General features: G+C 38.3%; 1 protein-coding gene across 1 annotated transcript; it reads left to right on the top strand.

The window, feature by feature from the left end:
- Positions 1–16,254: 16,254 nt before the first annotated feature.
- LOC308529799 (albumin-like) lies at positions 16,255–38,982 on the top strand (the record flags this gene model as incomplete). Its single annotated transcript, XM_081106135.1, has 14 exons — positions 16,255–16,271; positions 16,785–16,816; positions 17,505–17,562; positions 18,379–18,466; positions 19,841–20,052; positions 20,787–20,919; positions 21,857–21,954; positions 25,577–25,706; positions 27,812–28,026; positions 33,373–33,505; positions 34,602–34,699; positions 36,370–36,508; positions 37,077–37,300; positions 38,826–38,982. 14 exons carry the CDS (start codon positions 16,255–16,257, stop codon positions 38,980–38,982), a joined length of 1,734 nt encoding a protein of 577 aa, XP_080962261.1.
- Positions 38,983–72,089: the final 33,107 nt, after the last annotated feature.

The following is a 72,089-nucleotide window of genomic DNA, read 5'->3' as shown; positions in this document are numbered from 1 at the left end:
GAACTGCATGGTGAAGGCTAAGAGACAGGTGCTTAAATCAGACTTGGGTTTGTATCCTGGCTTACTTTCCAACTAGGTCATGGCCTAGGGTAAGTTATCTAACTTCTCTCAGTGTCAATTTTCTTATTTGCTGTGAGGGCTAAAATGAAGTAATTCTGTGAAAGTCAGTTCTGGGCACATGATAAGTGCTCAACAAATTCTAGCTTTTTATTCTAATCACACAAATCCCACCTCTACGGAAGATATTACTTTTCATAAAGCATTGCAGAAATGCCTATCATGTATTAATTCCCTGAAGTCCATAAGTGGAAGAACTTAATGTTCAAAAGCTTCCATGACCATGCAGTGACATTACATGGAAAAAACAGAGAAAGCAAACAAACAAAACAAAACACGACACACAGAAATATTTGGATAAACACCAAGAAAGCGACAGGTGTTTGAAATATTGGCTGGCTGACAAAGTAATTCGAGTTGCTTAATGGTGCACAAGGGCAATGCAAATCAGTCTTTTAGATGAGTAATATCTTTGCTTTTAAGTTCTTTCTTAGGGATCTAAGAAGCGGAGAAAAATATATTTTTATATCATAAATGTATGGGTTATACTTACCTTGAGGGATTTTTGATTCCTAAAGATCAAAGAAAAATGTTTACTGTATTTCCTTTTTGTTTTATGTGAATGTCATTGCTTGTATATTTCTTGCCTTATAAGTTATGTACCACTTGAAATGTATTAGACATTTCGATAATTGTTTGCAAGCAGGCACAACAATTCCCCTGGACACTTGGCCCCTGTGAAAACTGGGTCACTTTCTTTGAACAAGCCTATACACTAAGTGACAATCAAAGATATGTGTAATTAGTTCAGTTCTATTCCAGAAATATAATCTGAGCATAGGCCAAAGAGCCAAAGAGCTTTGCAAACAGTACCAACAGCCACGAGTCAAAAGGCTACCTGCACATGTAATGCTGGAAAAGATGGGGCACACCAATTTAAACCTCCATTAAGTGCAGCAAAGGTATGAGGGAGTGTATTAGATGTTTGCCTGATTGCCAAAGCAAGTTTGGTTCTTAATCTCGTTACAGTAGCAACAACTTTTGATTATTTATAATACTTTAAGTGACTCAGGAAAAACTTTGAGGCATTATTTTTATCATTTTTATAAAAGATTAGGTATATGAATACATGAATGTTATAAAATTAATTTACAAATTCTTAGAGAGGGATTATATGACCCAACACAATCTACTGATAGGTAATTAATGTATACCTTTTTGGTTAATTATAACTAATGTTTCTGAAGAATTGCATGCCTTTCTTTTGAGTACTTTGTGGCATTTTCTTTCTTCTTATCACTTTATCGCTAAATTTACTGTTTTTCTCCTAAGCTCAGATTTTTATTCAGATGTGGAATTGCTGCCAATCAGAAACTTTCTAGAATTATAGTTTCAGTTGCCTTGGAATTTTGATTCACACTCAATACTGTTAAAATGACAGTAATGCACTCTAACTTTGTCTGCCTACCAGCATTGTGCTATGAGACAGCCTGATGATAATCTTTAGGTTTTACAGAGGCTGACTAAACTTCAGACAGGTTAGAAGATGTCCTAAATTGCAGAGCAATTTTGAGCAGAACAGAGATTAAAATTCACAAAAAAAGAAAAAAAATGGTCACAGGGGATGCAAAGTACAGCATAGGGAACATAGTCAATATCATTGTTATGTATGGTGTCAGGTGGATACTGGACTTGTTGCGATGATCACTTTGTAAAATATATAAATGTTTAATCACTGTTGTACACCAGAAACTAATATTGTATCGTATATCAATTATAACTTAAATAAATACAAACTCAGGTTCCCTAATTCCCTGTTTAATCCCTGTTGCATACTCAACAGAATTTTTTCACCTTTTGAAAAATGTTATAGAGTCTTCCCATATACCCTTGAAAGCAAATAAAAGATTTATTTATTCTAAAGTGTTTGGTTTCCTGTCAAAATATATTCACGTAATTTAGCTTTTGAAGTATTTTATAAAGCGTATTTGATAGAAACAAGATACGTTGTTGTAAGAAGCCATCTGGAGCTCTTGGTGTACATTGTGTAATGGTAAACATTGGAAATCATTTGCTTATTGGCAAAACACCAGATGGAATGAAGAGCAAATAAATTAGAAAGTTACACTAAGAAAGTTCTTAGAATTTATATTTTTTTCTATTTTAAAAATAATATTTCTCTACAGAAGTGTTATAACTACATTATAGGATATCTGGAAACTTCAGTGGGAGAAAAAGTCTGTTCAATTCTAGAAATATAATCTCATCACTATTTTCTTTCTAGTTTACTTTCTCTCCCTCATATATCTACTTATTAAAAGAACATAATTATACTCACAATACACATGCGATTTCCACTTTGACTTTCTATCATAATATAATGAGCATTGTTTTCAAATGAGAAGAGTCAAAAGGAAAAGTTAAACTTTCAAATACTTTTGTTTAAATGTTGAAAAAGTGATATTTTAATATGAAAGACTTTTAAGTGAAAGTTGTTAAACGAAAGTGAAAATAAGTATAAATATGATTTACTATTAAAAAGAAAATGAAAAGTATTTTTTTAATGTAACAATGAAAACCATGTGTCTTTTAATTTGGAAATTCTCCAATTTTCTAGGAAAGTTTTTTTTTATGTGCATTTCCATACTCAGAGTTTTTCTTCCTTGTTGACCTAATGCACCTAACTGCTATTTTTCAGGAGTTGGTGGAATTTTGACTTCTGAATGGAATATAAAGGGAAAGAAAATTATGTTGTCTGTAATTTGTTTTAAAGTTGTCCAGTAGAAAAAGATGAGTAATAGATGAAACAACAGCACAAAATGTTGATAACTTCTAAACCTGGGTGAAGCATACATTTCATTATGCTCCTATTGTGTAAGTTTGCAAACTTTAAGTAAAAAATAAACACCAAGTAGAGTAGTACAACTTTTGTCTGCCAGGAAATAATTATAATAGTTTTGAAATCTAGGTTTTGTGGAGAGTAAAAATTAGTTCTTCATATTGCTTAATTCCCATTTTAAGAACCAGATTAAAAATGTAAAATAAACTGAGAAAGTAATTTCCTTTGTGTAGTATTGAGAATTTGTGTTTATAGAGCTCAGTTTATTAAGACCACAGATGAATGCTTGCTCAATTATAAATAAACTAGAGGCCCAATGCATGAAAATTTGTGCAAGAGTAGGCCTTCCTTCCCCCTGGCTGTCAGCACCAGTTTCCCTCCGGCACCTGGGACCCAGACTTCCCTCCTCTGGCCCCTGGCAGGCACCAGGGACCCAGGCTGGCTTCCTTCTGGCCCCGACTTCATCAGGAAGGATGTCCAGAATGACGTCCAGAAGACGTCCAGTCTAATTAGCATATTACCCTTTTATTATTCTAGATGCCATTTATTTAAAAACTAGAGGCTCACCGTGCACAAAATCATGCGCAAGTAGCTCGCTTCTACTTGCCTCAGCTGGCCGCCCCACCCATCGTCACTAGTAGCTTGCTGCTCTGCCCTCTGCTGCTCATAGCTCTCCGCCACTTGTAGCTCTCCACTGCTAGTAGCTCGCGCCACACCCTGCCTGCTGCGAGAGCCACTGCTCGTTTGGTTGTGATGGTGTTATGGCATGACAGCCATGGGCCTTTTATATAAGAGATAGTAAGATATGTTCTACCAAATTTGGAGGAACATTAATAAATAGGACTATTCTTTGTGACTTGATTGTCACAGCTAACCCATACATGAATATGACAAGTTCTGTCTGTTCACCCATGGCTATTAAAATAGAATGAATAAGTTCTGATGCATAGCATAATAACGATAATACTGGTAGTAGTTGATAACACTGTATAGTATAACTGAATTTTGCCAAGAGAGTACATCCTAAGCATTCTCACCAAAAATGAACAAAAGTAACTGTATGAGGTGATGGATGTGTTAATTAACTTTTGTGGGAATCCTTTTTTTTGGATTTGCTTGTATATATGTATACATATATCAAGTCATCATGTCATACACTCTAAATATATTATATTTTTGTCAATTATACCTCAATATGATTAGAAAAAATAATTGCAAATGGTAATAGTTAAATATAAAACAAAAGGAAAAACAGCATGATTTGTAATCTCAAAATAACTATGATTAATAAGAATAATAGAGTAATTTTATTTTATAGCTATATTACCACTAATATCTAACAACTATTTACATTATTTTATCATAAAGATGCCAAACAAGAAACATCCCACATTTATTATAAATGACAAAATTTTAATGCTCTCATGATGCTGCCTTTGGAAATTCACTTATCTTTGTACATGAGATTATTATGATTTAAGAAAGGTATGTACTAGACAGATAAACATAAAGCCTGATTGACATTCGACTGAGCATAGCACATGGATTTTAAGTATTTTTGTGTACCTTCCCCTTAAATCTCTCAACCAGGGCCCCCCAAAATTCTTTCATTCATAACTCAAAGATATTTACCTTTCTGTCTGTATGCTACTATTTGAAAGGGTGGCAGTGCAGATATAGATTTGGGTGCCTAAATGGAGAACACATTTTCTTACTTTAAAAAAATATTTTTATTGATTTTTAGAGAGAGAAGAAGGCAGAGGGAGATTGTATGTGAGAGAGAGAAACATAGATCAGCTGCCTCCTGCATGCCCCTTCCTGGATATCAAACCCACAACCACGACTTGTGCCTGGACTGGGAATCAAACCTTTTCTTGCACAGTTTTGAAAGGAGTTTAGACAGGAAAGGCAGTATCAGAGAAAGGGGGTCCATGAGGGAAGAAGACATACATTCACAGAGGATAGAGGAATGTATTTTTATTTAAAATATTTGAACCCCACGAATTTTACTCTTCAAACTTCCTAGGACAAGAACCCACAGGGAGAGTCTGTTCCTCAAACTCCATGTAAGAAAATTATGTGCATTGGCCCTTTAAGAGGGTGCCTGCATTTCTAGCCATCTCTCGCTGACAGACAGCAACCCCGCTGCTTTTCAGAATCAGATGTTATGTGGGTACCCTTCTCAGTTCTGGTGCTCTGGGCTGAGGGGCTCAGCTTGGGGTTCCGACCACTAAGTTCTCAGTGGAAACGCCACACAGCTGAGATATCCCTCTGGATCTGGGTGCCCGCCGGCCCTCTCGTGCCTCCACATTTCCTGTCAGTGTCTATGTGGTCTCCGCTTCCCTATCTTGGTTATCAGCGTTCTCTCCAGTGAGCCTCCCGCTGATTATTCAGGATGGGCTTTTAATATTTCAGTTGTAGGTAATCTTATTCCACTATAGATTACTTGGTATTTATAGCCGAGTGACTATATTTTATGTTAGCTTTTCCAATGCCTTGACATTTAAAATTGTTATATTCAGAGTTTAACTTTAATTAAATTTATTCAACTCAATTGGAGGTGGCCTAATATAGTTATTAGGCATCTACAATGGTCTTTGTGCCTAGGATTAGGCTTGTGACTTGATTGCCAAACTCAAGTTCAGGCTTGTTTGTGTGTTCAGTTTCTAAGTGCTAATACAGAAATAGACCTCGATTTTAGTCTATAAACCGGATATCTCACCTTCAACAGAAATCTCCCTGGTTAAAAAAGAGGAATCTTTCTGTGAAAACGTATCAATGCTACATGGTTGAAGTTAAACCTTCTCAAAACTCATTTAATCGATGCTCATTGTGCAAGCACATTTCCTCAGTGAGACCTCTTAAAGCTCATTTGGATTTCCCTTTCCCAGTTTCAATGTGGTAGCTTCTCAGTTTTCTTTTAAATTTTCTAAAAAAGCAGACTTGCCTTTCTACTTTGCAAAGTATAATCAACCACAATTGTTATTGTTATCTCCTGATATTATCCTTTCACCTGCCCCCAAAAGAAGTCATTGTTGGGGAGCACAAGAGACTTGGTTGTAAAGTTGTAAAGAGGACATTCTGAGAAAAGGGAAGAGTGGAAGGCCACCTGCCCTGTTTATCGGAATTCCAAATTAGGGGAGACTTAGGGGAGTGTTGAAGGCGGTGACCCTAATTATTCCTTAACCTTTCAAAACAAGTCTGTGCATATGCAGACCCCTGGGTGTTTACTGGAATCCCTATGCTTAATCCCTGGATGCCCTTGCCTAGAGGACAATGTAAACACATGTGTCCTCCCAAGATTACTCACCCTACTGATTGTACCTAAAGATAAAAATTCCAATAAAGGCCTAAGGAGGCAGGCAATCAAGGCGGCCTGGCTCCTTCAGCGTGCCGTCTTTTAGCCCTCTCCCGTACAGTGAAACTGTGTCGGAGTAATCTGTTCATCTGGTTAGCCCTGGCAAGTCATGTTTTCTTTTTTGGGGTATTTGTGTTAGTAGTTGGTAAATCTTCCTCTTCTTTCATAGATAATCTGTTTTAGGTATTTGAAATGAAGACTAGCATAATAGAAAGCTACTAGACCCCAACTTAGAAGAACCATGTGTTCTTGTTCTGGTCTATACTCATTCACATTTTAACCTTACACCAGTTTTCTCTTCTTTCTGGACTATTCTCATTGTCTCCCAGTGCTGTTGGAAGAATTATATTTAACATTATACAAGTTATTATGTTGCATTGTTATATATCATTATTGCAATCATTATTAGGTTCTGAAATGAAAGACTAGTGCTTATTCAATTAAATTATGTGGATTACATTTTGAACTAATGATTTATTTTTATTTGTGGATTTAAAGAGCAAGCCTTTAAATACATAAAATTAAATCATATTCAGTTATGCTTTTAGGCAAAAATAATATTGAACAGAATGATATTAAATAAAAATCAATTTGGAGTAGAACAGAGAGCCAGGAAATAAACCCTTGCTTATATGGTCAATTAACTTAAGAAAAAGGAGGCAAGAACATCAAATGGACAAAAGACAATCCCTTCACCAAATAGTACTTAGAAAACTGGACAGATACATGCAAAAACTGAAATTGGACCACTCTCTTACACCATCTACAAGAAAAACTCAAAATGGATTAAAGACGTAAATGTAAGACCTCAACCACGAGAGCAGTGGTGGGCGGGTGGGTGGGTGGGGCGGCGAGCCATGGGCAGAGGTGGGCTACCGCATGCGATTTCATGCACTGGGCCTCTAGTATCATAATGTTGAGTGGAATTTCAAGGACAGTTTAATTTTAAATACAGTTAAGGCAAATTTGCAGTATCAGGAGTTTTGGGTCACATTTCTTTCCAGAGCGACAGCAACACACATATGGTCAGCCCTGCCCCTGACCTTGGTTAATATGTAGGTAACCTGGAGGCATTCTTTGAGTCTGAAATAATGTGTTAATTATATGGATAAAGTCTGTGATGTCCATGATTCTCAGGTATGCAGGATAGTGGAGTGGTTAAGAGCACTCTTTCTCAAGGCAAACTTCTTGGCTTTGCATCCTGACTCAACTGCTTATTAGCTGTCAACCCATAAATTAGTTAAGCTGCTTAACCTGATACTTCAATCTCTTCATCTGTTAAATGGGCATAATAATAGGACCTGCCTCAGCTGTGAGGATTAAATGCTTGTATATGTGTTAAGTGCTTAGGACATGGACTGGTCTCTCATAAGTTCTATTAAATGTGTTTCTTTTTGGGAGTAAAGACTCATTTCCACTTACTGATGCTACCCAGCCTTATCTCTTGGGAACTTGTCTCTTGAGAATATTGGGATGTGGAGTGAGCCACTCACTAATTCTTTCATTCACTGTACAAATATTTATTGTGCTTTACCATATGCCCATCACCTAGGAAATCTAGCCAGCCCCATACATAGTTTAATATTGCTTTGTGGGCTTTTATTTTTCATGGATTTGTCCAGTAACTCATTACGGTGGTATTAGCAAATTTGAGTTAAGAAGATAATTCTCTCATATATTTCAATCTTTAACAGAATAGTTCATATGAAAGGATCTGATGAACAGGTGTGATATATTATTTCTACTTGGCTAGATTCTCTAATTATTTGATTGAAAGCACATATCTCTTTATTTGTTCCAGTTACCAAGAATACCATGTTTTGTGTTATTTTGAATCAAATTGAATTAATTCTTTTAAAACAGGTACTTAATGTATTACCTATATTTGTAGACTTATATTCTATAATTTCTCTGTTGGCATAGTAGATTTGCTATGGTATATAATGACAAACATAAAATTGCTACAATTTATTTGAAAAACTCCTTAAATTTAGACCAGAACATCAGATACAACAATGATCTATGAATTTTTTTTTTAATCTATGAATTTGATGCATATTAAGAATCACTAGAGTATATGAGAAGGTATGCATGATCTCTTAGGTATTAAAATAAGCTGATAAATTCTGGTAATAATTGATAGCTTCAAAAAGATTTGTTATTTGAAGCAGTGAAGGTTGCTATATTGCTAGATTTTTCTCTGAAAAAAGATGTCTATTGATTTTTAAGGAACAGGGCCATTTAGATTTATATTCTCTACACTCAATGTAATAATAGCACAAATGATCCTGCTGAAATGAAATAATAGCTTCAAAATATGGCCTTTAAAATACCGTATTTTCCTACTCTAAGGTGAACATTTGTTTTATCATTGTAACATTTCTGAAATTAGGAAGCATATTGCAATTGATATGTGTGTTTTTAGTGATGTGTTTCTTTTATCCTTCTTTACTCCCTTCCCAAAAGTTATTATTAAATTACACTTTTATTAAATTATATCTAAAACTTATGGCATATTAAAGTGGAAGGCTAATGTAAATCTAATGGGATAGGAGATCATAAATTTTTGTTTCATTTCAATTTCATTAAAGATAATTACAAAGAAACAAATTAAGCACTATTTCTATGGAGTTTTCAAATTAATGAAAATATTACTAGCATTTTCCATTTCCCAAGATTTTTACAGACTACAGAATTCTAGTAGTGAAATCACATGTCACTATAGTCTCTACTCACACATTGGATTTTATGAAAAGGTTAAAAAGTACAGTTGAAAATATTTACTGCTTATCCTATATAATAAAGAGATAATATGCAAATTAACCCTCACGCCCTCACAAAGATGGCTGCCTACTACCAGGTCGGCAGGGGGGTTAGTGAGGGACGACTAAATGACTGAACAAGCAGGTTGCATGGGATGACCAGGCTGGCAGGGAGGTTAGTGAGGGATGACCAAACAACTGAACAGCAGGCTGCATGGGGTGATCAGGCCAGAGGGGGGGCCATGAGGGGTGACCAGACTGGAAGGGGGGCAGTTTGGGATGACCAGGCCTTCAGGGGGGGCATTAAGAGGTGACAAGGCCAGCGGTGGGGGCAATTAGGGGTGATCAGGCTGGTGGGGGGGTGCTGTTGGGGGCAACCAGACCAGCAGGGGGGTCAGTTGGGAGCAATTAGGCTGGCAGGGGGGGAAGTGGAGGGTGACTAGGCCAGTGGGGGGGCAGTTGGGGATGACCAGGCTGGCAGAGGGGGGCAGTTGGGGGTGACCAGGTTGGCAGGGGGTAGTAAAGGGTGACCAGGCCAGCAGGGGTGGCAGTTAGGGGTGATCAGGCTGGCAGGGGGGGCAGTTAGGGGTGATCAGGCAGGCAGGTAGGTGTGCAATTAGAAGCCAGTGGTCCAGGATTGTGGGAGAGATGTCTGACTGCTGATTTAGGCCTAATCCCATCAGTCAGATGTCCTCTGAGGGGTCCCAGATTGGAGAGAGTGCAGGCTGGGCTGAGGGGACCCCCCCATGCACAAATTTCATGAACCGGGCCTCTAGTTTAGTCAATAATGTATTGAAAACAAAGCATTTTGCTTACACCTTTAGCATAATTTCTGGCACTCCAACCAACTGAGCCACCGGGCCAGCATGACAATATTTGCTTTTAGATTCCATTATATTGTCTTTTTTTTTTTTTGTTAATCCCCACTCAAGCATATTTTCCCCTATTGTTTTTTAGAAAGAGTGGAAGGGAGGAAGGGGGGGTGGAAAATGTATCTTCACAAGGACCAGTAAATAAGAAATTAAATAACTTACCATGTTTCAATTGGGTAGTTTGATGCTTAACCGTCTTTCACTTTTCTACCTTCTGTATTTTTTTGAAAAGAGCCCAAGCCCTTCATGCATAGGTAAGATCTGAACATGTCCATAGAATAGTAGGAAGAATGTTAAGGAAAGATTTTCCTGTTTTTATTTTTCTCTCCAAATGAAATCAAATTTCCCCTATTTTCTAAACACTTTGGGTTAAGTGGTTGTCACTAGAAAGTCTCTATTAAAATACTATTGCTATTATTAGATACTAGAGGCCTGGTGCAATACCTGTGTGCTCATGACCAAGAAGCAGCCACAGGCTCGCACCCAGTCAGTCTTGATGCTGGTCCTGATACTGGACCCAGTCCAGACGGGGGAGGGGCAGGCAGGGGGCGTGCCCGCGGGAGAGGCTTGTGCTGCCATGGCTGCACTCACCAGCCATGAGCCCAGTGTCTGGCACCTGTTGGTCAGGTGAAAGGAGCTCCTGCTGTGGGAGAACCCTGACCACCAGGGGGAAGCTCCTGCATTGAGAGTCTGTCCCCTGGTGGTCAGTGCACATCATAGCTACTGGTCGAGCGGTTGAGCAGTCAAACAGTCACTTAGGCTTTTACATATATAGATTATTGTCACATTTTTATGCATATGTTTCACTTTATTCCTAAGAGAAGGTGATTCAGAAGTAGTAGTCTGTCATAGAAGGGACCTCATAAAGGCTGGACCAAGAAGATGGCCAGATGGAGAGGAACATGGTTTGAATGACTTGGTGGGAAGCTTCAGGAATCCCAAGGGTAGTAGGAGAGTGTAGGTTTAAGATTATGATTCACAATATAAAGAAGTGGAGGACTGGTCCAAAGTGATATTGCTTCAATACTATGCCTTTTCCATCCTGTCAAAAGGAATGGAAAACAAAGGACAAAAGGGATAAAGACTCAGGTTTAATTCCAAGTTATATTTATACTAGAGGCCCAATGCATGAAATTCATGCAAGGGGCTCTGTCCTCACAGCCCCAGCTGCCTCGCGGCCCCATCCCCTGCCTAGTGGTCATTATGGAAGGTCGTTCTGCATCTGGTCTAATTAGCATATTAGCTCTTTATTATATAGGATTTTAATTAGGTATTTTATTCTCTTCTAAATAATCAGTGTACTACTATTCCTTTGTAAGAAGCAATTTTCTTAATTAATCTCGCTTTTTAAACTCTCCCATAAAGTGGGAAACATTGGAAAATCATTAGAACTCATTTCCTATTTACTTAGAAACTAGATTCTGTAAGCCATATTTATAACTCTTGGTTTAAATGTATGCATTCATTCTCATGTCAGAGTCCTTGGATAACATTAGAATTTAAAAGCTTGAAGGACAGAGTATCTAGAAATAGCTAACATTTATGTGGTTTTAATCTTCTTAGTATAGAATGTGTGTGCAGAATTAATAGAAGAAAAATGTTGGAATTCTTACATTGGGAATCCACAAAATGCAAATGTAAAAGGGCTGCTTATTAATTAAGATAGATTTTAAGCATTCAGATAGTGTTAAGAATTAAATATTTTAATTTATCAACCACCTACTAATCTTTACTAAGGATATACACATGGAAAACATCTTATTGGTACTGTAGGGAGTGATTCAGTGTTTCATTTTTTTAAAATTTATTTTATTTATATTTTGTTTGTACAAATTAATTCTTAAATGGGTCAACAGCCCAACAGAAAAACTGCTAGGGGGCATGAACATGCAATTTACAGAAAAAAGAAAATACACATGGCTTTTAAGCACAAGATATGATAGCCAATTTCACTCAATATTGAAGCAAAACATGGAACCACTTTTCATTTATCAGATCAGAAAACAAAACAGTTTTGTGGAAGATTCAGGAAAATGGGCATTTTCATACACATTCTGGAAACCACATTTGCAATTTCTACCAAATATCAACTGCATTTACCATTTCATTTATCAATTTATCCTGCAAAGCTGCACACATACCAAAGAGAGTGAATGAGGTAGATCTTATAGCCTAATATAGCGCCCTCCCCAAGACAAGTGAAAAAGCAAGGTGTAGACAGTGTATATCCTAAACCAGTATGTGTGTGTGAAAGGGGGCTATACGGAAGATTGTAAATGGGTAAATTATTTCTGAATAATCGTTAATAATTTTACTTTTTTTTAAAATATATTTTTTATTGATTTTTTCACAGAATGGAACGGAGAGAGATAGAGAGTCAGAAACATCGATGAGAGAGAAACATCGATCAGCCGCTTCCTGCACATTTCCCACGGGGGATGTGCCCGCAACCCAGGTATATGCCCTTGACCGGAATCGAACCTGGGACCTTTCAGTCCGCAGGCTGACGCTCTATCCACTGAGCCAAACCGGTTTCAGCAATTTTACTTTTTAACCATAGTTCTCTCTGGGGTACTCTGTGAGGAAATTTACTCTTCACTGCTTTTTTATTTTTCTTTTATCATTTTATTTTCAATTACTGTTGATATACGTTATTATTTTAGTTTCAGGTGTACTCCCAAATGATTAGACATTACATAACTTAATAAGTTAGCATCCTGATAAATCTGGCACCCATCTGACACTATGCATAGTTATTAGACTATGATTATGTTTTTATATTTTAGAGCTATGAGATTTTCATGATATATAGGAAAATCAATTCTCAGTTTCTAAAATAATGATAAATTTGATTATTTTTGATTTTCTGTATTTACTATTGTATTATACGATGATACTGCAGTGCAAAGTAGATGGAGAAACAAATATTATTATTATCATTTATTAAAGGAAAAATATGCACAAAGCATATGTGTGCATGACAAAGGCCTAATTTTGTAAATTAGAAATACAAATATACTCAGTATTATAATTGCATATTTGATGAAGTCTTCCCTGACAACTCATTAAAAAAAGCCTAAGGTTAGAAATTGACTTAAAAAAAAGAAGTGCTTATTCTTTCTTAGAGGGTGCCAACATAATTTATCCAAAAAGGAATTATTTTCTCTGTTTAGGAAGTTAGAATACTTTTCTTTTCTAATTTAAGTTTTGGGGTCACAAAAATAGTTATTTTCCAATGGAAATAATTCTGTAGACAGACATTCTTTTTATTCCTATGCATTTGTGGCCTGAAAGACAAGTCTCACTCCATTATTCATGTTAAAAGCATATTTGGAATTAGTAGTCTATACTGTTCAGAGCTTAGCTCTTTTCATATGTTTTGTTTCCATGCTATGTCATTGATTTGGCTACATTTTTACAAATATTATAAACTAAAATGTTCAAATGGTAAATCACACACCAATAACATGCTAATGAATAATACTCAGTGGGGTAAAAGTAGGTTTACAGTTGCTTGTATGGAAAACAATCCCTCATTGTCCTTTTAATTTGCATCTCTCTGATATTTATTGATGTTGAACACTTTTTATATGTCTTTTGGCCATTTGCATGTCCTCTTTGGAGAAGTGTCTATTTAGGTATCCTCTGTCAAGTTCTCAAAATATATTTTTGTTGATTTTAGAGAGGAAGGGAGAGGGAGAGAGAGAAGAAACATCAATGATGGGAGAGAAGCATTGATCATCCTCTACCCATTTTAAAATTAGATTGCTTATCTTACTTTTGTTGACTTGTATGAGTACTTTTTATAATTTTGAAACTGATCCCTTATCAGATGTACCATTGGCAAGTATGTTCTCCCATGCAGTGGGTTCCCTTTTCATTAAAAAAAATATATTTGCATTGATTTCAGAGAGGAAGAGAGAAGGAGAGAGAGAGAGACAGAAACATTAACGATGAGAGAGAATCATTGACTGGCTGCCTTCTCCATGCCCCACACTGGGGACTGAGCCCGAAACCTGGGCATGTGCCCTGACTGGGAATTGAACTGTGACCTCCTGGTTCAGAGGTCTACACTCAACTACTGAGTCGTGCTGGCTGGGCCCTTTTTCATTTTGATGCTGATTTCTTTTGCTGTGCGGAAGCCTTTTAGTTTTATGCAGTCCCATTTTTTATTCTTTCCTTTGTATTGGTGAAAATTCTTCTATGTGAGATGTCTGATATTTTGCTGCCTATGTTTTCTTCTAGGATGTTGAGATAACACCTCACACCTTCAAAAATGGCTATCATCAATAAATCAACAAACAAGTGCTGGGGAGGATGTGGAGAAAAAGTAACCCTAGTACATTCTTGGTGGGAATTCAACTGGTGCAGCCACTATGGAAAACAGTGTGGAGTTCCTAAAAAAATTAAAAATGGAGAAGAACAAAGTTGGAGGGATCACAATACCAGATATCAAGCTATATTACCAAGCCACTGTACTCAAAACTGCCTGGTACTGGCACAAGAACAGACATATAGACCAATGGAAATGAACAGAGAACACAGAAATATACCCAAGCCATTATGCTCAATTAATATTTGACAAAGAAAGCAAGAGCATACAATGGAATCAAAACAGTCTCTCCAATAAATGGTGCTGGGAAAATTGGACATACACATGCAAAAAAAATGAAACTAGGCCACCAACTTACACCATACACAAAAATAAACTCAAAATGGATAAAGGACTTAAATGTAAGATAGGAAACCATAAAAATCTTAGAGGAATTCATAGGCAGCAAAATATCAGACATATGTCATAGCAATATCTTTATCGATACAGCTCCTAGGGCAATGGAAACTAAGGAGAAAATAAACAAATGGGACTACATAAAAATAAAAATCTTCTGCACAGCAAAAGAAACCATCAACAAAACAACAAGAAAGCCCACTGCATGGGAGAACATATTTATCAATGTTATCTTTGATAAGGGTTTAATCTCCAAAATTTATAGGGAATTCATACAATTTAACAAAAGGAAGATAAACAAGCCAATAAAAAATGGGCAAAGGAACTAAATAGACACTTTTTGAAAGAGGACATACAGAAGGCCAAAAGACATATAAAAACATGCTCATAGTCACTAATCATCTTAGAGATGCAAATCAAAACAAAAATGAGGTACCATCTCACACCTGTCAGAATGGCTGTCATCAACAAATCAACAAAGGACAAGTGCTGGTGAGGCTGCAGAGAAAAAGGAACCCTCTTGCACTGCTGGTGGGAATACAGACTGGTGCAGTCACAGTGGAGAACTGTATGGAATTTCCTCAAAAAATTAATAATGGAACTCCCATTTGACCAAGTGATCCCACTTCTAGAAATATATCCCAAGAAATCAGAAACGCCAATCAGAAAGAGTATATGCACCCCTATGTTCATAGCAGCACAATTTACCTTAGCTAAGATTTGGAAACAGCCTACGTGCCCATCAGCAGATGAGTAGATTAGAAAACTGTGGCATATATACACAATGGAATACTACACTCCTGTATAGTAGTGTAAAAGAAGGAACTCTTACCATTTGCAATAGCATGGATAGACCTGTAGAGTATCATACTAAGTGAAATAAGCCAATCAGAGAAGGATAAATATCACACCATCTCACTCATTGTGGAATATAATGAACAGCATAAACTGATGAACAAAAATAGAGCCAGAAACATAGAAGCATCAAACAGACCATCCAACCTATGAAGGAAGGCAAGGGGTGAGGGGGTAAGAGATCAACTAAAGGACTTGTATGCATGCATATGATCATAATCAATAGACTCAGACAGTAGAGGGGTGAGGGCATGTGCTGGGGGTGGGAGTGTCTGGGGAAAGGTCAATGGGGGAATAAGGAGACTTATGTAATACTTTAAACAATAAAGAATTTAAATTAAAAATAATTAAAAATGGAACTGCCATTTGACCCATTGATCCCACTTCTAGGAATATATCCTAAGAACCCTGAAACACCAAACAGAAAGAATATAAGCAGCATTATTACAATAGCTAAGATCTGGAAACAGCCCAAGTGCCCATCAGTAGATGAATAAAAAAAAAAAAGTGGTACATTTACAGAATGGAATAGTATGTAGGTGTAAAAAAGAAGGATTTCTTACCATTTGAGACAGCATGGAGGGATGTGAAATAAGCCAGTCAGAGAAAAATAAGTATCATATGATCTCACTTATATGTGGAATATAACAAACAAAATAAATTGATAAACAAAATAGATCCAGAGACATGGGAGCATGGAACAGAATGAGGAATCTCAGAGGGAAGAAAGAAGTGGGAGGGTCACAGCATGTGATTAACCAAACAACTTTTATACATAATCCATGGACATAGACAATAGGTAGGTCTGGGGTGACAGGGGTGAGTTGGAGGGGGGTCAAGGTGGGGGAAAAATTGGACATATGTAATACTTTGAACATTAAAGATAAGAAATACAATAATTAGTAAGTAATAATAGAAGAATTAACTCTTATTTACATACTCAAAACTGTAAACCTACTTTTGCCTTACCTAGTAAGCATAGATCATTTAAACTCTGAGGTAAAATTTGATAAGATGTTTTACATAACTTTAATGAATTGACGAGGTCTCGTGGAGAAAACAGTTACAGATGGCAAACATGCGCAAGGGAATTAGTCAAACAATTTCTTGGCAAGAACATTATGAATTTTATAATCAGTTGAGGGCCATTAAAATACAAAGCTGAGTCTAGTTAATAATCTACAATAATTGGTTAAAGAAGTATATTAGTGCCAATTTCCCTCTATTCATCCTAATTTTTCTATTTTTTCAACCCATAAGTCTTTGGCAGGATGAAGTGGGTAACCTTCATTTGCGTTTTCTTTCTTCTCAGCTCTGTAAGCAGTGTGGTTCTTCCAGATACACGTAAGAATTCTATTTTTCTATTGTTCAAATTTATTTCACTTTCCTAGTAATCAGTAAACCCTGCATCTTTAAAGAAGAAAGTTTTCTTTTATCATTAATTTCTAGACTGTGATGAAATTTTGTATTTGTCAACTCTTAGAAAGTTACCTTAATGTATTTCTAACATCCTAAGTTAAAAAAAGGTGAGAATGGTTTAGTAACTGTAATTTTCTTTTGCATATGAGGGAACATAGAGTGACTTCAACTTCACAGAATATAGTCAAAGATAGAATTCATAACTCAAAATTCCCAATGCCCTATCCATTGCACCTTGATGCATTAACACAACAACAAAAAACCTGTGTTGTTAGTCTTATAAGTAGAACAGGTGTTTATATTTTTTCTTTCTTACTGTCCTCCCAGTTGCTGTTAATAGATACTAAGAGCATTAGATTTATCCAAGTTTGAATATAAAACTATACATATTTAATAATTTTAATCATTTTTCAAATAGTATAATTGGTGATTGAATATCGCATTTGTTTTAAAGCAGAAGAAATAGTTCATCATCATCCTAAAATTTTCTGAAATGATCGAAGCCCAATACTTAGGAGCAAATGAATACATTAGTAAATGGAGAGAAACATAGAAAGTAATGTCATAACCAGTAGTTTTCTTCAGAATTTAAAATCTTTTTTTCCCCCCCTAGACAAGCGTGATCTTGCTCGTCGGTATATGGATTTGGGAGAAGAATATTTCAGAGACTTGTAAGTTAAAATATTGAAGAGTCAAATTTAATGTTTCTAACAGCATTGGTTATTATTCTTATATTCCCCTGTCATCAGAGTTCAGATTCTAGCACAATACTGCCCAATAGAATTTTCTGCATTCATGAAAATATTCCATTTTAGTGCTGGCCCATAAGCTACTGGCCACATGTGGTTGTTGAGTACCTTGAATTTGGCAAGTGCAACTGAGGATCAAAAGTTTCAATTGTATGAAATTTTAATTAATTTTACTATATAGTCACATATGGGTGTAGCAGCTCTGGAATTCTTATATAAACTTGATTGAGGGGAAAGACTTTCCCAGCACACAATCAAATTCCTTTACCTAGCACATAGATCTGTGGTTTCTCCAGAACATTTTAATATTTTTCTAATTCAGTAGAAAATGAGAAATTAGTTTATTTTTTAAAGGTCAGTTTTATTCTATAGCCTGATTTAAAGGAGATGTTTGTGTGTAGTTTTTGTTTTTGTTGTAAATAGTCCAAAGGCCTATGTAATGCCCCTCATCTTAACAATTATACCTATGCAGAATGCATGTTGCTTGCTTGCTCTGTATGTGTTCATCTACTCACATATGTATGTAAACATGGTTGAAATACATATCCTCTGCTTAGAAAACCACACATTCATGGTTAGGTCTGAGATAATTGCTGATGTGAATAGTCTTTCTGATAATAATGTGATGCACAAAATACTATAGAACATATCCTGAAAACACAATTTGTTCTCTAGCATAGCAACCTATTTTATATTAAAGTTTTATTATAGCATGTTTTCCTATGTCCTGTGTTCCAGGGTGCTGGTTACCTTTTCTCAGTTTCTTCGGAAGTACCCATTAGATGATATTAGAAAAATAACAGATAAAATAACTGAATTGGCAAGAGTATGTGCTCAAGACAAGTTAGGTGCAGTTTTTTGCAAGTTACTTGTAAGTACATTATAATTTTGAATGTTATTTCTTCTTAGTTTAAATAATCTTGAGCAATTCAAAGGGAAAACATCTCATTTTGGCTTTCTCAATGATTTTTAAGTGACTATATTTGTAAGCAACTCTCACAAATGGGTAGAGCCATCATTTCTTCTATGATAGAGACATTCTAGCTATGCCCACAGTTCTAAATCATTTCTTTATTGAGACTACATATAATGGTCATAGTGGATTTAAGTGGATTTTTTCATTTGTAATAGTGTCTCTTTTAAAATCTGAAGTTTGAATTCTTTTCATAGAGGCTGATAGTAATCGCATGATTTTTAATATTCAGAAAGCACTTGGGTGATTTTCATGCTAATTTTGTTAGCTGGGTAAAATAAGAGTACAGCTCTATATTCCCCATTTTAGGGATATTCATACTTTTACATACAATAAAATATTGGGGCATTCATCTGTTTTAAAGGTCTTTGAGCTTTTGTTTTTCCTAGATAGGTCTTCAATACAAGTGGAGGTGAATGTTGCTCCCACCATTCAATCTATACATACTTTCCTGATGGCAAGTCCATTTTTTATTTTTTACTGAAGCTTTTACTCCTTCTTTTTTTCTTTATATGCCTCTCTCCCTGAAGTTGGAATCAGCACTCTAACTTCACACAGTATTATGGCTCTAAATATGAATTTTTTAAAAAATTTATTTTGTAAAATGTAATAAATTCTGTCCTGAGCAATATATTTCCCTTGGTATTACAATTATTTTCCTAGTAAAATTAATGGGGATTGAAAGAATTCATTTACTGCAATGTGTTTTGAGATAAATGTTTCTAGAATAAAAAGATTCATATTTTAATGCAATAACAATTAATATGTAGTGAATTCTGTTACTTCTGAATTTTTAAATAGTATGTACTAAGAATTTGGACCATTCACAAAAAAAGTAGGTCAAATGAGAAACTTTCCTAACACTTTCCTCTTTGAAGTTAATTCACCTGCTACTTACAGAGGAGTATTTTCCCTTGAGTTTTGTTCTGATTGTTCCTAGTCTTTAGCCTCAGGTGAAAATTGGAGTAGCATTCCTTCATCGAACCATTGACTGTCCTTTTGTCCTTTTGTTTTATCCACTGTAACTATCAGTGTGACAGTTACTTCTTAAAACATTACACATAGATGGTCAAATCAAGGGAAACTCTCTAAACCTGAGGAAAAAGTAGATTTTTATTTGCTTTCCTCACCCAGGGTTACTGTTATCTCATATTTTTAAATACCTTTCTTTGGGTATAGAGGACATAAAATATGACTAGGAATTGAAGGCTTCTGTCTTCCCTTTAGGACACCCCTTTTACAGCTAAATTGTGTTCCATTACATCTCTTCCTGCGCACTATGATGAAATGGCCGACTGCTGCGAAGCAGAAGCACCTTTGAGATACCAGTGCTTCGTGAAACACAAAGATGATGAGCTAAACATCCTCCCAATGGGGACAATAGATTCTGATGCAACATGCACTGCCTTTAAGGAAAATGAAAAGGCGTTGTTAGAAACGTAAGTAATCAGATGTTTATGCTTCAACATTAAAAATTATGAAATAGGTTAAGGCTCATTATAACAATTACTATAAAAATATTTTCAACATTAAGACTTAAAAGCTTTTGTTCTAATGACAAGTTGAAAGAAATACTATCTATAATATAATAAAAGCGTAATAGGCTAACCTTCTGGACGACCTTCCAGATGACCTTCCGGATGAAGTTGGGGCTGCAAGAGAAACCCGGGTCCTGGGTGCCAGAGGGAAGCTGGTGCCGGCAGCTGGGGGAAGGAAGGCCTACTCTTGCATGACTTTTGTGCATCGGGCCTCTAGTTTAATGCTATAAAATTTTATACAATAAGTATTGATCAGTGATCTGTTGGAATTCATTGAAACAGGATATCATCTGTATGAAAAACATTCACACATATTAAAATATTATGAAGATATATTTGGTTATTGTCAGAATTACCTCATTTAAATCAATAATCTTATATCACCAATATTTTACTATTTTATATGTGTGTATAAATATTTATATATTAAATATGTATATATAAATGTATATATATTTAATCTTTTTATTGATTTAAAAAATGACAAAAGCAAAGTCATGTACAAATTGAGTTTAATTGGTAAGTTTGATGTCTCTGGGTTTTGGAATTTCTAGGGAAATTGTTGATAATAATTATTTTTGTAATCCTGTCTGGTACAGAAAAATGACTGCCTTTTCTTCTTTTTAAAAATGTAGGTACATATATGAAGTTGCCAGGAGACATCCTTTTTTTTATGGCCCAGAGCTCCTTTATTCTATTCAAGAATATAAAGGAGATTTGACAGAATGCTGCGAAGCTGCTGACAAAGCCGCCTGCCTGGGCCCAAAGGTATGCCCAGCAGAACAGAAGAGCCAGTTCAGACTCAAACCTCAGATTTGGGGCATCTTATGTAGAGCACCTAAGTCTCTGATATAAACTTCTTTACCTTCAAAGAAGCCTTCCTTACTCTTACCCACCCCAAAGATTCTTCACCCTCTTTGAAGGCCTGTGACATCCTCATTCCTCCGCCTAAGTTTTACCCCAGTGGATCTCATAGAGAACCACTGTGCATGTGTCTCAATGACCTTGTCTTTTGTAGTGAAATACAGAAACTCATTTGTAAAAATGCAGAGCAGAGGGCCACAGTTTTTGTTTATCTTTTCGTGAACCTTTCTTATTGGGGAGGGAATTCAAAGTGGAGAATTTCACTGCTTCTAGAAGCCTGGGTTTTTTCATTCATTCCATTCCATAAATATTTATTGTGAACTCATCATCTTTTCTAGGGAGTTTATGAATGTGAGAGTTGGTGAAGGAGGAATTGAAATGAATTTATGCAAAATTAAGAAATCAGTAAAATTATATTCCCCGGGATGTTAGCGTACTCTGTTCTTCTACCTTTCCTGTCAGTTCCCTTTTCCCTGGCAGTGCCCCCATGCTGGGTGTTCACTACCTAGGGGCATCCACTATGACCAGACTGATTTTTCCTTTGACTACATACAAATTACTTATTTGCCAACAGTGAATACTTGGGAATTTAGGTGTATAGCACGTCTTTAAAATGTAATTTGTCATAGTCTCATCTGAACTTATGAAGTGTTTCATGTAGAATATTTTTCTATTTTATTTTTTCCATCACCATTCATCTCCCTATACCCTCCTCCACCTCCACTCCACTCTGTACCCTCCATAATCACCGCACTTTGTCCATGTCCAAGTGTGTTTTTCTCTTCTTTTCCCCTAATGTCGAATTTTAAAATATTATTTTTAAAATTATTTCTTTCTGCAGATGGATGCCTTGCAAGAAAAAATACTGAGTTCAGCTTTCATAGAGAAATTCAAGTGCTCCATGCTCCAAAACAATGGAGAAAGTGCTTCAATAGAATGGTATTTAAAACTAGATTTGTACTTTATTATGATGTAAGGGTGATGGTTCTGTCAACAGAGTTGTACATTTTTATGAGTTTTTACACAGTGCTTTCACATGCGTCTTTTGGGTTATCTAAAAGGTAGAAATTTAACAGAAGTGAAAAATCAGAGCACAAGTGACAATTTGTCATTTCTTTAATCATATGTTTTCAAGGTAGTAAAAAACTTAGAGGATATCTTTGTTTTGTCATTCTGGATCAGGTATTTAAACTCCCATTTATTTATAAAGACTAGGGATCTTATTCTAATGGTCCATGATTTTTATACAATTGTAGTCAAGGTTTGTTATTTTACATTATCGCCCCTGAGCCCCTTGCGATTATATAAAACTGTCTGCTTGTTTTTTATGTTCTGATAATAAAATTGGGCCATCAAAGTTACTTCTCATTTTCTCATAGCTCCAACTCTGTTCTTCATTTCTTTTTTTTTAAATTAAATCTTTATTGTTCAGATTATTACATTTGTTCCTCTTTTTTCCCCCCCATAACTCCCCTCCTCCCAGTTCCCGCCCCACCATACGCCCTCACTCCCCACCCACTGTCCTCATCCATAGGTGCACGATTTTTGTCCAGTCTCTTCCCGCATCTCCCACACCCCTTTCCCCCCCAAGAATAGTCAGTCCATTCCCTTTCTATGTCCCTGATTCTATTATAATCACCAGTTCATTCTGTTCATCGGATTATTTATTCACTTGATTCTTAGATTCACTTGTTGATAGATGCATATTTGTTGTTCATAATTTGTATCTTTACCTTTTTCTTCCTCTTCCTCTTCTTAAAGGATACCTTTCAGCATTTCATATAATCCTGGTTTGGTGGTGATGAACTCCTTTAGCTTTTCCTTATCTGTGAAGCTCTTTATCTGACCTTCAATTCTGAATGATAGCTTTGCTGGATAAAGTAATCTTGGTTGTAGGTTCTTGGTATTCATCACTTTGAATATTTCTTGCCACTCCCTTCTGGCCTGCAAAGTTTCTGTTGAGAAATCAGCTAACAGTCGTATGGGTATTCCCTTGTAGGTAACTGAGTTTCTTTCTCTGGCTGCTTTTAAGATTCTCTCTTTATCTTTTGCTCTTGGCATTTTAATTATGATGTGTCTTGGTGTGGTCCTCTTTGGATTCCTTTTGTTTGGGGTTCTCCGCGCTTCTTGGACCTGTAAGTCCATTTCTTTCACCAGGTGAGGGAAGTTTTCTGTCATTATTTCTTCAAATAGGTTTTCAATATCTTGGTCTCTCTCATCTTCTGGCACCCCTATAATTCTGATGTTGGTACGCCTGAAGCTGTCCCAGAGGCTCCTTACACTATCCTCGCATTTTTGGATTCTTTTTTCATTTTGCTTTTCCGGTTGGGTGTTTTTTGCTTCCTCGCATTTCAAATCATTGACTTGATTCTTGCGCTCCTCTGTTCTGCTGTCAGGAGTCTGTATAATATTCTTTATTTCAGTCAGTGTATGCTTAATTTCTAGTTGGTTCCCCAATATAAGATCGAGGGTCTCATTAGTTTTCTTGTAGATCTCATTAAGTTTATCGGCGGCTTCTAAACAGTTCTTGAGAGACCTTAAAAGTGTGGTTCTGAACTCTATATCTTCCATTGACAATTTTGTCCTGTTTCTTTGTCTCCGCATTTTGTTATGCTTCCTTGGTGCACCCCCTAGTGGACTTTGTGCGCAGTCTTATAGTTAAACCTTGATTGTTGTAGCTAATTCCAGGGAGGGTTTGACCTCCAGGCCAAGTGGCTATGAGAATCAGCTGTGTCTGCAGTGAGAGAACTTCTGTCCTCTAGGGAGGTGCTAATCTGGCGTTTGCCTGAGGCTATCCGGAAAATGCCTGTGTGCATGGCTTGGGCGGGGCGGGTCGCACAGGATCTACAGGGTGGGCCGGAGAGAGCAGTTATGGCCACTCTCAGTCCTGTCCCCAGGGGCTCTGCCTCTCTGAGTCCCAGCACCCGCTGCAAAGCTCGGAGAGAAAGCTGCACTCGCTCTGACTGAAACCAGACAGTCGCGCTTCTCCCGTTTGAGTCTGGGTCCCTAAAGACTCACCTGTATCTGGAGCTCAGAGTCTGTGACTCCCTCCCGATTGAAAACGCCAACCGCGCCCTCCGCCGCCAGCCTGCTCCGCGCACTCCGCACCTCAGAATTTGACTTCAGCACTGCGCCTCCTCTGAGTGTCCGTATGCGTTTCTCTTTCCTCCTCGTTGTAGGACTTCCACTCAGCCAACTTTCCAGTGGTTTTGGGTGATGTCCGTTCTGTCTTTTAGTTTCACTTTTGAAGTAGTTGTTCAAAGCAGCAAACTCCGGCGTTAACCTATGCCGCCATCTTGGTTCTCCGTCTGTTCTTCATTTCTTGTTTTTTTCCTGGACCGCTATTTTTATATAACTTGCCTCATTCTAGAAATATCCTTCAACATCTGAGTCAAGAAACCCCATCCCCATCCCCAATTTACTTGCTAGTCAACAATTAATCAACATGAACAAAAGATAAAATGAAAAAAAAAATTTTGCAAGATGTGCAGAAACCATCATTTGTACTATCTTTGCCTGTCACCTCTACCATCTATACAACAAAATCAAGAAAATAATTAAACAAAACCACCCCAATGTGAAACAATACACATTTAAACAGGCTATGTCTGGTTTGGGGGAAGAAGTATCTTTTACCAGAGCTAGACAAGTCTGAAATGATTTGTGAAAGCTTGTGTAGGTTAGCCTTTCATATCTTGTTATTGGCTTAGAGACTTTTCTGGATCAATTTCTTGGTAAAAATATGTTAGACTCCTTAATCTTGAAAAGGTATGCAATTTATTTTCTCAGTGTGCTTTGGAACTCAGGAAGAAGACTTTTTTTTTTTAAAATATATTTTTTTATTGATTTTTTACAGAGAGGAAGGGAGAGAGATAGAGAGTTAGAAACATCGATGAGAGAGAAACATCGATCAGCTGCCTCCTGCACATCTCCTACTGGGGATATGCCCGCAACCCAGGTACATGCCCTTGACCGGAATCGAACCCGGGACCTTTCAGTCCGCAGGCCGACGCTCTATCCACTGAGTCAAACCGGTTTCGGCAGGAAGAAGACTTTTTATTGGTAACAAAGACAACTTGAGTTTGTGTGGCCCTTTCCAGTTTATAAAGAGCTTTCCTATGCATCGTCTAATCTAATTCTCACCACAACGCTTTGATGCAGCATGCGGTGTGTCTCTCCAAGGCTGAAGCTCAGAGAGTTTAAGTAACTCTCCGAGGATCACACTGGTAACGAGCAGTAAAGTCAGATCTGGAAGTCAGATATGGGCTCCAAACCTGATGCTTTTCAGATGTCACCTCTTTCAGAATCCCTCTTTGATTTCTGGTTTTATGAATCGCTGGCTTCTCCCTACCTGCCACACACTCTTACAATGGATAAGGAAACATTTTGCCCTAAGATAATTTTGTTCAGAACTAGCACTAAAATAAGAACTAATAATTTTACAAATTATTTCCATATTTCATTTTACCTTGAATTTTCTTGCTATAAGTAGTATTTTCCTAGTGCTTTCACATAAAACATTGGAGGTTAACAAATTGTGATGGGGGAATATTCTTTTTAGGTTTGTAGTTCGCCTGAGCCAGAAATTTCCCTTTGCTGACTTTGGGACAGTTTCCAATTTGGCAACAAATTTTACCAAAGTCCACAAGGAATGCTGCCAAAGTGACATGCTTGAATGTGCAGACGACAGGGTAAGGAATGCTCAGTATTCTCTTTGGTGACTTTGCTTTGGTAACATGCTCAGTGGGTACAATGGATCTATTTAGTATAATTGGTGACAGCGGACAGTGAATTGAAATTGTCTTCTATGTCTAATATAATCAATTCTTTCCCTGCTTTGTGGCATGTTATTTACTTGTATTTTTGTGAAGTTGGCTATCCTACTCACAAAATGATCTGCTACATACATTTTGTAATTACAAATTTCACCAATTTGTAATCCCTTTCAGTCATATTCTACCTGAGAACAAAGGCTGAAGTAGGACAGCTGCGAAGGCAGTTTCCTAAGAAAAATCTTTGGGGGCTTGGGTAGAGTTGGAGAAGAGCTGGTACCTGAAGACATTTTTGGAAATTATGTAATTTTTCTCTGTATATTCTCTATTAATATATAAATATTAAGCACAATATCTCTTTCTCCAAAATATAAATACATGACCAAATATCAGAATCCTAGTCTCTCAGAACACTGTGGAAAATTTAAGGCAGATATTTTACATGTGTAAGTAGGGCCTGTGACTATGCTCTTGACTAATTTTCCAAAAATTCCTCGCACTTTAGTTATTTGGTTTCAAAATGCCTGCACTAAATGTTGTGGAATATTTGGAAAAATATTACTTGGAATATATATTACATTTTACATTTAATTTTACTATTACAGTTTATATTTAATATTACTCTGGCCCGGCCAGTGTGGCTCAGGGGTTGAGTGTCGAGACAGGAACCAAGAGGTCACCGGTTTGATTCCTGGTCAGGCACATGGACTGGTTGCGGGCTTGATCCCCAGTGGGAGGCGTGCAGGGGGCAGCCAATTCATGTTTCTCTCTCATTGATGTTTCTATCTCTCTATCTCTCCTCTTCCTTCCTCTCTCTCTAAAAATAAAAAGCAAACATTGTCAGGGCCAGCCTGACAGGGTTGAGCCGGGCTGAGGCAGGGAGGTGGGAACTGAGAAAAGAAAGAAAGACAGGAAAGCGGGGTCGGGAGGACCCCAGTTCTCTTGATGAACTGAAGCGAGTTTATTAGCTATACAATCCTATTTATACACAACACACTGAATCCGAGGTCTGTCAAGAGGAATGTATTCTTTGTTCCTCTTAATCTCTAAGGGAGAGATACAGCAGAAGGACAAGTTCTCAGTACAGCATATCTCAGTAAATAGTTACAGACTTCTTGGCAAGCTATGAAAGGCTGTTCTCATTCTACAAATGTTACTCCCATTCTACTGATAATCGCTATCCAAACAAGTCTGGGAAAACTGTGTGGGTAAGGGTCCCAGCCTTGCTAGCCCCTGGAGGTGCAAGGACCTTGCCAGCTTACATCTGGCCCCCAACAAAACATATTTAACAAATGATATTTTGTATTAGTTTCAGATGTACAGCATCATTATTAGAATGTCATGTACAGAGTGCCCCCCGATGTTTTCCACACATAGTCATTAGGAGACTATTGACTATATTTCCTATGCTGTTATTTACATCTCTGTGACTATTCTGTAACTACAAATATGCACTTCTTAATCCCTTCATCTTTTTCTCCCAGCCCCTATTGCTGTTCTTTTTTTTTAATCCTCACCTGAGGATATTTTTCCATTGATTTTTTTAGAGAGAGTTGAAGGGGAGGGAAGACACACAGAGAGAAAAACATCAATGTGAGAGACACATTGATTGGTTTCCTCCAGTATGCGCCCCAACCAGGGCCAGGGCTGAAGCCTGCGACTGAGGTATGTGCCCTTGACTGGAATTGAATCCGAGTTCCTTGAGTCCATGGGCTGATGCTCTAGCCACTGAGCCAAACCAGCTAGGGCCCTATTGCTGAGTTTTGACTTAAAACTTAAATGCCTTAACAGTAGAAATATAAAATTAAAAAATTAATAAAGTTTTTAATCAAGTGGAAATATCTTAGTAGTTCTATGTGAATCTATAGACTTAAGCATAGACTGAAAATGTTCATAGAAGTCAGGTTGACATGTACATGGTCTTAGAATACAGTGGACATGTTCTGTCAACATAATAAAAAGTCTGGAGAAAAAGTATAACGGTGTCAATTTACGTTGAACAATTTTTATCAACTTGCTTGTAGGCGGATCTCGCCAAGTACATGTGTGAAAATCGAGCAGCAATCTCCACCACCTTGGCGGACTGCTGTAATAAGCCTGAGTTGGAAAAATTCTACTGTCTTGCACAGATGGCAGGTGATAATTTGGTTCCTGCTCAGGCCCCACAAACTACTGATTTTGTTGAAAATGAGGACGTTTGCACGTACTATAAGGAGGCAAAAGTTGATTTCCTGAACAAGTAAGTGTATGAAGAATGATCCTTTCCTAGCTTTCAATGGCTCTGAGAATTTAGGAAACAGTTCTAGGCTTTCCTTTGGAGTTGTTACAATTGTTGCCTGCAGTGCTACTTTATCCTTCCCTCTCTGAGCTTTTACATTTTTTTTTTTTGGCGGGGGGAGGGGGTGGGGTGGGGGTGGGGTGGTAAACAAATTAATTAGTTTTTAAGTATAGTCATAAAAATACCTGCTCATAGCAAAAAATCAATTGAGGAGAGTACAAAGTAATAAGTAGAAGTTTCTGTCATCCCTTCATTCTTTCGTCCTCTGATATATTTCTGGAAATACCTCTAGAAACATTTTGCATATACATAAATTATATACAGAGTATTCACTAATTCATTCAAAGAGAATTTCTTGAACTTACCATGACATACATGGGTGAATATAAGTCATACATCTTTATATCTCTGTATCTATCCCTGTACCTATCTGGCAGCAGTATCCTATCTAATAAAGAGGGAAAATGCTAATTGACCCTCACATCATTGCAAAGATGGCGGCGCCCACAGCCAATAAGGAGGGAATATGCTAATTGGCTGTCAAGCCCTCAAAGATGGCGGCACCCACAGCCATAAGATGATGGGGCGCTGTGCCCTCAGCCCCACTGTGGTGGCAGGCGTGTGGCAAGGCGCGCCTGCCTCTGGAGTCTCTCAGTCCTTTCGGCCCCCCAGTGCCCAGGCCAGCTTGAGGTGCAGGCAAGCCTTGGATGACGGCTTCCCAGCTGCCCAGAGCTGCCCGAGGTTCAGGTAACCAGGGCCAGCCAAGGCTTGTGCTGCCAGCAGTGGCATCAGCGGAGGTGTGATGAGGAATCACCATCCCCTGATTGCCAGGTCACCGTCCGCTCCTGAGAGCTCCTGGACTGTGAGAGGGGGTAGGCCAGGCTGAGGGACCCCCCTCCAGTGCATGAATTTTCATGCACCGGGCCTCTAGTAGAAGTATAAAGAGAAGGATGGGGTCTGCTACCAGATACTTTATATTTGTTTATAAAGAGCAGAAGTTCAGTAGCATGGCAAGGCAGCATACAATTAAATGATAAAATAAATGATTATTTACAGTCAGTAAGTGGTGAGAAACTTTGAATTTTTATTGTTGGATTATAATAGCATTCTGTGCACTAAATAATATTTTTTAAAATCGTGTACCCTTCAAGATTTCACTCATATAGAGAGGAAAATAAAAATTTAAGAATACCTATTTACTATGTATCTATCACCTATCTATATCTATCATCTATCTATCTATCTATCTATCTATCTATCTATCTATCATCTGTCTACCTATTTATCTATGAGAACTTTTTTTGATGTAGTTCAAATCAAACAAAATATACATAATAACAGGAGTCATTTATTAAACATTTCATATGTGCCAGACTGTGTGTGTGATGCATAAATTATGTCATGTGTTTCTTACAATCCACTTTATGAGATAGATACTATATTTATCTCTATTCTAAAGAGGCAGAAACGGAGACATGTGGCAGTGCAGGTAATCTGTGATCCAGCTGCACTGATTGTCCTGTCTCCTTTCATCTAAAACATAGCCAGCCATGTAGGGGGAAGATGGTGGCCTAATAGGCACACCTTTTTTGCACCTCCTCCCAGGGCCAGACTGAAAATACAACTAAATTGGCAACCATTCACTGGGAATTACCAACTGAGGTCCAACTGAGGTTCAAGGAAGGATAGAAAACACCTGGTGACTGGCTGGAAGGGCGAGGTCATGAAAGGGGCTGACCCCGCTTCCACAGGCGGCAGGCTGAGAGTGAGGAGGGAGCTCTTGACTACAGGAGGGTTATTGCCCTGAGAAGATTGAGGCCTGAAACCCAGGCTGGGCTCCACAGCTCAGAGCACCACAGCCAGCCCGTGTAATGTCCAGCCAAGAAAGGTGACAAGGGCTTCTGGCTGCCAGGGAATCTGGAGCTGGTGGGATAAAAAGCCGATTAAAAACAAACAAACAAACAAACCAACAAACCCAGAGCACAGGATTTCTGTTTGCAGCTACTCATCTAAGGCTTTGGTGGAGGGATGCCGGTGGGGACTTGAGGTGCTTGAGGAGAGGCCGGGGTGGGAAGCATTGGAGGCAGACTTGGATAGGAGGCAGCCAGGAGACTGTATTCAGTCTCACCACCCCCCAAACCTAACAGCCATTTCTCCTGAGTTGTGCTGGCCCCTGTCAGAAGCCACAGCTCAGGAAAAGGAAAAAAACCCACCCTAGGTGCTACAGCCCACCCATCCTCAGGACCCCTGCCTGCCACACCATGCATCTTGATCTTTGCAGAGGAGAAAGCAGTAGAGGCCAAGCCTACGGGTTTGAACAGTCTCAGCAAGCACCAGTGACTGGATTGGGGGCTGGGCCAACTGTCCGACTACACCAGATGCTTCCCCCACATGGAAGAGCTGATAGCAACTCCAGGTTTCCGGCTGATCCCACTGGACTGCATATGAGGATCGCTACCCAGTCCAGGGCAGGGAAATATTCTGGGACATGCTCAGAAGAGTAGTTCTGAGACAGGAAAACACAGTCATCACTTTCCCTGAAATCTGATCAACACCTCCCCCTCATGGATGACCCAGAGATCCACACTCCTGAGTCCACCTATCCTGTTTAGAACCAGACTCTTGAGTGATTAAGATTGATAGCTGGCTGGCAGGTGAACCCAGGTGGAGTTGGAGCCTGGGGAACCTGGGGAAGTTTGCTGACCCATCACTGGGCCACATGCTGCTAACAAACCCACCTTAGAGTGCAGCTTGGCCCCTCCCAGGTGCAGCTAAGTCCTGTGGAGAAAGACACAAACTGTGGATTGCTTGAAGCTTCAAACACGTTGCTGAGAGCCAAAGGAGGACCGTCTCTGACAGTGGTAAGCACCTAACTCTCTTTCAGGAAGTCCAGAATTGGCAGACAAAACAGGCAGCCTCATTTATCAGAAGAGCAGGATCCAAAGGGCGCTCCCAGGAGGCACTAAACTCTGCTGAGATGAATGCCACTTTACTTTTTTTTTTTTTTTAATCTTTCTTCTTTACTGATTTGTTATTATTTTAGTCTCTCTTTTTTCTTTCCTAGATCTAATTTCCCCTTCTCCTTTCTTATGCTCTTTTTTATTTGCTCTGCTTTTTCATGTTTCCTCTTCTTATTTTTTGTCTATCTGCTTTCTCCTATATTTTCCTTTTCATAATTATTTTCTTCCTCTTTTATACCATTTTCCTTCCCCTGTTCTATATTACTAGAGGCCCAGTGCATGACATTTGTGCACTTAGGGAGGGGGGGCAGTCCCTCAGCCTGGCTTGTGCCCTTTCACAGTCTGGGAGCCCTCAGGGATGTCCAATTGACAGCTTAGGGCCTAAGCCACCGTTGGCATTCTTAGTGCTGCCACAGAGGTGGGCCACTGCACTCGCCAGCCATCAGCCGGCTTGTGGCTGAGTGGTGCTCCTCCTGTGGGAGTGAACCGACCACCAGGGGGCAGCTCCTGCATTGAGCGTCTGCCCCTTGGTGGTCAGTGCACATCATAGCAACTGGTTGTTTTGCCGTTGGGTCGATTTGCATATTACCCTTTTATTATATAGGATTTTATTTCTTTCATATCTGCCCTTTCATACTCCTTTTTCTTCCCATCCCCCTCCCCCCTGGAATTTTCTTTTCTTTTCTTCTATTATTGTTCTCTTTTCTCCTTCCTGATTCTTCCTTTTTTGTGGTTGCTTCTGTTGTTGTGGGGGTCTTATATATGTTTTTGTTTTGTTTTGTTCCACCAGCACCTCCATAACAGCTCACATGAGGTAGTCTGGGGTGAGCCTCACAGTCAGCCATCCGAAAGGAGATTCCTCCCATGAATGGAACAACATTCAAGCCCAATTACAACAGAATAACCCAAATAACTTACACAAAGGACATTCCTAGAGCATCCAGCTTAGGAAATTTAAGAGACTGCACCGCTGGGTCCCACAAAACACTTACTATATAAGGCCATCCCATGTAGGCTGGGAGGCATAGAAATTTCAAGAAACTTAGTGGGAACTACAACAGCATGAAATGAGAAATAGAAACCATAAATAATAAATAAGAATCAGTTGGAAATGAAGAATAACACCTCTGACATCAAGAATACACTGGAAGGATCAAAAGTAGATTAAATGAGACAGAAGATCAAATCAGTGACTTAGAAAACAAGGTAGAAAAAACACACCCAATTAGAGAAGCAAAAAGAAAAAAAAAGACTTAAAAAGCAGGATAGATAGTTTAAGGCACAACATGAAACTTAACATCTGCATCAGAGGGTATCCAGAAGGAGAAGAACATAAGCAAGTAATAGAGAAGTTGCTTAATGAAATAATGACAGAAAATTTCCCTAATCTGGTGAAGGAAAAAGTCACACAAGTTCAGGAAGAATAGAAAATTTCAATAGAGATGAACCCAAAGAGACCCAGTCCAAGACAAATCATAATCAAAATGACAAACATTAAAGACAAAGAATCCTAAAGGCAGCAAGGGAGAGACAGAACAATACCTATAAGGGAGTATCCATTAGAATGTCAGCTGATTTCTCAACAGAAACACTTCAGGCCAGAAGAGATTGGCATGAAGTATTCAAAGTAATGGAAAACAGGGACCTTAACCCAAAACTACTGTATCCAGTAAGACTAGCATTTAAAATTGAAGGGGAAATAAAGAGCATCCCAGACAAAAAAGACTACAGGAGTACATGACCACCAAACCACCACTGCAATAAATGTTAAAGGAAGTATTTTAAAAGGAAGAGAGGAGAGAGAGAGAGAGAGAGAGAGAGAGAGAGAGAGAGAGAGAGAGAGAGAGAGAGAGAGAGAGAGAGAGAGAGAGAGAGAGAGAGAAATATAAAGAAAAAATGGCAGTAAATAAGTACCTATCATAATAACCTTAAATGTAAATGGAATAAGTGCTCCAATCAAAAGACATAGAGTAGCTGAATGGATAAGAAAACATGACCCATATATATGCTGCCTACAAGAGACTCACCTCAGAACAAAATATTCACACAGAATGAAAGTGAAGGAATGGAAAACGTTTTTTTCATGCAAATGAAAATGTAAAGAGGAGGGAACTAAGGTGCTGATAGTAAAAAAACTGCCTAACGTGGTATAGTAAAATAAGTGTTAGAGCAAGGATTTGCATGGAGGTAGCTTTAACTCTAAAACTCAAGCCCTTAGCCACCAAGCTTTATTGCATGGGTTTGGTCAAATTGAGACCTTTGGGATATGTGTTTCTCTTGTGATTAGTTAAGTGATTTTTCTTGCTTCTTTGTTCAACTAAATCTATTTTATTTTCATCTTAATTAGGTTTTTGCATACATACTCAAGAAGGTATCCTGAATTCTCTGTCTCATTAGTACTGAGACTTGCCAAGAAATATCAAGCTATACTGGAGGAGTGCTGTGAAACTCATGATAATCATGCATGCTATACCAAAGTGGTAGGTTTCTCAAAGGAAAAATAAAATACAGCTCTTTGACTAGTGATTCCAATAAAAAGAAAGAAACATAATACCAGAATGAAAAATGCTTATAATACAATTGAGACATTCTCTTGAGATAATTTCAATTTTGTGCTCTTAAGCATCTTAGGGGGAAATGGTCTTGATAGAATGGTTAATAAAACCTAGAATAGTCCAGAGAAAAATGACTTGAAGAGAACAATCTCTAATTTCACAAAATCTTGACATTGCCTTTTTTTATTTTTTAAACTTTTGGGAACAAAATAAGATGAAGTAAATGTAAATGTTAAATAAAAGTGATATAACATAGATATGAAGAAAATTAACCTGATTTCAAGATTTATCAAATATCAAGAATTAGCATCTTAAGGAAGGTTGTGAAATCTATTCATTTAAAATACTTTCAAATCTTTTTGAGAAGGTTTAGGAATGGTTTTATAAGAAATTAAGTAAGGAGATGAAATCTATTCTGGAGGATTTTGCCATTATATTTGTGTTAAAATGGTATTCTAGCAGGTTTAGTATATTTAGCACTTTGAATATATGGAGTGACTTCCAAACTTCTTTCCTTTACCAAGAACCTGCTATATGCCAGGCACCATGCTGGATCCCATGATCAAGGTAAAAACTATTATTTCAGAGACATCAGGATCCAACTAGAGAGAAGGCTTTATAATAATCATAAAGCTTATAATTATAGCTATAATGTATTGAGCCTTTACTGTGTTCCAAGTGCGGTTGAAATTTCATTAGCTCAGGTGGTTTTCACAGAACATTCCATGAGGTTAGTAACCATCTTCATTCCCATCATAGAGGTGAATTTTCTAAAACTTAGTGATCAGAAGTAGTTCAACAACTAGAAAAGGATTCAGCTTACCTGGCTCAAGTACACTCCAGACCCTGACTATTCTTAATCACTTAGACTATGCAGTGTGGATGTACAGGCTTGGCATCAAAGGTTTATTTACATGACTGGGCAGAAGGCAAAAAGGCTTTCATTCAGCCTATAGGGGTGAAAAACAGCCTGCATCTGGTCCTTGGGTGAAACCCTGTAAGCACAATTCTTTTCTTTTAGTTGCATGAACTTCAGCCTCTTGTGGATGAACCACATGAATATGTAAAAAAAGATTGTGAAACTTTCAAAAACCTTGGAGAGTATGGCTTCCAAGATGCGTACGTATTTTTGTTTTTGACTAATATTTTTCTTGATCAGTTTGTAATTTTTTACGACTCTCTCTCTCTCTCTCTCTCTCTCTCTCTCTCTCTCTATATATATATATATATATATATATATATATATATATATATATTTTAGAGGCCTGGTGCATGAAATTCATGTGTGTGGGGGGATGTCCCTCAGCCTGGCCTGCACCCTCTCCAATCCAGGACCTCGGGGGATGTCCGACTGCCGGTGTGTGATCGGGCCTAAACTGACAGTCAGACATCCCTCTCGCAATCTGGGACTGCTGGCTCCTAACCACTCACCTGCCTGCCTGCCTCATCATTCCTAACTGCCTCTGTTTGCTGGCCCGATCGCTCCCTAACTGGTCCTCTGGCAGCCTGGCCACCCCCTCACTGCCCCCCGGCCAGCCTGATTGCCCCTAACCTCCTCTGCTTCGGCCGCCACCACCATGGCTTTGTCTGGAAGGATGTCTGGAAAATGTCTGGTCTAGTTAGCATATTACACTTTTATTAGTATATATATATATATATATATATATATATATATATATATATATGTCTCACTACTTGTCATACATGAAAATACAGTATATATTTCTAATCCCTCTCCATTAAGAAAAACTGGAAAATGAGAGATAAAACAATTGATGGGTTGAAGAGACTTATATTTGAGTTCAGTTTAAAAAATTAGCCTCTTGAGACTGGGAAGGAAAATACTAAATCTTTTGATATAGGAACTGAGGATTCCCTTTGAAGGTTAAGAAATAGTTATGAACAAACAAAAGACAGCAATGCTTTCCAGAATAGCAACTAGTTGGACTTGAATGACAGTGGATCAAGAAGTACTGCAATACATAAGTTGAAAAAATAATATGCTTATTTAGTAGAGCCTTATCTGTGGAAGTAAAGACAAGTAGGGAAACATCATTAGGTAGACATTTACTGTTCAACTTACATATACAGCACTCTTCTAACTGTGGGTGCTAGGGATAATAGTAATTAACAAGTCTCTTCCCTTGAGTAGATTACAGTCATATATCGACTTTCAATGGTGGTTGGAATTCTTAGTAAAGAATTGTTACATGCTGGACATCATACCAGATTGATGGCATGCTTTATGTCTTTTAATTTAATCCCTGCACCATTCCTATTGAGTCAGGTATATTTCATCCCATTTTATAGATTAGAAAACTTATCCATATCTTTCTAATTTAGCACGGTGCTGATATACAAGGGGGAGCAATAGTAGGAATACAATCGTGAGTATGCTAAACAGAGTTAAAAAAGTTAATATAATCATGACCTGCATATCTTTTTCCATATGAACAACTGTAAATCTACTTTAGACCACCCCTGCATCTTAAGCTCTCTATAAGTTTTATTGAGAGAAAAAACCAATGAATAGATATATTAATGTTACTGAATTATAGTAAGTTAAGTCATTTTCCTAAGACTACACAGAACAGGTGGAATTCAAATTTAGGTTTACCTATTTGTTTAAGATGAGGTCTCCCCAACTTCCTCTCAAATAACCTAAAGATAGAAATAATTTTATGGATGGAAAATTATTGTAATTGATTTTGTCTGTTTTCTGCTTCACCTATTATGTTAGAAAAAATAGTTTTATGCCTGGCTGAAAACACTGGACTATTTTGTTACAGGCTCTTAGTTCGTTACACCAAGAAAGTACCCCAATTGTCAACTCCAACTCTTGTGTATCTCTCAACAAAGCTTGCAAGCATGGGCAGCAAGTGTTGTACACTTCCTGAATCACAAAGAACAGCTTGTGCTGAAGACTATGTGAGTCTTTTGAAATATAATAAGTCAATAATGATGAATTTTGGTCTTGAGATATTTACAAAGTTAACTTTCAGAAGCAAGAGTGAACTAATGCACGTGCGCGTGTGTGTCTCTGTGTGTGTGTGTGTGTGTGTGTGTGTGTGTGCAGGGCTTGGTTGCCTGCATTATCCTGACCATCATAATGAGGATTGAGACAAGATCCTGAAGATGATAAATTGTTCTGAAAAATTCCATAAATTTTGAACGTTTCAATCTGGCATTAAATTTTTTTTACTTTTTGGGAAGACTGCTTTCACCCCATTCCAGCACATACCTTAGGAATCACCTCAAATTATTTTAATCAATTACTTTATTGAATGGATTATTCTGCAAATGTAGACATATCTAAAATAGAAAAGACTTTTAAACATCCCTTAGTACTTATAGTAAGGAAATCACTCCCTCAAGTCAATCTTGCGTTCAGAGTTTCTAGTTAAAACACAACACTTTTTTTGGTCCATGGGAAAGTAGGAGTTCAAGAAAACTTTCATTATGCTTTTAAATTTCTGCTGGACTCCCTGTTCTTTAGCTGTCCGTGGTCCTGAATGTGTTTTGCACGGCACATGAGCAGACACCTGTAAGCAACAAAGTGACCTTATGCTGCACAGAGTCATTCTTGGACAGACGGCCATGCTTTTCTGCTCTGGAAGATGATGAAACCTATATTCCCAAACAATTTAATGTTGCAACATTCACCCTTCATGCATTTGTATGTGCACGTGCTGAGCCTGAGCAACAAGTCATGAAACAAATGTGAGTTGCATTTCATTACTGCATATGTTTGTAATCTCCATAGGGAGAACTGTCAATGGAATGAGTAACTTTTTCTAAAGTAGTGATTAAATTCCTTAGAAAATAGTATTTAAGTATTTTCCTTGTTAAGGTGATAAAAGTGTAAAAAAAAGAATAGCTTTTGTATTCTTAGCAAAACAAGGCAAACAGCAACAAAAATACTGTACTATATATTTGCCCAAAAATTATTCAGAATAATCTTGTGGATAAAGGCTATCTATACTAATGAAAGGGTAATATGATAATTAGACCAGCTAGACCAGACATCTTCTGGACATCCTTCCGGACAAAGCCATGATAGTGGGGCGGAGGCAGAAGCAGTTAGGGGCAATCAGGCAGGCAGGCAGAGCAGTTAGGGGCAATCAAGGAGGCAGGCAGAGGGGTTAGAGGCAATCAGGCAGGCAGACAGTGGTTAGGGATGATCAGGCAGGCAGGCAGGCAGGCAGGTGAGTGGTTATGAGCCAGTGATCCTGGATTGCAAGAGGGATGTCTGACTGCCAGTTGGACATCCCCCCAAGGGGTCCCGGATTGGAGAGGGTGCAGACTGGGCTGAGGGACCCCCATCCCCCATGCACAAATTACATGCACTGAGCCTCTAGTAGTAGAATGATATCTTAAGACAGGCACAATAGAAAAAGCTGAACAATTAACCGATTCATTTGTGAGGTAGTAAATAAGTTAGGCAAAGTCTTAGAAGAATTTATTTCTAGGCATAAATGATTTTAAGTTTGTATTATGCTATGGGAAACCTATGTGATGTAACTTTTGAGAAGGGCATTTGGATGAAACACACATAGAAGTGCGGATTCTAAGATCTGACTCTCTGTCACTGTCACAAGCAGTTAGATATGCAATGTAAAGTTGCTATTATGTCTGGTGGGTTCTGATTCTGATCGTGGCCATAGACTTAAGAGGAATATTGCAAAACTTACTGTGCTCACAGGACTCTTTAGCACTATTATCTGTGCAGACATCAATGAAAGAGAACCACTGGCTCCCATGAGTTTGGACAGTCTTATTTCCCCTGGCCCAGGCATATTCATTTTGAATAGACCAACTAAAGACCAAAAATATAGAATTTTGGATTAGAAACTTTAAATAGAGTCTAAGGTAATTAAGTTGTTAAGAATAATTTTTTAGCTTTTATATTGCTATAAATGGAATACTTTTTAAATGCAATGGCATAATGATTTCCAGAGGTTTATTTGAGAAGAGTTTATTGATTTGCTGATATTATAGATTTTGAGCAATTTTCATTGATGATTTTATTTGAACCTTTCACCAACTCCATGAAGGTAGATTTTATTCTCTTCCCAATGGAAATGAGAATATTGAATTTTATAGTGGCAAGCCTGGGCCTCAGGCTCACAGTTGCCTGGCTCCAAGAATTATGATCTCAAACAATAGTACTACTGCCTTTACCATCTTCAATTTCTTTATGTGAGTAACCTCTTTTCTGTTTTGTTTTGGTTTCATTTAAATGCAGTGCACTTGCCGAACTGTTGAAACACAAGCCCAAAGCCACTGAGGAACAATTGAAAACTGTCATGGAGAAATTCTCAGCTCTTATACGGAAGTGCTGTGCAGCTGCTGACAAACAAGCCTGCTTTGCAGAGGAGGTACTGGAGTCGTCTTCATTTTAATATACAGTGTCCTTTGTTGTGGCCTTGTGTAGGCTAAGGCTCAGGGGACTATATCTGCAGGACACTCTGTACATGGGGTCCAGGAATCTTTTTTTTTAATTATTAGTTAAGGTATTACAAATATGTCCTCATCCCCCCCATTAACCCCCAACCTCCTCCCCCACCCCGCCCCGCACACTTATGCTCCCATCCCCCTATTGTCCATGTCCATTGGTTTGGCTTATATACATGTATACAAGTCCTTCGGTTGATCCCTTCCCCTTAGCCCCGCCCTCCCCTACTTTCCTTCTGGGGATTGATAGCCTGATCGCTGTTTCTCAGTCTTTGGGTCTGTCCCTTTTCATCAGTCTATGTTGTTCTCTATAATCCACAAATGAGTGAGATCATGTGGTATTTATCTTTCTCTGACTGGCTTATTTCACTTAGCATAATGCTCTCCAGTTCCATCCATGCTGTTGCAAAAGGCAAGAGTTCCTTTTTTTTTTTTTTTTTTTATTGCAGCATAGTATTCCATTGTGTAGATGTACCACAGTTTTCTAATCTGTTCATCTGCTGATGGGCACTTAGGCTGTTTCCAGATCTTAGCTATGGTGAATTGTGCTGCTATGAACATAGAGGTGCATATATCCTTTCTGATTGGCGTTTCTGGTTTCTTGGGATATATTCCTAGTAGTGGGATCACTGGGCCAAATGGGAGTTCCACTTTTAGTTTTTTGAGGAAGCTCCATACTGTCTTCCATAGTGGCTGCACCAGTCTGCATTCCCACCAGCAGTGCAGAAGGGTTCCTTTTTCTCCACATCCTCTCCAACACTTGTTTGTTGATTTGTTGATGATAGCCATTCTGACAGGTGTGAGATGATAACGCATTGTCGTTTTGATTTGCATCTCTCGTATAATTAGTGACTTTGAGCATGTTTTCATATGTCTTTCGGCCTTCTGTATGTCCTCTTTCAAAAAGTGTCTATCTAGGTCCGTTGCCCATTTTTTTTATTGGATTGTTTATCTTCCTATTATTAAGTTTCATGAGATCCCTGTAAATGTTGGAAATTAAACCCTTATCGGTGGTATCATTGGCAAATATGTTCTCCCATGTAGTGGGTCTTCTTGTTGTTTTGTTGATGGTTTCCTTTGCTGTGCAAAAGCTTTTTATTTTGATGTAGTCCCATTTGTTTATTTTCTCTTTAGTTTCCATTGCCCTAGAAGCATTATCAGAGAAGAAATTCCTTCAGCATATGTTTGCGATTTCGCTGCCTGTGGATTCCTCTAGTATTTTTATGGTTTCCGTCTTACGTTTAAGTCTTTTATCCATTTTGAGCTTATTTTTGTGTATGGTGTGAGTTGGTGGTCTAGTTTCATCTTTTTGCAGGGGTCCAGGAATCTTATTCTACAGGCTCTGTGCATGAATTTGGGCACCAGTGGGGTCCCTCGGCCTGGCCTGTGGGATCGGGCTGGAACCGGCTCTCTGAAATCCCCTGAGGGGTTCTGGATTGCGAGAGGGTGCAGGCCAGGCTGAGGGGACCCACTGGTGATGATGGGGGCCAGGGAGGGACATGGGAGGTTGGACAGCCAGGAAGGGACTGTAGGAAGGCTCCAGATCATGTCTGGCCCATCTCGCTCAGTCCCGATCAGCTGGACCTCAGCAGCAAGCTCACCTACCGGTTGGAGCATCTGCCTTCTGGTGGTCAGTGCACATCATAGCGACTGGTTGACTGGTCCACTGTCTGCCCCCTGGTGGTCAGTGCATGTCATAGCGAGCATTTGAGCGGCCTTAGGATAACATTAGCATATTATGCTTTGATTGGTTGAATGGCTGACCAGACATCCAGACACTTAGCATATTAGGCTTTTATTATATAGGATAGTTGTCTGGAAAAAATGATTTAAATTAATTCTTGTTTTTTTCTCCTGTTGCACTGAAGCATATTATTAAACTTTTGTAGTATTTGTTCTCTTTCTAAAGTTGAGTCATTCATGAATACAGATAGAAATATTAAGAAGTTCTGAAATCTTTTGGTAGAGTCATCATTAAACCAAAACCTTAATTTATTTAAGCATTTTATTTAAAAGTACTGGTTTGCAATTTGGTTGCATCTGTGTGCTTGATTTCACAGGCGCGAGGGGGAGTTTATATTTAAATGTCTGAGTCAATTACTATTTTCCCCTATGACTTGACAATAATGCTTTTATTTATTTGGGTGCAAGCGTTGCCATTAAGTTTCCTTCTAGAGAGTCTAGTACTAAGCTGGTATTAAAGGATGTGAAGCATGGAAAATTACTTTGTAATCATTGAATGGTTGTTTAAATGTTCATTTGTCCTAATAATGATGCTAATACTTCCCCTAATTCTCTAATTTCTGTGTATCCAGGGTCCAAAACTTGTTGCTTCATGCCAAGCAATTTTAGCCTAAAATCAACAAAATCACAAGCATCTCAGGTAATATCCTCTGGATTTTCTTAAAAAAAAAAAATACCCGAACTAATTATAATAGTTAATATTAAAATAGCTAAGAGCCATGTGGAATAGTACCAATCACTGTTTTAAGGTCTTTTTATATATTAACTTATTTAATTCTCACAATAGTTATCTGAGTTAAGTTCTATTATTATTCCCATGTTTCATATCAAAGCACAGATCAACCATAGACCAAGTAGTTTACAAGGAACATCCAGGTTCTGAGAGTTGGAGCCACAATTCAAAATTGAAACCAGAGATTGATAATTAATCACTGTCCTGTTCTGACCCAGTGTGACACAGTAGACAGAGCCATTCAACTAAGCAATGATTCAGAGTGGATTATTTCAGCTATTAGGCTGAGCAATATAAATTTCTGTAGGTTAAAAAACGTTCCATGGCAATGATTTCACAAGGTTCAAAATAATAGCTCAATACCAAATTCATGTCATTGGAGACTATGAGAAATCTGCCATGTGAACTCCTACTTAATTGTAAATAATTTGCTACTGAGTTTCCAGTATGTCAATGTGCTGAGTGTTAATAGAATTTCTCTTCTTAGGATAAAAAAACCCACTTTAAAATTTAAACATGTTTTATACATTATGGTTGTAATATTTTGGAAAAAATTAAAAAGGAAACTTTCTTAAAACAAGTTGTCTAGTGATTTTTAGCATGAATTCCATTCATATTTTCCAAACTGACCGTGATACTTATTCCACTAACTGGACTTTGCCACATGATAATACCTACATATTGTGCATTCAGGCAAGGAAGAACTTCCTGTCTCTGCAAATTGGTTGTTTTAAAATGTGGTTTGTTTCAGTCCAAAATGGTAAGATTTTCTTCCTAGAGGTCTAACTTGAAGAAGACCTTGTTGGTTTGTAATTAATGAAGGTAAGAGATAGGTGTTTAGGCATTGACTCTGAGGAGTGATGTTGGAAGCTTGTGACTCTGAAGCCTGAGGAGTAGCATGATATCAGTGATGAAGAGAGGACTTTACAATACCTCGTGGGGTGTCTGCTCCCCTAGCTCAGCAGAAGAATTCAGCTGCCATGGGTCAAGGGCAAGCTTGAATTATTTTCGTTGGTGAAAATTGGAAATTGCAGAAAGACAGTCTAAGCTATTTGACACTCATTTAAATAGATTTAAAAAACGCATGCCATGTTATAAATGGTACTTACATTTGTCCTTTTATTTTTCAGTTTACCTTGAGGGAAAGAAAGAGAAATGAAGACCCAAAGTTTATTCAACTGTTTTCCCTTTTATTTGATGTAAATCCAACAGCCTCTCTAAAGAACATAAGTTTCTTTAAATATTTTGCCATCTTTCTCTGTGATGTAACTAAGTAAAAACCTAATATTGTGGTTCAGGATATTATTTTCCTTTTTTTTTATCATTTCTTTTTATTTATTTGTGTGTTTCTTTTTCGACTGTTATATTTCAAAAAATGGTTGCCATCCTGAAAATTTTGAAGGTTCTGTGAAAGTGTCACTGTTCTCTTTTCCCCACTTCATAGGAGGACTTCTAGTTCCCATTGGGATAATTATGTAAAAGAAACATTAATACTCATCTGAGTTGAGGATTATGAAAGTAATATTTTAACATTATTATAATTCTGAAAAAAAGAGTAAAGGTTGTGGTACAGGTAGTATATGAATCCTGGCATTTCCTTACTATTAGAACTCTCTAAGTAATGTGAGGTACGAAGAAGACAGAGATGATTGTAAAAATAGTTAATTGAATGGAGAAGAAAACGCTGATCCCAGAAGAAATTTAACAGCCTAGGTACCCCTTCCCCGGGAACTGACCTTTAGGCCACTTCACAACAGACGTTCCACTTGCTTAGGTCACATTCCACTTGCTAAGACCATTATCTCTCCCCTCCGGACTTTCCCAGAATCCAGACCTGCACAGAGAATTCTCTGCCTAGAAAAAGCCCGCCTAGAATCCTCTAAAAATCTCTGACTCCCCGTCTTTGGGCGCTGGTGCCATTTTGGGGCTCAGCCCATCTGGTATCCAGATGAACTAATAAATTTATAATCTCTTACCACTTTGGCCTCGTGTGTTTCTCCTTCAGTGACCCTAAAAATACTCAATATTGGACCTCTTTTCCTTGGTTCCAGAGATAGTCACTGATATCAGATCATTGTCTATGAATTTACATATTTAAAAGCCATTGATAGCCTTGATACTTTGGATAGTTTTTATTTTTCTAGTATTGGTTTCATACTGTACATGATATCCCACAACTCGTTCATTTTGTCCTTAATAATTATGTTTTATTGTTTTGTTTTAAGTATGATGCTTGCAAAAGATTTTGGTACCAAGTTAAGACAAAAGAGCTCCTTTTGTTTCTGGAATGTTACAATCCATGCCCTCCCCCATCCACACCCCAAGACCGCTTTGTCCTCATGCTGATTGTGTTAAATACTTTCCCCCATTTGTTGCAATCATCACAAAGGGGGAAGAGAGCCTGGGAGGGGAAAAATGGAGATGGAGTGGCTAGTTCAGGGTTCTGGAGGCCAACATAGAAGATTTTGAGTAAGGTGTTTCCACATAACTGGACCCACACAAGACTAGGTCTGAGCACTCTTGCCTGGAATATCTTGCTGTCCAGGCACCAAATGAGTACTTAAAACTTTTGAATAAAGGCATTCCAAAGTGTGGGGACTCCTGGAGCCCAGCTTCCCCCAATTTATTCACGGTCAAGCGGATTCCCAAAATGTCCTGAACACTAAAGCCTAAGAGTGGCCCAGGAGCCCAGTGCCCTCTCTGGTTCTGAGACAGCAGCTTGGAAAGTGTATCCTTCTGTCTGGCTGACTCTCACTAGTATGCCTTTTGCTGCACAGTATGGGAGATTGGACAACCAGATAGTGCAGACACACTGATGTGTGTGTGTGTGTAGTGTGTGTGTGTGTGTGTGTGTGTGTGTCGTTTGTACTGTTCTCATTTTTCATCAGGAGGTACATACATCCACATGATTTATCACCAGGGATTTTAAGATTGAGCACTTGGTTAAGGTAGTGTTTGCCAGGTTTCTCCACCATACAGTTACTACTTTTTACTTTCCATATCTATTTTTGGAAGCAAGTCACTATATCTAGCTCACACTAAGAGTGAGGGAGGATTAAAGCCCCTGGAAAGATGAGTATTGACATATAAATCCAGAATTCTTTTGTAAAAAAGATTTATCACTTCATTTATTTTCTTGTGGACTTATTAATACCACTATGAACTCATGTATAGTTATTTTAAACTTTGGGTTATAATTCAATGCTACGTTGTTGATTTTTGTGATTTAAATTATTCTGGCTTTGGCTTTTGAGGGTTCTTAATTAGGCTCCTTGTGTTCCTTTGATGTGCCCCTGAACTTTGTTTTTTGAACACATCTTAACTTTCTGGCACTACAAAAATCTCCAGGATCATCTTGCATTTTCCCTCCCTCAGACCTAGACACTGCCAATTCCTCAGGGAGCGCTGGTTCTGTTTACTACAGAGTGGTATTAGGAACAAAGGTCTAAGCATGGAGTGTGCTCACTGCTAATGGGGTATCACTGCTTCTCTAGATGGTCACAGACCAACTAAAAAATGTAGGTTTGTATGTATACTAAGCCATGTATATACACATACCTGTAATTATTTCTGTATCCATCTGTCTGTCTATCCATCTGGCTAAATATGAGCTCACAATGATGTCTCCGACTCTGCTCCAGAACCACAATATATTCTGCATTACTAAAACGTTCTTCATAATTTTCTTAAATCTATCATTAAAACAACAAATCAAGACCTGTTTGTTAATATTTCCTCAAATAAATATGAATAATTTTGCTTATGTTCAAGTACTCTGTTGAATATAAATGATATTGATCATTAGTAACATACATTTGAATTTGTTGGTTGAAATACTCTTGGCATCTATTTTTCTTTTGTGCAGATTTGTAGTTAAGTTGCTTTACTCTATTGCTTTTTCATTTATAGATTTTTTCATGTAAAAAGGTAAATTCTATTATAATGAGAGAGAGGGGATTCTTTATCAGAGATTCAACCCTAATAAGTAAATAATTTTTCCTTTCTATGCCTCCGACTTCTCCCTCATAGGTGGGCTTGAATGAAAAGAACAAGAAGATCTCTAAGGTCTCCTTCAGATACTGTTATTTGACATGATGGCAGATTATTATTCTTATACTAGTGTCCCAGTGCATGAAATTTGTGCACATTAAAAGGCATTAATTAGAGGAAATATTTTAATATTGCTATTTGCCCTTTCTCTATAATAGAAATGTCAGAGATGAAAGAAAATTAGTAAAATGTATATGAAAATCTCCCTCCTTTCAGAGTCTGGGGCACACCCTGGGACCCAGAGTCAAGTGCCCCCCCCCCCAAATACGATGCTCGAAATTGCATGAGACCCAGACCCGGCCGGCCTCACCCCCGTCAAGCCCTGCTGGGTGGGAGGCGCAGCCTCAGGTCCCCCAGCGCAGGCGTGAGGTGCAAGGGTACAAGGGCGCGAGGGCGTGGGGGTGTGACAACCATTTGCATATTAGCTCTTTATTAGATAGGATATCTGCTGTTTCCTCCTGTGACAGCTTGATGATTCCCCCTCCTGTGATGTCAGGCTTAGCCACATGGCTCATGGTGTCCTTTCCTGTGGGAAGGTTATACCTCCCAGCTCAGTGATGTCAGGTGTTGCCAGGTTACACGCATTGGCCACAGGAGTGTAAGTGGAAGTTGTGTGCCATTTCTGGCCAGAAGTTCTAAGAAGAGACATCCTATGTCCTGCTCTCTCTCTTTTCCCTCTGCCACAACAGTGACAAAGTTCCACATAGAGGCTACTTTGTACCCAGATCATGAAGGGAAGGGGGTGTGGAGCACACACTAATCACCAGTAAGAACATTTTTGTTGTTGTAAATGCTGTAAATCCCTGAGAGACTGAGATTTTTATTATTGTAGCATAAGCAAGCAAAAGAAGATTGGTATGTAAACTCATCAATAATTACGTATTAGTTCCTATATTTAATATAAAACTCATAAAGGTAGTGCATATGCATATGTATCTGTGTATATGCTTACAGTATACATTAAGGAAATGAATTATAAAATTAAAAACACAACAAAAGTATAACATTTACATTAAGAAAATTGACCTATATATCTACTCAGAATATTCCTTGCAGTTTCTACCTTGAATCCTTGAATGGCTCTTCCCAGTAAAAATGAATATTTTTAAAAAGCAATTCTTCATTACTAAGATATTACATGTATACTCTGTATGGTAATATCCCTTAGAGATTCAATATTTTCAAAGATGAACTGAAGAGTCAGGCTTCTCCTAAAGCAATATGATTTCCTGACTCTCTGTTATTGCCATTTGAATGCTGGTTAAAGGAACTGAAAAATATTAAAGCTTGCCAACACTGCATGTTTGGCACAAGTATATTGACTCATTTTTCTCTTTGCTTCCCACAGCAAAGGGGACATGAAAGTCCATTGTGTGTGGCCATGACTTGCCTTCACGACTTGTATCTTCAATATCATCAAGGTAACCTTTGCAGCAGTTTCACTACTTTATGTGCATCTCCTTCATTTGCTCACTAGCTCTTTAATTTTTGAAATCAATGTCTTTAATATTTTCTGAAGGGCAGCTACATGAGGTTTAGAGATTTGCAGTGTTTTACATTCACATCTGACTTATCACATTCTTTCAAAATCAGCATGTGGTGGGGGGGCTGTCTCTGAAGCAGGCCCACACCTTTCTTTCTTCTCAGGTGTGCATCCTTACTTTTCTTTCCTAAATTCTAGACTTGCATCTAAGGGATGCACCTGCAACTAGGAGACTAACAGGCAGTGAGTGGCAGCTTGTCCAGGGCTTACCCCCTCAACCTGTTTCCATGGCCCCCTTTTCTCTGACTTTCAGTGAGCTAATAGCAGCCCAAGCATGGCTCACTTCTTTCTTCTCACATTCCTAGAGAGCCAATGCAGAGCACAGCCTAGGTTCTCTCCTATTGCTTCTTCTATCCTAGACTTTTCAGGGAGCTAAAAACAGCCCCACCTTGGCTCACTTCTTTCACTGCTACTTTTACTTCTCAGGGAGTCCATGCATCCCAGTATGGCTCACTCCTTTCCTATCAAGTTTCTAGACAGCCAGAGCAGAGCACTGCCTTGGCTCTTTCCTGTTGCTTTTTCCACCCTAAGCCCTTCTTTTGTTTCACTGTCCCCAGTATTAATAAATCTACTCTCAAAATCACCTGGACTCATATTGTGAAATCTTTCCTGCACAAAGTCAAGAACGCACACTGAACAGGACATCCGAGGCAAACCTGCTCTGGGCCAGGGCCCTTTTCAGTGACACTATTTCAGTTGTATGTGTATGCCATGTTCTACTTATCAGTTGATGGACATTTGGCTTGTGTTTATTTTCAGCTACTATGAATAATTGTACTAAGAATTTGTTGTTGTCACTCTTCAAAAGCAGGATGGACAGCCAACCAAAATTTGGGTTGGTTGTTGCCACATATGCACCATGAAAGTATGACGTTAATTTGACATATGAAGGTTTATTTGTGGACTCTCAATGCTGTTCCACTGATATATGATTATTCTATGACAATACCACACCATCTTGATGACCGTAGTATTGTAGACATTTTTGAGATCAGAAAGTGTGAATCCTCCAAATGGATTCCATTTATTTATTTATTTATTTGTTTGTTTGTTTGTTTGTTTTCTTTTGGTAATCCTCACCTGAGAATATTTTTTTCCATTGATTTTTAGAGAGAGTGGAAGGAAAGGAGGGAAGGGAGAGAGAGAAAAAAAACACTGATGTAAGAGAGACACGTTGATTTGTTGCCTCCTGCAAGTGCCCTGACCAGGGCCATGGATCAAACCTACAACCCAGCTAAATGACCTTGATGGGAATGGAACCTGCAACCCTTTGTTGCCTAGGCCAACACCCTAACCACTGAGCACACCAGCCATGGCTGATTCTTATTTTTCAAGATTATTTGAGGTATTGTTGGTTTTCTAAATTTACATGTAAATTTAGAATAAGATTGTCCATTTCTGCAAAACTGATAGCTGGGATTTTGCTAGGGATTGTGTTGAATCTGTAGGTTAATTTGTGGAGTATTGCCATTTTATCAATTAAATCTTGCAAACCATGAATATAGGGTGTCTTTCCACATAGTTAGATCTTTAATTTCTGTCAGTGCAGTCCCAAGGTTTTGGCAGAGCTCTCTTTGACAATCTCTTTCCCTCTTCTCTCTGTTAAACCGCCTGCCCCTTTTGGTAGCACACCCAACTGTTAGGTTCCTTAAATTACCTGCTATTGCTCTATTGTTTTTGACAATGGCTAGGGACAAAAAGAGCTCCATTGTAAAACAGAAAAAAATGGCATGTGTTTTTCTGCTTCTGTGTTCAAGGATAAGTATTCCTGAATGACCATGACATACAACTTGTGGGTTTTTTTGGTTTATTGACATCACTTACCTGAGATACAATTCACCTACTTAAAGTGTACAATTCAAAGGCTTTCAGTATATTCACAGAGTTATGCCTTTATCACCAAAATTAATTTTTGAAGATTTTCATTACCCTGAAAAAGGCCCTCGTGTCCCTTAGCCATCACCTCTCAATCTCATCTTCCCCAGTCCTAGGCAGCTGTAAATCTACGTTCTGTCACTATCTATTTGCCCATTCATGACAATGCATATAAATGGACTCAAACAATACGTGATCCTTTGAAACTATATTTCCCATTCAGCATAATGTTTTCAAAGTTAATCCATGTTGTGGCATATATCATTACTTCATTTCTTTTTATTACTGAATAATATTTCACTGTATGAATATATCACATTTAGTTTATCCCTTTATTAGTTGATATGCTTTGTGTTGTTTCCACATTTTGGCCATCATAAATAATGTTGCTGTGAACATCTGTGTACATGTTTTTGTGTGCCTATGTTTTCATTTCCCTTGGATATATACCTAGGAATGGATCTGCTGGATCATGTGGTAACTATGTTTAACCATTTGAGTAACTGCCAGACTGTTTTCCAAAAGTGACTCCTCCATTTTACTGTCCTATGAACAATGTATGATGGTTCTATTTTCTCCACATTCTCACTAACATTTGTTATTGTCTGTCTTCTTTATTATAGTCATCTTAGAGGGAATGAAATAATATCTTATAGTAGTTGTGACTTGCATTTCTCTGATGGCTAATAATGTTGAGCAGCTTTTAATGTGCATATTGACTGTTTCAATGTCTTTTTCGAGAACTATCTATTCAGACCCTTTGCTTATTTTATTTATTATTATTTCTAATTTATCTTTAGTTTGGAAAGAATTACAGATGTCACCTTCCCCTCCCACTCAACCCCTCCGGCCCTTTCCTGCACACCCCCAGGCCTTTACCACACTATTATTTATGTCCATGGGTTATGAATATATGCATGTAAGTTCTTTGGTTCATCTCTTCCAGCCCTTCCCCCTTCCCTCTGACATTCATTTGTCTGTTCCAAGCTTCCATGTCCCTGGTTCTATTTTGTTAATCATTAGATTACACATATAAATAAGATTGTGTGATACTTGTCTTTCTCTGACTGGCTCTTTTTGCTTTGCTTAATACTCTCCAGGTACTTCCATGTCCTTTGTTCACTTTAAAGTTGGGTTATTTGTCTTTTTATTATTGAGTTCTAAAGAGTTTTTTATATGTATATTCCAGGTACAAGTCTTTATCAGATATAAGATTTGCAAAAATTTTGTCCTATCCTTTGGAGTGACTTTTCATTATTTTGATGGCATTCTTTGGAGTGAAAAAGATTAAAATTTCAATGAAGTACAATTTATATATTTTTTGTTTTGATGCTGTACTTTTGATATCATATCTAAGAAACCATTTCCTAATCTGAGGTCGGAAAGATTTATGTTCATATTCTTTGTAAGAGTTTAAAGTTTTTGCTCTTACATTTAGGTCTTTAGTCCATTTGAATTAATTTTGCATATGGGGTGAGGTACGGGTTCAATATCATCATTTTGAATGTGCTATTCACTTGTTCTAGAACTATTTGTTGATACAACTATTCTTTCTCCATTGAATGATTTTTGCACTCTTGCCTAAAATCAGTTGACCCTAGATCAGTGGTTAGCAAACTGCGGCTTGCGAGCCACATGCGGCTCTTTGGCCCCTTGAGCGTGGCTCTTCCACAAAATACTGACTTCTGCGCATGGGCCATGAAGTTTCAATTGCACTGTACATGCGCGCCCACACGTGGTATTTTGTGGAAGAGCCACTTTCAAGGGGCCAAAGAGCCGCATGTGACTCGCGAGCCGCAGTTTGCCGACAGCTGTCCTAGATGTATGGGTTTACTTCTGGACTCTTAATTCTATTATATTTCTGTGTCTATCCTTATGCCACTACCCATAGTCTTAATTATTGTAGGTTTGCAGTAAGTTTTGAATGACCACTTTACTTTCAAATTTATATCAGTTTTGACATTTACACATAATTTATATTTGGTTTTACTTAAGAGGTAGTTGGTACTAGTGTATCCTTATGAATTAGAGATTTATGGTTAGAGGTAATGAAGCATAATGGTTGAGGAACAGGTGTTCAGAGTCAGAGATACTTGGATTTGGAATGATTCTACCACTCCATAGATATGTGAACTTATATAATCTTTTCTGAGATTCAGTTTCCCATATTAAAATGAGAACAATAAAATTTTCATTAGCAGATTTTTGTGAGGATTAAATCAAGTTATATATATATTTAGAGGCCTGGTGCACAAAAATTTGTGCACTTGGGGGTGTCCCTAGCCCGGCCTGTGCCCTCTTGCAGTCTGGGACCCCTTGGGGGATGTCCACCTGCTGGCTTAGGCCCACTCTCTGGGGGATCAGGCCTAAGCTGGAAGTCAGACATCACTCTGGCAGCCCGGGAGCCCTTGGGGGATGTCCACTTGCCATTGGGGAACAGGTCTAAGCTGCAGTCGGACATCCTTAGTGCTGCTGAGGAGGCGGGAGAGGCTCCCGCCACCACTGCTGTGCTGGCAGCCATCAGCCTGGCTTGTGGCTGAACAGAGCTCCCCCTGTGAAAGCGCACTGACCACCAGAGGGCATCTCCTGCATTGAGCCTCTGCCCCCTGGTGGTCAGTGTGTGTAATAGTGACCAGTCATTCCCAGTCATTCTGCTGCTAGGGTCAATTTGCATATTACCCTTTTATTATATGGGATAGAGGCCTGGTGCACGGGTGGGGCCCGGCTGATTTGCCCTGAAGAGTGTCCTGGATCAGGGTGGGGGTCCCGCTGGGGTGCCTGGCCAGCCTGGGTGAGGGGCTGATGGCTGTTTGCAGCTGGTCATACCCCCTTCAGGGTGGGGGTCCCCACTGGGGTGCCTGGCCAACGTGGGTGAGGGGCTTAGGGCCATTTTCAGGCTGGCCAAGCCCCTCCAGCGGTGGAAGCTCCCAGCCTCTCCTTTTTTTTAATTTTTTTATTCTGGATTTATTTACCTTCTATAATTGAAACTTTGTAGCCTTGAGAGGAGCTCAGAGCCAGCCAGGGTGGGCGGGAGGGAAGCCTCCTGCTCACTCCAGCTCCGTGGTCACGGCCAGCTGAAAGCAGGTATCTGGGGTTTATTTACCTTCTATAATTAAAACTTTGTTGCTTTGATTGGAGCTCAGAGCTGCCACATCAGATGGGAAGCTTGGCTTCCACCATCATTGGGTCAACCAAGCCTCCTGCTTGCTCCAGCTCCGTGGCTGCTGGCCACCATCTTGGTTGGGTTAATTTGCATACAGTCACTCTGATTGGCTGGTGGGCGTGGCTTAAGGCGTAGCAAAGGTACAGTCAATTTGTATGTTTATCTTTTATTAGGGTAGATACTCAGTAAAGATAGGTTTTATTTTCATGTATAGAATGCCAATTTACATCACATGCTCACCAAATGTGTGCAGTGGCATTTTTAGATGTGCAGTGACAGTATATTATACTTTGATTCAAAAAATAGCAATACAGTTTCAGGTAGTAGGAACTTATTTTTGTAACAAATATGAGAGAAAAAATGAAGCCAGAAGAGGAGGAAAGTAAAGCAAAACTGTCTGTGGAAAAGTGTGGGGAGGAGGAGGCAGAAAGAATCTATGCCTGGTCCTTCTCCAGGGTTTTAAGGAAATTTCTTTCTTCAATAATTCTTTTAAAGTAGTTTAAATAGCTGGTCTGTCTGCAAAAGCTTACAGCCTTCTTTGCAGACATCAAGGAATGCACTTTCAAACAACCTCTGGAATCCCTTCTCAGAAGTTGTTATTGAGATGAGCCTCTATGAGAGACATCAGGGTAGGTTTGTACTTAACCTATTTCAGTCCTAGATCATAATTTTGCTTTATTCTTAAATTTAAGTTTAAAATACCTGTACATCTGTTAAAAGCTATAATAGCAAGAGTTCAGAGGATGTAGGTTAAGCATTTTCCAGTATGTAGCAACCAAACTGCTAAACTCAGGCAGTAGCACTGAGTTTATATTGAAAAAGGATCTGGGCTCCCTTTCTGTTGTATTTGGCAAAACATTTGTTAACAATTTTCTCTTTCAAGTTACTCCTGGGGGGGAAACTTCAGTGGCGTCATCCCAAAGTAGCTCAAGTGAAAAGAAAGCAGTTGGTGATTGTGAATAGTCAGCGGCACAACACCAGATGGCACTCTTGTCCCAGTGAGTGCTCGAGCAATTCATTAATCAAAGGATGCACCACTTCAAGAGATGGGATTGGCCTGAACACCATTGGAGTCTGCCTGACAATTGGAACAGTAACTAGGCACAGAGCCAGCCATATGTGGGCTTGAGAAAGTGGATTGGTACAATAGGGCAGGAGGGCAAAATGTCATAGAGCTACAACCTAAGAAAAATAAGAACTAGTGTCTTAAAGTATTTAATAATACACTTATTAGTTACCCTCATTATTTATTTTAATCTCTATTACAATCATCTTTTCACTGGTGCTCCCTACACATGCCCAAGACAATTATTAGATAATGACATTTCTAGGTAGAAATAATGGCTCCCCATGATCTTCAAGATAAAATCCTGCTCCATCTACCACCAATCTTCCCTCTTTCTTCATTACTGAAGTGTCTTAAGTTCCTGAAATGCATCCTGCTCTCTTGCATCTGCTTTATTGTGTATGATAGCATTCTACCTAGGAGTTTCTTTGTCCTTTCTCTTTGTGGATGGTTCCTGCTCCTCCATTCTGAGTCAACACAGACATCACTTTCTCTTATAAGCCTTCTTTGACCACCTCCACTGGGTAAGAGTGTGAGGATTGAAGTACTGGTATATGTAAAGTGTTGACTGTGAGGTAGCAAATGGAGTATACTATTGTCATACAAGTCCAATTATTTTAGTCTATTTACATACTAATTATTTTTATTTATTTATTCATGGGTGTTTACTATTTCTTGAATCATCTTCTTCCAGTCTGTTATGTAATGACCAGATGTTCCTTAATAGTTCCCTTCATGAAGTGTAAGATGACATTTTCTGTCAAATGAAAAATTTGCTCCTTATTCAAGATCTTATGCATAATTATGGTACATTTACACTGTGGCACAATATGCATTTATAAAAAAATAGGATCTCTTACTCTTTGAGACAGCATGGAAGTACTTGGAGAGTATCATGCTAAGCGAAATAAGCCAGTCAGAGAAAGACAAGTATCACATGATCTCACTTATATGTGGAATCAAATGAACAAAATTAACTGATGAGCAAAATATATCCAGAGACATAGAAGCACGGGACAGACAGGAAAATCTCCTAGGGAAGGCAGTGGTGGGTGGGTGGATGGGGAGAGATTAAAGAATTTATATGCATATATGCATCACACATGGACATAGACAATAGTGTGGTGAAGGCCTGTGTGTGTGGGGTGGAGGGGATCAATGTGGAATAAAACTGGGACATCTGTAAGGCTTTAAACAATAAAGATAATTTTAAAAAATGATCTTATGCATAATTGTGAATTAAGACCATTGACTAGTTTGGGTCCTGGGAAGAATCAGAAAACACCTCCAAGTAGGCAACTTGAGAAGAGGACTGCTTATGGAGGTGTGGGCAGTGTTTAGAAAAACAAACTATCCTAGGGCTTGCAAAATGAGGTAGTCCTCCTCCTGGGCCTCAAGAAGCAGTGGGAGGGAACGGATTGGGGAACTCGGAGAAGGTAGCTGTAGGGAGAGGACTGCCTGACCAGAGCTGAATTTCTGCAGACAGAGGCATTCTTCCCATGGTGACCAGCAGGTGGTGAAGCTGGGAAATTCCTGTTCTCACCCCATTCTCCTATCAACCCAACCTGCCACCGGGGGTTCCCATTGACAAGACACCATGGAATCTAGAGGGCAAGGGATTTTGTTGATACAGTTCACAAATATCAGCCTCCTGTGCCATAGATTCAAGGCTCACCTTAGAAAGGGGATAAGAGAAATAAATTAGCCATCACTTTATTGAGTACTGTAAGCACAATGGGTTATAGGAAGGAACAGGGACAATGGTAGCTCATAGGCAGGCTACCCCAGTTTACAGATTGTCTGGAAGGCTTCCTAGAAGAGGTGATTTGGGTAGACTCCTTTAATTATTTATATCTCCTTTTTCATATTAATTTAACTCTTCAAAGATCTATAGAAGATTATGTGTCTATGGGTTTTCTTTATCTTCTCTTCCAATTTCTACCTTCTTAACTCCCATTTTAATTTGGTAGATATGTATTTATTCTTTTGTTAAGTCAAATTTTTAATAAGATTTGGTTGTTTTATGTGTATGACATAGTGATTTTATATTTGTATATATTATAAAATAATCACCACAATAATTCCGGTTAACATCCATCATTACTTACATCGTTCCAATATTTTTTTTATTGTGATGAGAACTTTTAAAGTCTACTCTTTTAGAAAATTTTATTTATACAATACTTTGTTACTACTATAGTCATTATGCTATATATTGTATCTCCATGACATTTTATATGTGGAAGTTTGTAATTTTTAACCCTCTTCACACATTATGTACACTTCTCCCACCTCCTCTGGAAACCACCAATCTGTTTTTTGCATTCATGAGCTGGTCTTATTTTATTTTTTTAGATTCCACATATAAGTGAGATTTTTATGATACTTATATTTCTTTGACCTATTTTAATTAGCACAATTGCCCTCAAAGTCCATTCATGTTGTCATAATTGGCAAAATTGCCTTCCTTTTTTATGGCTGAATAATATTCCATGGTATATACACCACATCCTTTATCCACTCATCCATTGATGGACACTTAGGTTGCTTTTATATCTGTGTTATTTTAAATAATGCTACAATGAACAAAGGGGTGCAGATATCTTTTAGAGTTAGAGTTTTCATTATCATCACATAAATACACAGAAGTAGAATTGCTATATCATATTGCAGTTCTATTTTTAATTTCTTGAGGCACCTCTGCACTGTCTTCCATAGTGGGTGCACCAATTTACATTTCTAACAGTGCACAGAGTTGCCTTTTCTCCAATCTTACCAGCACTTATTTCTTGTCTTTTTGATCATAGGCATTCTAACAGGTGTGAAGTGATATTTCATAGTGGTTTTGATTTGCATTTGTTTTCATTTATTTATTTTTTGCTATTGAGTCATATGAATTCTATATTTTGAATATTAACCCCTTGCCAAATATGTGGTTTGGAAATATTTTCTACCATTTGGTAGGTTGCCTTTCTTTTTTTCCTTTGCTGTGCAGAAGATTTTTAGTTTGTTGTACTCCCACTTGCTTATTTTTGCTTTTGTTACCTTTGCTTTTGGTGTAGAATTAAAAAAATGTAGAATGACAAGATCCATGTCAAAGAGCTTATCTTTTATGTTTTCATCTAATAGTTTTATGGTTTTAGGTATTACATTCAAGTCTTTGACTCATTTTGAGTTAATTTTTGTGAGTTATAAGATAGTGGTCTGATTTCATTTTTTGCATGTGGCTGTCCAGGTATCAGAAAACCATTTTTAAAAATTTTTAAAAAATATTTATTGTTGAAAGTATTACATATGTCTCCTTTTCCCCCCATTGACTTCGTCTAGCCTGCCCCGACCCTCCAGCCCACCAGGTGTCCACCACTCTACTGTCTGTGTCCAAGGGTTACACATATATGCATACAAATTCTTTGGTTGATCTCTTTCCAACCACCCACCCTCCCCTGCCTTCTCTCTGAGATACAACAGTCTGTTCTATGCCTCTGGATTTATTTTGCTCATTATTTTGTTTTGTTCATTAGATTCCACATATGAATGAGATCATGTGATACTTGTCTTTCCCTGACTGGCTTATTTTGTTTAGCATAATATTCTTCAGGTCCTCCCATGCTGTTTCAAAGGGTAAGAGATCCTTCTTTATTACTGCTGAATAGTATTCCATGGTGTAAATGCACTATAGCTTTTTTATCCACTCATTTTACTGATGGGTGTGTGCACTGTTTCCAGATCTTAACCATTGTAAATTGCTCTGCTATGAACATAGGGGTGCATATGTTCTTTATCATTGGTATTTTGGGTTTCTTCAGATATATTCCTAGAAGTGGGATCACTGGGTCAAATGGAAGTTCCATATTTAATTTTTTGAGGAAACTCCAGGCTATTTTCCATAATGGCTGCATTTCCACCAGAAGTGTACTAGGGTTTCCTTTTTTCCACGTCCTCACTAGAACTTGTCATTTGTTAATTTGTTGATGGCAGCTATTCTGACAGCTGTGAGGTGATACCTCATTGTTGTTTTAATTTGCATTTCTCTGATGATCAGTGACTTTGAGCATTTTTTTCATGTGTTCCATGGCCATTTGTATATCCACTTTGGAGAAGCGTCTATTTAGATCCTTTGTCCATTTTTAAATTGGATTATTTGTCTTCTTTTTGTTAAATGTATGAGTTCCTTATATATTTTGGATATTAACCCTTTATCAGATGTATCATTGCCAAATATGTTTTCCCATACAGTGGGCTCCCTTTTCATTTTGTTGATGGTTTCTTTTACTGTGCAGAAACTTTTTTTTTTTGATGTGGCCTTATTTGTTTATTTTCTCCTTAGTTTCCCTTGCCCTAGGAGATTTATCTGCAAACATATTGCTATGAGAGATGCCTGAGATTTTGCTGCCTATGTTTTTTCTAGGATTTTTATGGTTTTATGACTTACATGTAAGTCTTTTACCCATTTTGAGTTTGTTCTTGTGTTTGGTGTAAATTGGTGGTCTAGTTTCATTTGTTTTTGGTATATATCTGTCCAATTTCCCCAGCACCATTTATTGAAGAGACTGTCTTCACCCCATTGTATGCTCTTGCCTTCTTTGTCAAATATTAATGGAGCATAATGGCTTGGGTCAATTTCTCTGTTCTGTTCTATTGGTCTATTTGCCTGTTGTGCCAGTACCAACCAGGCTGTTTTGAGTACAGTGGCATTATAGTATAACTTGATATCTGGTATTGTTATCCCTTCAACTTTGTTCTTCTTTCTCAAGATTGCTGCAGCTATCTGGGATCTTTTTTGGTTCTGTATAAATTTTTGGAGCATTTGTATAATATGTCATTGGTATTTTAATGGGGATTACATTGAATCTATGGATTGCTTTGGGTAGTATGGACATTATAATGATGTCAATTCTACCAGACCATGAACATGGTATATTCTCCCACTTGTTTATATCTTCCTCTATCTCTTTTTTCAATGTCCTATAGTTTTCTGAATACAAGTCTTTTACTTCCTTGGTTAAGCTTATTCCTAATATCTTAATTTTTTGTTGTAATGGTGAATGTGATTGCCTGCTTAGTTTCTCTTTCTGAGAATTCATTCTTGGTGTATAAAAATACCATTGATTTCTGGTTGTTGATTTTGTTTCCTGCTACATTGCCAAATTCATTTATTAAATATAGTAGGTTTTTTTTGGTGGAGTCTTTAGGGTTTTCTAAGTACAATATTATGTCATCTGTGAATAATGACAGTTTTACTTCTTCCTTTCCAATTTGGATGCCTTTTATTTCTTCTTCTTGTCTGATCACTGTGGCTAGGATTTCCAATACTATGTTGAATAAGAGCGGTGAAAGCAGGCATTCCTGTCTTGTTCCTGTTCTTAGAAGAAGTGGTTTTAGTTTTCTCCCATTGAGTATAATGTTGGTTGTAGGTTTGTCATATATGGCCTTTATTATTTTGAGGTATGATCCCTCTATTCCCACTTTGCTGAGAGTTTTTTTTTCAAAAATGGGTGTTGGATTTTGTCAAATACTTTTTCTGCACCAATTGAAATGATCATGTGATTTCTGTCTTCCAATTTGTTTATGCGATTTAACCCATAATTTGCAAATATTGTACCACCCTTGCATCCTTGGTCATGCTGTATGATCTAGTGTAAACTGCCCTCCCTCTGCCAGAGTTAGTGGCTGCATACAAAATTTTGTGCATTGTCCCTTTAAGAGGGTGCCAGAGGTTTGAAAATTTTATTAATATTTATAAAGAATCATATTTCATGTGTAATGAATTTCTGTTTTATCTTTTCTATTTTACCAACTTCTGCTCTTATCTACATATTTTCTTTTTCATATTTATAAGTCCTCCTCCTGTCTTCTAAATGTCCTTCTAAAGCTCCCCGATGGATTTTAACAAGAATTGACAGAGAGGAAATGCAATTTTCATAGTTCCCAGCTTTATAAAAAGTAGAAAAGAATAATGCATTTGGACATGAGAGACAATTGTTTAAGAACCAACTAATATGGCCCCCAAACCAATATATTTTTGGAATTTAACTTTTATTTTCCAAATATACAAAAATTATTTATTTTTTATCTTTCCTCTCCTCCTCTGTCTTCTATATGTAATCATTGTATTACCTGGCTGTAGGCACAGGTAATGTAATGGTTACATACAGAAGAATTGGAAAGGTTATGACATCTAAGTCTTTCTCAGTATACATTGCAAATCTGAAACACTGCATTTACTGCAAGATATAATGAACTTCTCTTTAACTACAGCATGGTGAATACTGAGATAGGGGCTTAAATCAGATGTGGGTTTGTATCCTGGCTTACTCTCCAATGAAGTCTATGGCCTAGGGTAAGTTATCTAACTTCTCCAAATGTCAATTTCCTTATTTGCTGTGAGGGCTAAAATGAAATTATTATGTAAAAGTCAGTTCTGGGCACATGATAAGTGCTCAATGAATCCTAGCTTCTTAATATAATCACACAAACCCAACCTCTATGGAAGATATTTTTTCTCATATAAAACATTGTAGAAACGTCTATCATTTATTAATTTCCTGAAGTCCAAAGGTAGAAGAACTTAATGTTCAAAAGCTTCCAGGACCATGCAGTTACATTACATGGGAAATAAAACACAAATATTTGGATAAACACTAAGAAAGTGACAGGTGTTTGCAATATTGGCTGGCTGATAAAATAATCCGAGTTGCTTAATGGTGCACAAGGGCAATGCAACACAGTCTCTTTAGATGTGTAATGTCTTCACCTTTAAGTTCTTTTTTAGGTACCTAAGAATTGGGGAAATAAGATTTTTATATCTTAAGTGTATGCATTATACTCACCCGGAGGGATTTTTGATTTCTAAAAATCAAAGAAAAAATGTTTACAATATTTCCTGTTTTTAAATGTGAATTTCATTGCTTGTATATTTCTTGCCTTACTAGTAGCCCAGTGCATGAAATTCGTGCACATTAAAAGGAAATTAATTGCCCTAACTGGTTTGGCTCAGTGGATAGAGTATCGGCCTGCGGACTCAAGGGTCCCGGGTTCAATTCCGGTCAAGGGCATGTACCTTGGTTGCGGGCACATTCCCAGTGGGAGTGTGCAGGAGGCAGCTGATGGATGTTTCTCTCTCATCGATGTTTCTATCTCTCTATCTCTCTCCCTTCCTCTCTGTAAAAAATCAATAAAATATATTTAAAAAATGGAATTAATTAGCAGAGATATTTTAATATTGCTATTTGCCTTTTCTCTATAATAGAAGTGTGAGAGATGAAAGGAAATTAGTAAAATGTATATGAAAATAATATATAAATTTATTAATAAATAAACAGTAACAAAAGGATGTAACAACAACAGAGGCATGATATAAAAACAACAGTGATGCAAACAATGACTGATAAAGTGATTAAACTATTCTAATACTCCCTGTACACCACATTAAGAGTGAAAACACTTTCAGAGTGCTTGACTAATTTCCCTTGTGATGAAGTACTTAGAACTTTAACTGTAACATCACATGCTCTTCAAACTCAAGAGAAAGCAACATATAACTGACCATATGCAAAAACAGGTTCAGGTAGGAATATGCTTACTTTGTCTAGAGTTTGTCCTTGTGATTTATTAATAGTCATCAGAAATGCTGACATCACGGGAAACCGTTGTCGAATCAATTTAAATGGGAGGCCAGTGTCAGATGGGGACAAATTAATTCTTGGAATCAGAACAGCCTCTCCCTCTGCAGATCCTGTTAATACTTCAGCTTTGATAATATTAGGTTGTAATCTTTTGATAATAAATCTGGTACCATTCCAAAGGCCCCATTTTCTACTGAGATTTCTCAATAGCATGATGATTGCACTCACTTTCAATTTTAATTTATGACACAGCATTCCTGAAAGAGTAATACTATTAAGAAATTTGGTGGGAAAATTTTCCTTTTCAGCATCATCTGTGGAATCATTGGAATCATCACTCAAATATCTGTGAAAATCTCCAACGAGTATATCCAAATTTTCTTCATTTAATTTTTGAACATGCTCATTTTTTGGACAAAGAATTGCACGTTTAGATATATTTTTAATATTATCTATAGCAGTGGTTTCAACCTTGGCTGCAAAATAGAATCACCTGGGAATCTTTTAAAAATCTTGATTCCTGGGCCTCATCCTCCGGAAATTGTTTCTTTGTTATGTGGTGGGGCCACAACATTAGTAACAAAGAAACAGAATTAAAACTTTGTTGTGGGGAGCCGCTACAGTGGTTTGGACAAGTTCAAGCCTTGGACTGATGAGAGGACACAGTCCTCTCATTGCCACGTGCAAGTCCCAGCTTGGAGGGCAGGGCCTTCCCAGCACAATTATAGCCAACAGCTGTAGTTGTAAGCATGCACCTATGGTCTGAACACGTGGGCCCACGTGCCTGACTGATGTAGGCTTGATAGAGTTCAGGTGCATGTAGTTGAGTAGGATTGAAACCCAGGAGAATGTTGTAAACATCTTGGTCATGCCCTTACTTTGCCTCGTAGCATCTGCTATAAAATAAAGTCATGGCTGTGGGAGTGGCCGCTGTCTCTCAGAGAAGCAGCGTCCCACCAAGACTTGGCTTTCATTCTCTTGTCTGTCTTTTCTAAGCCTTTCAGCTGCCCCCACTTAGGTTCACTCCTGGCTGTGCTGGCACAGCACACTTTATAAAGATATGCCTCAAGCCCCCAGGGCGGGTTCCTGCCTCAAACCCTTCCCTTACAGGAAACAGATCCTGGAAACAGCTTGAGGGAGGGCGCAGCTGTTGCCAAGACAACCCCTGCAGGACTAACTTCCTTCCACTTGGTCTCGGTGGTTGTGGTCGTGATGAACACCACCCATGGTTTTTATATAAGTAGATAATTTATGTACCACTTGAAATAGTTTACACATTTAAATAATTGTCTGCAAAAGCCACAGCAATTCTCCTGGAACCTTTGCCCCTGTAAAAATGGATAGCTTTCTTTGCCCAAGCCTATACAGTAAGTGCAATCAAAGACCTGTATAATTGGTTCAGTTCACAAATATGTTCTGAGCACCTAAAACAGGCCAAAGAGCTTTGCAAACAGGACTGGCATTTATGAGCCAAAAGGCTACCTGCATATGTATTGCTGGAAATAGATAGAGCACACCAATTAAAACCATTAAGGTATCATTTTAGTAAAAGAATGACAGGAGACTCCCTAATTTCCAAGACAATACTGGTTCTTCATCTGGTGACAGTGGCAACAACATTTTATTTTTTTTATTTTTTATTTTTTTAATATATTTTATTGATTTTTTACAGAGAGGAAGGGAGAGAGATAGAGAGTTAGAAACATCGATGAGAGAGAAACATCGACCAGATGCCTCCTGCACACTCCCCACTGGGGATGTGCCCGCAACCCAGGTACATGCCCTTGACCGGAATCGAACCTGGGACCTTTCAGTCCGCAGGCTGAGGCTCTATCCACCGAGCCAAACTGGTTTCGGCAAAAGAAAAGATGATTTTTAAAATAATACTCTAAGTTACTCAAGAAAATCTCTGAGGCATTATTTTTTATCATTTTTTATAAAAGATTAATATGAATACATGGATTTTATAAAATTAATTTGTTAATCCTTAGGGGGGATTATATGGGCCAACATAGTTTACTAATAGGTAATTAATGTATACCTTTTGGGTTTATTAAAGCTAATGTTTCTGAAGAATTCCATGCCTTTCTTTTGAATACTTTGTGGTATTTTCTTTCTTCTTACCACTTCATCACTAACCTTACTGTTTTTTTCCTGAAACTCTGATTTCCATTAAGCTTGTGGAATTACTGCCAATCAGAAACTTTTTAGAATTATCATTCCATTTGCCTTTGAATTTTGATTCACAGCCATTGTGTTAAAATGACAGTAATGCAGTCTAACTTTGTCTGCCTGCAAGTGCTGCAGTATGAGAGGCTGATGACAATCTTCAGATTTTACAGAGGCTGACTGAGCCTCAGGTAAGAGAGAAAATGTCTTAAATTGCAGAGAAATTTCAAGCAGAATAAAGATGAGAACTCACACACAAAAAAGAAAAAAATATTTGTGGATTTGTAGGGTACAGTATAGAGAACATAGTCAATATCATATCTATGTATGGTGTCAGATGGATAGTAGATTTATTGTGATGATCACTTTGTAAGGTATGTAAATGTCTAAATACTCTGTTGTGCTTCTAAAACTAATATTATATTGTATGTCAACTATAATTTAAAATAAATTTAAAAAAGTCTCAGGTTCCCGAACTCCCTGTTTAATACCGTTTGCATACTTGACAGAATTTTTTCACTATTTGAATACTGTTATAGAGCTTCCCACATATCCCCAAAAGCAAAATAAGAGATTTATGCATTTTAGCCCAGCCAGCAGGCTCAGTTGTTGAACATCAACCCAGGAATCAGGAGGTTTCGGTTTGATTCCTGGTCAGGGCACATGCCCAGGTTATGGCCTGATCCCTAGTTGGGGATGTGCAGGAGGCATCCGGTTCTCTCTCATCATTGATGTTTCTATCTTTCTCTACCTCTCCCTTCCTCTCTGAAATCAATAAAAATATATTCTAAATGTGTTCTAAAGTGTTTGGTCTCCCTGTCAAAATATACTCACATAACTTATCTTTTGAAATATTTCCTGGAGTGTGTTTGATAGAAACAAGGTTCCTTTAACTCTGTTGTAAGAAGCCATCTGGAACTCTTGTTGTACACTGTGTAATGGTAAACATTGGAAATCTTTTGTAATTTGGAGAAACACCAGATGAAATAAAAGCAAACAGATTAGAAAATTATATTAAGAAAGTCCTTAGAATTTATATTTCTTCTATTTTTAAAATAAAATTTCTCTGTAGAAGTGCTATAGCTACTTTCTAGGATATCTGGAAACTTCAGCTGGACAAAATTCTGGTTCAATTTTAGAAATGTGATCTCATCACTATTTTGCTTTCTAATTTACACTTTCCCCTATATGTCTATCAAAAACATAATTATACTTACAGTACACACTTAATTGCCATTTTGAATTTCTTTTAGTTAATAATATAATGAGAATTATATTTTCAAATGAAAAAATGCAAAAGGAAAAACTAAATTTCCAAATACTTTTGTTTAAATGTGAGTCAATTATAAGTTGATTACTTAAAGATTAATATATTTTTAATTGTTTTAAGTATTACATATGTCTTCTTTTTCCCAAGTTGAATCCCCCTCACCCCCCCACCCCCGCTACTCCCACTCCCAGGAGGAGCCTCCACTGCCCCAGTGTCTATGTCCGTTGGTCATGCCAATATGCATGCATACAAGTCCTTTGGTTGATCTCCCACCCCCACCTCCCCTGCCTTCCCCTTGAGGCTGGACAGTCTGTTCAGTGTTTCTTTGTCCCTGGTTTTATTTTTGTTCATCAGTTTATGTTGTTCATTATGTCCACTATGAGTGAGTTCATGTGATATTTATCTTTCTCCGACTGGATTATTTTGCTTAGCACAGTGGTCAGCAAACTGCGGCCCCTTGAGTGTGGCTCTTCCACAAAATACCAGGTGCAGGCGGGCACATACAGTGCGATTGAAACGTCGTGGCCACACTCAAGGGGCCAAAGAGCCGCAGTTTGCCGACCACTGGCTTAGCGTAATGCTCTCCAGGTCCATCCATGCTGTTGCAAATGGTAAAAGTTCCTTCTTTTTTTATAACAGTGTAGTATTCCATTGTGTAGATGTACCACAGTTTTTTAATCCACTCATTTGCTGATGGGCACTTAGGCTGTTCCCAAATCTTAGCTATTATAAATTGTGCTGCTATGAACATAATATTTTCTATTCTCACTAAACCAGCTCTGCAGAAAATGCTAAAGGGATTGTTGTAAGAGTAAGAAATAGAGAGAAATAGAATTACAGAGGTATAAAGAATAGGAATTGCAAAAAATAATTACCTCCCAATAATAACCTTAAATGTAAATGGTTTAAAAGCTTCAATGAAAAGACATAGGATAGCTGAATGGGTAAGAAAACATGACTCATATATATATACTGTCTAAAAGAAACTTACCTCAGAACAAAAGACTCACACAGAATGAAAGTGAAGTGATGGAAAACATTTTCCAGGAAAATGGAAATAAAAAAATGCTGGGGTAGCAATACTCATATCAAATAAAATAGACTTCAAAGTGAAAGCCATAAAAAGAGACAATAAAGGCCACAGCATAATACTAAAGGGATTGATACCAGAGGATGTAACTTTGCACAAGTATCCTTTAAAGTAGCATCCAAAGTCTCTCTAGAGCAGTGGTTCTCAACCTTCTGGCCCTTTAAATACAGTTCCTCATGATGTGACCCAACCATAAAATTATTTTCGTTGCTACTTCATAACTGTAATGTTGCTACTGTTATGAATCGTAATGTAAATATCTGATATGCAGGATGGTCTTAGGTGACCCCTGTGAAAGGGTTGTTTGACCGCCAAAGCGGTCGCGACCCACAGGTTGAGAACCGCTGCTCTAGAGTCTACAAGTTCAAGAAGATTGAAATCACATCAAGCTTCTTCTTGGATCACAATGGCATGAAATTAGAAATCAACTACAGTAAAAACACTCCAACACATTAAAACACAGAGAGGCTAAATATGAAACAATGAACAGGTTACCAATGAGATCAAGAAAGAAATTTAAAAAAATTCCTGAAAACAAATGAAAATGAACACAAAAAAGCACAAAATCTATGGGACACAGTGAAAGCAGTCCTCTGAGGGAAGTTCTTAGCACTACAGGCATACCTCAAAAAATAAATAAATAAATAAAAACTTCTAATAAAATACCTAACCCTACAACTTAAAGAATTAGCAAGATAACAACAAGAAAAGCCCAGAGTAAGTATAAGGAAGGACATAATAAAAATCAGAGCAGAAATAAAAGACATAGAGACTAAAAAAACCAAAACCAAAACAATGCAAAAGATCAATGAAACCAAGAGCTGGTTCTTTGAAAAAATAAACAAATTGATGAACCATTAGCCAGATTCATTAAGAAACAAAGAGAGGGGGAGAACCAAGATGGCGGCATAGGTTAACGCCGGAGTTTGCTGCTTTGAACAACTACTTCAAAAGTGAAACCAAAAAACGGAACGGACATCACCCAGAACCACAGGAACACTGGCTGAGTGGAGGTCCTACAACTAGGAGGAAAGAGAAACGCATACGGACACTCAGAGGAGGCGCAGTGCTGAAGTCAAATTCTGAGGTGCGGAGCGCGTGGAGCTGGCTGGCGGCGGAGGGCGCGGTTGGCGTTTTCAATCAGGAGGGAGTCGCAGACTCTGAGCTCCAGATACAGGCGAGTCTTTAGGGACCCAGACTCAAACGGGAGAAGCGGGACTGTCTGGCTTCGGTCAGAGCGAGTGCAGCTTTCTCTCCGACGTTTGCAGCGGGTGCTGGGACTCAGAGAGGCAGAGCCCCTGGGGACAGGACTGAGAGCCCCCATAACTGCTCTCTCCAGCCCACCCTGTTGATCCTGTGCGACCCGCCCCGCCCAAGCCCTGCACAGAGGCATTTGCCAGATAGCTTCAGGCAAAGGCTAGATTAGCACCTCCCTAGAGGACAGAAGTTCTCTCACTGCTGACACAGCTGATTCTCATAGCCACTTGGCATGGAGGTCAAACCCTCCCTGGAATTAGCTACAACAATCAAGATTTAACTATAAGATTGGGAACAAAAACCACTAGGGGGTGCACCAAGAAAGCATAACAAAATGCGGAGACAAAGAAACAGGACAAAATTGTCAATGGAAGATATAGAGTTCAGAACCACACTTTTAAGGTCTCTCAAGAACTGTTTAGAAGCCGCCGATAAACTTAATGAGATCTACAAGAAAACTAATGAGACCCTCGATCTTATATTGGGGAACCAACTAGAAATTAAGCATACACGGACTGAAATAACGAATATTATACAGACTCCCGACAGCAGACCAGAGGAGCAATCAAGTCAATGATTTGAAATGCGAGGAAGCAAAAAATACCCAACCGGAAAAGCAAAATGAAAAAAGAATCCAAAAATGCGAGGATAGTGCAAGGAGCCTCTGGGACAGCTTCAAGCGTACCAACATCAGAATTATAGGGGTGCCAGAAGATGAGAGAGAGCAAGATATTGAAAACCTATTTGAAGAAATAATGACAGAAAACTTCCCCCACCTGGTGAAAGAAATGGACTTACAGGTCCAAGAAGCACGGAGAACCCCAAACAAAAGGAATCCAAAGAGGACCACACCAAGACACATCATAATTAAAATGCCAAGAGCAAAAGATAAAGAGAAAATCTTAAAAACAGCAAGAGAAAGAAACTCAATTACCTACAAGGGAATACCCATACGACTGTCAGCTGATTTCTCAACAGAAACTTTGCAGGCCAGAAGGGAGTGGCAAGAAATATTCAAAGTGATGAATACCAAGAACCTACAACCAAGATTACTTTATCCAGCAAATCTATCCTTCAGAATTGAAGGTCAGATAAAGAGCTTCACAGATAAGGAAAAGCTAAAGGAGTTCATCACCACCAAACCAGGATTATATGAAATGCTGAAAGGTATCCTTTAAGAAGAGAAAGAGGAAGAAAAAGGTAAAGATACAAATTATGAACAACAAATATGCATCTATCAAGAAGTGAATCTAAGAATCAAGTGAATAAATAATCTGATGAACAGAATGAACTGGTGATTATAATAGAATCAGGGACATAGAAAGGGAATGGACTGACTATTCTTGGTGGGGGAAAGGGGTGTGGGAGATGCGGGAAGAGACTGGACAAAAATGGTGCACCTATGGATGAGGACAGTGGGTGGGGAGTGAGGGCAGAGGGTGGGGCGGGAACTGGGAGGAGGGGAGTTATGGGGGGGCAAAAAAGAGGAACAAATGTAATAATCTGAACAATAAAGATTTAATTAAAAAAAAAAAAGAAGAAGAAAAAAGAAACAAAGAGAGAGGATCCAAATAAACAAAATCAGAAAGTAACTGACCCCATAAAAGTGCAAAGGATCATAACAAAATACTATGAACAGCGATATGCTAACAAGCTGGACAATATGGGAAAAATGGACATATTCCTAAAAAATCAATCTTTCAAAACTGAATCAGGAAGAATCAGAAAATCTAAATAGGCTGATAACTATTGATGAACTTAAAGCAGTAACCAAAACACTTCCAACAAACAAAAGCCCTGGTCCAGATTGCTTCACAGGGGAATTTTACCAAATATTCAAAGAAAAACTAACACTTTCAAGCTCTTTTTACAAGGCTAGCATTAGCCTTTTCCCAAAACCAGATAATGACACTACAAAGAAAGAGAACTACAGGCCAATATCCCTGATGAACATAGATGCTAAATTTCTCAACAAAATATTAGCAAATAGGATCCAGCTATACATTAAAAAAATCATTACACTATGAGCAAGTGGGATTTGTTCCAGGGATGCAAGGCTAGCACAATATTCACAAATCGATAAATGTGATACATCACATAAACCTATTGAAAGACAAAAATCACATGATCATTTCAATTGATGCAGAAAAATTTATTTGACAAAATCCAACACCCATTTTTGATAAAAACTCTCAGCAAAATGGGAATAGAAGGATCGTACCTCAAAATAATAAAGGCCATACATGAAAAACCTACAGCCAATATCATACTCAATGGGAAAAAACTAAAACAATTTCCTCTAAGAATGGTAATAAGAAGGGATGTCTGCTTTCACCACTCATATTCAACATTGTACTGGAAGTCCTAACCACAGTGATCAGACAAGAATAAATAAATGGCATCCAAATTGGAAAGGAGGATGTAAAACTGTCATTATTCACAGATGGCATGATATTGTACATAGAAAACCCTAATGACCACCAAAAACTACATGAATTTTGAATGTAGCAAGATACAAAATTAACATCCAGAAATCAATGGCATTTTTATACACCAAGAATGAACTCTCTGAAAGAGAAACAAACAAACAAAAAAATACCTTTTGCCATTGCAACAAAAATTTTAAGATACTTAGGTATAAAATTAACCAAAGAGGTAAAAGACTTATATTAGAAAGTGACAGGACATTTAAAAAAGAAGTAGAGGAAGATATAAACAAGTGGAAGAATATACCGTGTTCATGGATTGGTAGAATCGACATTGTTAACATGTCCATACTACCCAAAGCCATCTGTAGATTCAATGCAATCCCTATTAAAATACCAAAAATATATTGTACAGATCTAGAACAAACACTCCAAAAATTTCTATAGAACCAAAAAAGACCCCGAGTAGCTGCAGCAATCCTGAAAAAGAACAAAGTTGGAGAGATCACAATACCAGATATCAAGTTATACTACAAATCCACTGTATTCAAAGCAGCCTGGTCCTGGCACAAGAACAGGGATATAGATCAATGGAATAGGTCAGAGACCCCAGAAATTGACCCAAGCCTTTATGCTCAATTAATATTTGACAAAGGAGGCAAGAGCATATAATGGGGTCAAGACAGTCCCCTCAATAAATGGTGCTGGGAAAATTGGACAGACACATGCAAAACAGAACTTAATACCTTTTCCCAAATATCCAATCTCACAAACTCAATTAAATGGCCCTATCATTTATTCAGTTGCATTGGCCAAAACTCTAGTTGTTATCTTTCATTCCAATCTTTGCCTTATATGCCACATCAAATTCTTTGATCATTTTGATTCTAATTCCAAAATATATGTCAAGTTTTATAGTGTCTTACCCCATCTGCCATTGCTCTGGGCTCTATGCTAAACAATTGCAATCGCCCTCTAACTATTCTCCCTTTTTCCTTTATTAACTCCCTATTACATACCCTCCATGTTGCAACCAGAATAATGTTCACAAACCATGTAGCATAAGATTTTTATTATTTGCTTTTAAATATGAGGAAACTTGGGATTAAAATGGTTGAGGAACTTGTCCAAGGTCACACAGCTAGTGAGTAGTGAAAGTAAAATTTGAACCTTGGTGATTTCCTAGAGCATTCGCCTTCCCTTCTCCCCATGTGCTGATACTCTTTCATTTTTGTGTCCATGGTACCTATCTCTGTCAAGACAGCACGTGGTACACAATAAGGATTTAATAAATATTTGATGAGTTAATAAATGACTAACACCTGGCACATAGTGGTTACTCAATACATAGCTTTTATATGAGTGTCTTAAAATATAAGCTTCCCAGATTTTGGAGGAACAATCCTATCTAATAATAGACAAACATGGTAATTAACCGTACCTCCAACATGCTTCCCATTGGCTAATCAGGGAAATATGCAAATTAACTGCCAACCAAGATGGCAGCTGGCAGCCAGGCAGCTGAAGTGAATAGGAGGCTTGCTTGCTCCAGTGATGGAGGAAGCCAAGGTTCCCCTCCTGCCACTGCCCAGCTCTGAGCTGCACTCTAAGCAACTATGTTGCAATTATAGAAGCTAAACAATCCCCAGAAACCTGCTTTCAGCAGCCGAGGTCTCAGAGCTGGAGCCAAGCTTCAGAGCTAAAGCTGGTTCTCAGCTCCAGTGACAGCCATAGAAGGTAAATAAATCCCAGAATTTAAAAAAAAAAGAAAAAAAGGAGAAGTTGGGAGTTTCAGTCACCTGCCAGCCCCTCACCCAAACTGGCCAGGCACCCCAGTGGGGACCCCCACCCTGAAGGCTGTGTGACCAACTGCAAACAGCAGTCATCCCCTCATCCAGGCTGGCCAGGCACCCAAGCAGGACCCCCACCCTGATCTGGGATACCTTACAGGGCAAACCAGCCAGCCCCCACCTATGCACCAGGCCTCTATCCTATATAGTAACAGGGTAATATGCAAACTGACCCTAACAGCAGAAGGACTGGGAATGACTGGTCACTATGACACACACTGACCACCAGGGGGCAGACACTCAATGCAGGAGCTGCCCTCTGGTGGTCAGGGCGCTCTCACATTGGAGGAGCTCTGCTCAGCCACAAGCCAGGCTGATGGCTGCCAGCACAGCAGTGGTGGTGGGAGCCTCTCCTGCCTCCTCAGCTGCGCTAAGGATGTCCGACTGCAGTTTAGGCCTGCTCCTCGGTGGCAAGTGGACATCCCCCGAGGGCTGCCGAGCTGCCAGAGGGATGTCTGATTGCCATCTTAGGCCCAATCCCCCAGGGAGCGGGCCTAAGCCAGCAGGTGGTCATCCCCTGAGGGGTCCCAGACTGCAAGAGGGCACACGCCGGGCTGAGAGACCCCCCCTCCCCCCCAAGTGCACAAGTTTTTGTGCACTGGGCCTCTAGTTTTATTATATATCTTATTCACATAGAACCTCATAATTTGCTATTTTATATACTATCATGTAGTATTTATTTTGCAGGAGTAATATTAGGTTTGCCACATTTTCTTTTTTTAAATACTTTTTTAATCATGTTTTTTTAAAAAATAGGTTTTTATTGATTATAGAGAAAGAGGAAGGGAGAGGGAGAGGTAGAAACATTGATGCTTCAACATCAATTGGCTGCCTCCTGCAATGATCCCCAGATGGGACCTGCAACCTGGGCATGTGCCCTGACCATGAATTGAACCAGTGACCTCTTGGTGCCTGGGCACACTTAAGAGGTCTGGTACATTTTCTACTCAATACCCTGCACTGGCTTTCTATTTCCCTCAAGGTAAAAGTAAAAAAAATTAATGGCCTGTAGGATGCTATATAATTGGATATCCTTATCTCTCTCACTTCCTCTCCTTCTACTCTTTCTCTCTCTTGGTTATTCTGTTTCAGGCATAATGACTTTCTACTGTTCCTCAAACACAGCTATTTACAACCCTTTCATCTCATTACAACATAAACTAATTACTAAAATTCTGCAGCAGAACAAAAATAT

Source organism: Myotis nattereri, assembly GCF_964212035.1.
Source record: "Myotis nattereri genome assembly, chromosome: 1".
Classification (NCBI taxonomy): domain Eukaryota; kingdom Metazoa; phylum Chordata; class Mammalia; order Chiroptera; family Vespertilionidae; genus Myotis; species Myotis nattereri.
The sequence above is the reverse complement of the archived record's forward strand: the minus strand, read 5'-3'. Positions and strand labels throughout refer to the sequence as shown.